The sequence below is a fragment of the Xenopus laevis genome, chromosome 5L (genome assembly GCF_017654675.1).
Source record: "Xenopus laevis strain J_2021 chromosome 5L, Xenopus_laevis_v10.1, whole genome shotgun sequence".
Lineage (NCBI taxonomy): Eukaryota > Metazoa > Chordata > Amphibia > Anura > Pipidae > Xenopus > Xenopus laevis.
Window position 1 is genome coordinate 90,733,725 of NC_054379.1, and position 72,089 is coordinate 90,805,813.

Genomic DNA, 72,089 nt, shown 5'->3' on the forward strand with positions numbered 1-72,089 from the left:
TATTATGTTAGATATCCAGTCACTCCAGTCTTTATACATTACATTTTTGCCTAACAAACTATATTAGAAACATTTTTTATTTTCCACATCTATTTACCCAGTTTTTATTTTTATACTGAACAATTCCTTTAATGTTTTGAAATAATTTCTACAGTTTATATTTACCAAGGTTTTGTTCTTACAATTCAAATAAAACTATTTAATACTGAGGCACAAGAAAAATGAGGGTTCACTTCCAGGTATAGTCAGGCCATGGTTATTATACAGGCAACCTTTACTTAGGGTGGAAGTTTGGGGGTGCATATATTAAAAATTTTTTTAAAAATGTTCCCAGCTTTCTAAATCAAGTGGCAGAGGGGTAGGAGTACACTATGCGTTTAATGGGTACACGTGCAAACCTGATTCTGTGAATGTGTTAATTGGGAAAGAAAGGGGCAGGTGTCTGGCAGTGCCTAGGGCAATGCCAACAGCTGGTAGAGCCCTTGTTGTGGGATCTAGATGAATGATTTAGGACTTGAAATCTTTTGGAATTTCTGAACGCTTTAAAGGGTTTTCTGTAAACACAATGCCAAAAGGCTACTAAAAATATGTACACATTAAAATTATTTGTATCCAATATATAAAACATTCCTGTCATTCTGCCAAACACAATACTGAAAACTGCAGTAGTGGAGATTTTCAAATAACTGTATTAAATATCAGTCTTGAAACTTCACCCCCCAAAAGTGTATCTATGGTTAATTCTTCATCGTTGTTGTGTGTTGGGGGGCAAAACAGCTCAGCTCAAAAAGCTCATTTCACTGCACTGGATAAAACAGGAATCAAAATGAATTTCACAGTCACTAGGGTCAATATTAATGAGTGAGATAGCCCACCACCTAGCAAGTCACTTACCTAGCAAGAGGTATGAAGGACATCTCCTACCTAAAGGCCTTAAAAACAGCTTGGGCTACTTGATTGGAATGCTGGTAAGACGTGCCATGCTTTTCTGGGCATTGACTATTTTCCTTGCTCTGATGCACAACATTCCTTGGTTTTTGTGGTGCTTATAGTGAATATGGCATCTAATTATGAGAGGGAATAGTAATACCTTTAAGGGTCAGGTGGACACCAAGGTAATAGCTTGGGTATTTGGTATCCTTCATAAAACTTACAAGGGCTCTCCAAGGTGGGTTATCATGTTGTCGGCAGCCATAGGTTCTTTGGAACCTATACAGCAATCCTGAGTAATATCATTGAAAATGTAGCATTTTAACAGGTGGGTTAAAGGGGTGGTTCACCTTTCATTTAACTTTCAGTACATTATAGAATGGCCCAACTTTTCTGTTGGGCTTCATTATTTATTTATTTTTTTGTTTTTTTATTATTTGCCTTTTTCTTTTGACTCGTTTCAGCTTTCAAAAGGGGATCACTGACCCCATCTAAAACAAATGCTCTGTAAGGCTACACATTGGTTGTTGCTACTTTTTATTACTCATCTTTCTATTCGGGTCCTCTCCTATTCATATTCTAGTCTCTTATTTAAACCAATGCATGTTTGCTAGGGTAACCTAGCAACCAGATTGATGAAACTGCAAACTGGAGAGCTGCGGAATAAAAAGCTAAATAACTCAAAAACCACAAATAATAAAAAATGAAAACCAATTGCAAATTGTCTCAGAATATCACTCTCTATATCATACTTAAAGTTAACACAAAGGTGAACAACCCTTTAAGTTTAAATTTTTATACAGTGTCCCAAGATACTAGACAAATTCATGAATTAAGGTGATTTAACAATTAGAAAAAGTTTTCAGTGCTAAAGAATAGGAACTGTTAGAAAACACTTCCTATCCAATATATATAATTGTATGTTTATAAAGGAATTAAAGGTTTAAGAACATATGCATTAATAAGGTGCTTTGTTTCAGAACCCTTCTGGCCTCTTCTTCAGAAACAATTAGAATACATATCATTTTGCACTCCTCTCTGGTTCGAATTGTTGTTTTTACTATGTCACTTGAAATGGTGATTGTTTTTCACCCCTGGCAAGAGCAGAAAGATGATAAATACCATAAGGCACTGTGCTGTCATCAGTCACATAAACTGCACTGGCATTTATAAGAAACTGTGCCAGCAGCCATTGTGCTACTCAAACTGTACTCATACTATTCTCTCAGGTTACATGATGAATGGAACCAAAATATAAATGGTACAAATCCTAATGCTGACCCATCGGTGCTTAGTTTACAAAGTCATACAGCTCAGGTCCTCAGTAAAAAAAATTAAGTGAATTCTAGTCTTAAAATTTCATTTTTTTTGTCTGACTTTTTCTGGTATGAGGGCAATAACAGAGGAAGATTAAGATCTGTAGGTTTATTAGTTTGTTTCAGTTGAATTGCATTTCTTTTAACTTTGCTATTATCCAAGGGAATCTGTGACTTCTCTCTTGATTGTCTTAGGCTTCTTACCATAAGAGTCTGTTGCCGGGACATCGGAAAAACTGGTGGCCTTGATCCATTAATAACAAAAGGTGGAGATCCAGATTTTGCATGGTGGGTGGCAGACATCCATGAAATTCTTCTTGTAAAGGCATCTCTGAAAGCAGGTTGCCTAAGCCTTGGTAATGGAGAATGGTTGGATGTGTCAATCATAACCAGATTAAGACTTTCTTTGTCTTGTGGCTGACTGCATGTATTTGGAATATTGTCATCTACTGATTTTAGAAGTTCTCTCAATCGTACTCCCTGTTTTTGGGAAGGAGGAACATGAATGAGAAGCTTATTCATTGGTTTAGGAAGTGCTTTTCCAGAGTATAAGCTATTAACATCTACATTAGGAGTCTGCTGAACATGTTCAATAGCCACTTGAGTAGTTTCTTTGACAAAAGTGTTTTGTTTCTCTTCTGAGTTCTCTTGGTGGCTATTTAACTCATTTTGGTGCTTACTGTTCACGGCTGATTGTTTTACATTGGCATTTGACTTCTGTTGTGTAGATGATGTATTTGGTGGTTCCAAAAATACCACTTCCTTGCCTGCAAATTGTGGAGCTACAATATACAACAAAGATAACATTCAACATTTTGCACATTTATAAACATATCATACATAAATAGTATTACGTTTTAGTACCTGAAGCTATAAACTATACAGTGCCCAATGTACCTCCTATTGTAAAATATGAGGATTTTATAAGTCATCAAGAAGTAAGGATATTAAGTCACCCATACATTCCATGACCATATATAGGCACAAAGCCGAAGGTCGAGTGCTTTTATACAGCCCATGGAATGCTGGGGTGACATTTACCTATATATTTTGATAACAGCTGGAGAAATACAGGTTGCACATGGGTATCTTATATGATATTGGTTCAAATCATGTGCACGACAGGGAAAAGTCAATAAGATTTGAAGTGACTTTTTTGTTTACACAAAGCCACTGGTGAGACTCGTGAATCATTTACACACATGCATCAACATATCATTTTCTGGTCTTGGGCATGTGATATGCATATCCATTTCATACTAAAACTAAATCAGACTAACAAATGATGCCTATAAAATACATTTCACAATGTCATAAAAAGTCTTGTACCTTCTAAAACATTTTCCTGATTGTCCAAAATAATAGCAATTTCCTCCTCCTGTATAGGGTCATGTACAACTGGGCTTCTTTCTTTCATGAACTCTTTCCTTTCGTTGGGTAATGCGGTTTGCTCTGCCTGATACATATTTTTTGTTTCAGTCTTCGCATTCTTTGTCTGCCTGTCATGTTTTGGAGCTGATGTTTCATTCTGGAAATTAATGCAAAAGTATTTTATTCATAGCAATAATAGGCTCAAAATATCTTTGTGGTCCAACATTTAGTCAGGGTACATCTTAGGAGCAACATACTTAGCAGAAGCCAGTGGGTACAGTGCATAGTAAAGCTGCAATCTGCCATTTTTCCACACTTCTGCCTTCTTCTGCTTTATCTGCATTGCTGCAGGTCTCTGCGCTTTGTTTGAGCACAGAGACCTGCTACTACCCCTATGATTTTGCACCTTAGTCTGGATTTTAAATAGCATTCCCCGCATCATTCCCTGGGAACATGTGCTTGTTAAAGGGACAGTAACAACAAAAAATTAAAGTGCTTTAAAGGAATGACAATATAATTTAGTATTGCCCTGCACTGGTAAAACAAGTGTGTTTGCTTCAGAAACACTACTATAGATTATGGTCATGGGGCTGCCATTCAAGCACAGGATACACAGTAGATAACAGATAAGTTCTGTAAAAGAATATAATTCATATATACTCCACCTTCCCTTGCTGCAAGTCAGGAGAGAGAGATCCATGTTTTCCATGCATCTACTGAGACCATAGCAGTTGTGGCCTACCTCAAGGTAAGAGATATTTGTGGTCAACCTCATGTAGGTTTTCTGATTGGCAAGGCTAAGTTAACACAAAAGCCTGAGCACACAATCCCAAGACTTTGTGGAGCTGTATTAGCAGTAGACATTGCAGACTTTATATTGTGTGAGCTGGATATTCAAATTAATGCTGCACAGACAGTTGTTCTAGGTTACATATATGATCAGACTAGACACTTTTATGTGTATGTTAGCAACCGAGTAGAAATAATCAGGAAATCCACTAAACCTGCATTATGTTCAATCTGAAATTAATCCTGCAGATCATGCAACTAGGCCTGTGTCCACAGTTATCTTTGCAAGTACACCCTGGTTAACAGGTCCGGAATTCTTGCTGCACTCAGAGGATACAACTACTATGGATGTCTTCAGTCTCTTAGACCCTGAGATTCTTCCTGATGTTTCAACACTTGCTACAAAAGCTGACCAAGGATTTGACTTGGGTTGCCAATTCTTTAAAGAATTCTCTAAGTGGACAGGACTTAACCGTGCTATTTCAGCGTTTCAAAGCCACACCACATTATTTTCACAGTTGCCAAGGATGGTACAAGCACTTTTATTCGGCTTATCAACAAACCTATGTTTCTTTTGCCCTCTTTTGAACTCTTATTTTGTTTCATCAGAACTTGATGCAAGAGACTCCATTGATTCCTAATGGAGAACTTTCCAAGGACATGGTGTTATTAGAATGCCATATTTGTTGCATTGCATTTTTCTTCCTTCAGTTTTTCAGGCCACAGGAAAGGAACTTCAAGCAAAATTGCACTGTAGTTTATTTTGCATTTCATAACTGCTGTTATGTTTGATATAATATGGTGATATCTAAAGATACCAGACATGAATGTGCTGCCCCAGCAGTTAATTGTTTTATTATGATTACCGGTAATATAAATTTCTGTTTATATGCATACACATTGGTATACTGTCACCTATTGGCTGACTAAAGCTATATTGCAAGTTGTTTCATTTGCTTATTTATTTATATATATTTATATATATATATTTATTTATATATATAGTTCCTCCCATAATTCTTTTGTGTTCCTGCCTTCCATGAGCGAGGAGCTTCTTCAGAGGAAGGGAAATATTCCCTTTTGACCTCCAATCCACCCAAAATAAAGAATCGTTGCGGATTCCAAGTGTCTGGTGAGTTCAGCTATTTGTCAAAGATTGCCCTCAGTGGTTGTTACCAGCTACATCCAGACCAGGCAGAGAGGTCTCACGGGGAAACTCAGCCATTATCACAGCAAATGTGTTTGCTATCTATCTATAAGTCATCTGTCTGTCTGTCTGTCTGTCTATCTATCTTTCTAGCATTTTCTAAAATGTATTTATTAAAACAAATTTAAATCTAATAAACTTGTTTTTTATATTTCTAAAATGTGCAGAACTACAATTATTTATATGACAGGTTGTTTTCTGTACCCAGGCAAGCTGTTATATTTTTTGCTGGAATGCTCCTCCGTGCCCTTCTCTCTCTCTTCATGTCCATGTCAATAGAAGAAGCACTGCCATAAAAATTGGTATTCCACACCACAGGACTTTATGAAAAAGAAAGATTTATTAGTACTTCAGAGTACCCAATGCTTGGGTCACCCTCATCAAAAAACTAGAACAAACATGTTGGTACAGGTATGTAGCACCTGTATAATGTTCACTCATTGTTTTCACTGGTGGTATCACTTGACCCTCAAAAAACGTGCACACATCCTGGTTACCATTTCCTGGAAAAAATTATACACTTCCTGGTTACCATGTGCATGGTGTGATCACTACTTTTCCTCTTTTGTTTGATGTCAGTAATAAAGATTACAAATTGACCAAAACACTAAAACATGTTAATTAATTTTTTCAGCTGGGCTCTTAGGGGCACAATTTTGCACACCATAGTGCTCTTACACTTGTATCTGGAGCAATATTAAATGACCCCTATATTGTATATACTGTTTGCCATTCACCAAACAAAAAAGAGCTAAGATAGCATGAACAAACACTGGTTCTTATTAAAATTCTTCAATTAAAAGTTATGTGCAACTTTTCTAAATGTCTGACCATTATAGAAGAGGTACCTCTAAAAGAATCTTTTTTGTAGAGGTATTGGATTCAGTAGTTGCTACCCTGAGCATTGTAGCAGGTAAATTCCATTTATCAGAAGCATTTTCCTGTAAATGCAGAGGGGGAAATAGTTTTTACCCAAATAACAAATCATGATATTTATAACATTTACTAATCAGTACAGCGTTATTTTTTTCCTTACCTTTAAAACTCCTTTTTCTTTCTGATGTTTCAATAGTTTCTTATGTAGTAAATAGTATGAAGCTGTAACTGGAGAGGGCCTGTTATTCACCAATGTATTGATAATCTCTGAAATACTGAAATCCAAGGATTCGCTCATGTAACTTAAAACAATGGGATTCAGCTCATCAGGGCGCAGCCTGTAAAAAATGGGATCTTTTAAGTCAAATTTTTTAAAAAAAAAAAAAAGCATAAAGGGAAGAATTTGTGAAAGAGAAAGAACTTCACTGTGGAGTAGTAACCCATATCAATTAGCTATGGCCATTCTACTTTAGTAAGAGTGATGAAGGCAAATGTCTGACTTTGTTGCTATGAGACAGCTTAGGTTAAAAGAGCTTAGTCTGGGCTGATTTTTAGCCTGAGTGTAAGGCTGATAAACAACCCCTTGGCTTGCATTTACTCGTGTGCACGTCTACACTGAGAAGCACTATGTTGGTCTGGGTGCAGACATGCAGGGGATCGTTTATAAACACTGGATAGTAACTCATAGCAATCAATTGAAACAGCCCAATGTGGCACTAGCCGTATGCCAGATATTTACAACAGATTGCACTAGAGCATCCAGAAAGAAACAATATATAGATTTCCTAACATTTTTAATGAGTACAATAATCAGTGGTGCAGGTTATCTAGAAGAGTCAGAAGTTGCCTTTCCCCTAAGAATACTTTTTTAAGAAAGTTGGCACATGTGGTGTTTTGACTACTGATCAATGGGAAAAGTCAAATGTTTCCCCAACTCCAGCATTATAAATTAGTGCAGGACCATACTCATGGTGCCCATGGAAAGAATCAGGCATTTTGTTCACTGCTACAAGTAGCCATGGCAATAAAAATGCTTTTTGTTATCTATCCCTAAGAATCACTGTTGTTGTACAGGAAAGATATAATATTAATTCCTCTTTTTACATTCATGCTTTCTAAGTCTGCAGTATAAATCCTAAAGTCAAATGATAATATATTTATATGTATGTATATCAAATATATATTTATATGTGTTTATCAAATAATAAATATATTTATATCATTATATGAAATACAAATCCTTTTGGAATCGTTTTTAAATGGTAATGATAACAGTAACCTTATTATGATTCCCTTTCTCATTATGCCCAGCGTTACTTTGCCTTGTCGAGAAATCCTCTAAAGAATGGCAATTCAGTGAGAGTTTCTTTCTTTTATTATATCACGCTTTGCGAGTAACAAGGTGTTATGAAAACAACATGGTTTTTATGATTTCCTGTATTTAAATCCAAACATTTAAGCAACACGACTCCTTACTACGGTTATTATCATCTCATAACACCTGCTGTTGAACTCATGACTTCCAAAGTGTAAATGTGCAAATACAAGACATAGTGGCGGACTCACAAAAAAATACTTTCCAAAGGCATCAGAAAGCTGGTAGGGAATCTGTTCTACATCATTTAGCACTGTACGCTATGATAAATAGCAGCAGACCACAAACAGGTTGCTAACATTTCCTGTGCCCGCATTTACAGCCCTCAAACACAGGATAAAAACACTCACCTGGGCATGTTTTATTATTCCTTATAAATTATGTGCAGAAAAATGTCACTTTAAAAATGCTGGGGAACATTTTCATTGTTTTGCCTTAGTGAGAAGCACTATGCACTGCATTGCTTTATACCAGGAATCTAGGAATGTAGTTTTTAATACTGGACTATGAACAGATAAGACATACATGGGGTAATGGGAAGAAAACTTATTTTTACGATGTTTGCGGCTGTGACAGCTCAGTACATTATACTTAATCTACGCAAGTGGCATTGCTATTGGACAGAAAATTTCAGTGGTCCATCTGCTAATGTTCATAACCAAAAAGAGGGTGCTTCTTGCTTGGTAAAGGAGTCCTGCATAAGGGCACAAATTGAGTCTGTAGGTATGGATACATTCTTTAGAATTGTTAGATCTTCTCATCATGGCTATATATATATATATATATATATATATATATATATATATATATATATATATATATATATATATATATATATATATATATATATTTGTGTTTACCCACCCAGTTCCCAGTGGAGATGCAGCTAGCGGGCAGCATACCACACCCAGATTTTTGCCACCCTAGGCCTGCCCACAAATCTGAGCCTGCTGCTGAAATGAGCCATACCTGTTATCAGCACATACAGAGTTTCTGCAAGAAGAGTTAAGAAGTGGTAAAACATATGTTTGGATCAATTACCTATTTCTAAATGAAACTGCATTCAGTGTTTTTTGTAGAAATCCGTCATTTAACCATTTATCTTCCATTGCTCCTTTAACAGTTGGACGCTTGTCAGGATCAGGCTCCAGAAGGGTGTGGATAAAATGTACAGCTCCTATGCAGAGGAAAATAAAGAGTGTTCTGTCACCTCTTTGACTTGGTGATCTCAAAACCTGTAGTCCATATCAAGCCTAATCCCCAAAACCAAATGCTTACTTGGGTAAGATATACATATACATGAATGTATACTAAGCAACCTAGTGCTTATAACTACATGTTTATCCTTGAGGAAATTGAATAGATCCAGATTCTATGCTCATATAATTCCATGTTTCTCTATCAGATAATCATTTAAAAGTAATTTTAGTGAATAATCCATAAATTTACAAATACAATAGATTAGCTTCTCATCCTTTTTGATCAGAGTTTTTCTCCATAGAACTAACACTGCCATAAACTGAAAACATTGTATGTCTGGAGGGAGATTCAAAACAGGCCCTTGCATTTCAAGTACTGTACAAACAGTAAGTCCAAACAGCCCCCCGCATGTCGAAAAAAATGGTGACTGTCAACGGCATGTTACTGCAGCCAATCTACATAGAATATTTAGATTGCCAATCCAGGCCATATAGGCAAATACTGTAATGTAATCTGAATCTATATGCACCAGATCACATAGCTGATACATCACTGAACACAGAATATTTCCATACCTGCAGAAATATCAGGTGGGATGGGACTTATTTCTCCATTTACCATTTTTTGATGAAGATGTTTAATATTGAATGGCTCCACAGTAAACGGTAGTGTTCCAGTTAGCATTGCAAACATACTGACCCCTCTAAAACAGACAAAAATGTTTTAAAGCAAACCAATTAGAGCCTAATGTGTGTTAAATAGCATCATCTAGGCCACAAGCTTGACTGATATACCCCAGTCTCCATTAGTTGTGTTCATTTGAAATAGACTGCTGGCATTTCTAGACCCAAAGATGGGTATAAGGGTGTAGTACTCTTACTGAAATCTGTTACATAATCAACTAGACAATTGCTGGCATAATCTGTCAACAGGATTATTTATGGTTACAGTAAATCCCACATAGTGAAAAAATATAAATCTGAAGGCTCATTTGTGTGGCTAGGTAATAATCTTGGTTAAAGAGGAGAATTATAAAATATTTTATTATAAACAGGTCTAGCTTATTGTGGTATTATTAAATTACTAATAATTTTTACTTACATTGACCAGACATCTACCTTTACACCATATTTTTTATTAGCTAATAATTCTGGAGCAGCATAGGCAGGGCTACCACACTGGGTGTTGAGAAGATCCTGGGAAAGGCCTTCAACTCTTATTGTGTTGCTTAATCCAAAATCTGCATTAGAAAGTGAATGTAGCATTATACAGTATATACACACAATAATCTGTACTATATAATATCAGTACATAGGTTTATCAGTGTCCAATTGGTAATATGAAAGTATTTCTTAATTCCTATTGCACCCCCTTTAACTGCAGCATTCCTTAGATTCTTTAAAATCCTTTATTGCTTCAGGGCTAGATTAGATCTTCGAATAAATTTGATGGGCACTCTAACCTCTGTGAAGCTATTCAATAAAAATAACTTATGGAGTAACACGTTCTGTGTGGGGAAGAGTGGACATTCCATATAGATGTGCACCCTATTATAACACAAGGAGGGTTATTTATTACACCCCAAATTTGTCTTATTATTTTATTTAAAAAAATATTTGACTTTATTAATTAAAAAACTCAAATTAATCGAATCGGGAAAAAGCCGATAAAATCGTACAAAAAGCCAAACTGTCCAATTTTTTCAGACTTTTTTCCCGAATTGCTCGAGTTTTTCAGGTTTTCCCTGAAAATTCCAAATATTTTGGATTATCAAGCTAAACCGTCCAATTTGTTGGGCATAGTTATCAAGGGTCGAATTTCTAATTCAAAAAGACCAACTGAAATTAAGGGGGTTATTTACTAAGCTCCGAATACCCGAAATTCCCCGAAATCCAAAAAATCTTGATTTTTTTGTGTTATAATAGGCTTAAAAAAAATCACGAATTTTTCAGAATTTATTAAACCCCGAGGGCTAAAAAGCCAGAATATAAAATCACGGCATCTCAAACCTGTCAAGGTTGCATAAAAGTAGATGGGAACAGTCCCATTGCTTTTTGGTTGTGTCGGGGGTTTCAGTCAATTTCACGATGTTTTGGGAGCTTTCGGGTGAAAACTCCGAAAAATTCTGAGTTTCCGGCAGGGAAATTCACGAAAAAATCGTGAAAATCTGAGCTTTTCCCGCAAAGCGAAAATGTAATAATAAATAAGCTTTAAAAACTCAAGCGGGTTAGATCAGTTTGTAGCAGCCGATATTGAGATAAATTCGGACCTTGATAAATAACCCCCTTAGTCTAGGTTTTTCTGGGTCGAATAGGTCTATTTTAGATCTAATAGGTCCGTATTCGGCGAATTATAATCATACTAATTGAAGGAATAGCGCATTCGATCAAATTCAATTCAATTAGATTTTTCAAAGTCCACCAATTGACTCTTGAAAATTCACCTCGACCTTTGATAAATCTGCCTCATAATGAATAAAAGTAGGATTTTAAGCAATGTTTTATATACATCCATTAAACCTTTTTAATTGTAATTGCAACTAAAAGCAGTATTCATCTCTATCTTTGTTTTCCTATATTGTGTGCATTACTGTTTCTGACTATTGAAACAATGTAACAATGAGAAATGGAGTCTGGACTGAAGAAGCTAGAGTTAGAGGAGAGACATTGTCTTAGGAGGCAAGGCTAGCAGAGCAAAAAAGGACAACCAAATATTGATTTCATTAGCAATTATATTTACAAATAATTTCAAAACAATTACATTTAATTATGTTGGTTAAACATGCAAACATCTTCCCATGTGGAATTCCCCCTTAATTCCTGCTCTTACCAACAATTTTAATGTTGCTATTTTCATCCAGTAGAAAGTTTTCAATTTTGAGATCTCTGTAGATAAAAACACAAGACAAGGTAAATGTACAGTTAAGGTTGCCAACTTTTCTGGAAAAAAGTATCAGCCTTCCTATATTTTTATTTTTTCCTGCTTTTAATAACATTGAGATCAAGCATCATATTTACCAGGGGATACTATGTTATGGAATACATAACACTTCTGCCTAGCACTACCTTAGTTGGGGTATAATTATTGGCAAATTAAAGTAAGCATTAAAACAGAAAGGTGTAATGAACATTTAATACTGGCTCTGTCTGTTGTTGACTCCCCACCCTAGCCTTGAACATAGAGTATACATAAATATTTGGTTTCTGTAGTATTTACAACAGCACTTCTATATACAAGTCCTTGCTTGCTTGTATTTTGAGGTTAAACAGACATATCATATGTACTCTGTATCCCATATATTATTTTAATCTAGTTATACTGGAAAGAAAAGGTTTATTTGGATCTCTAGGCCCTCCTCCTGGAAAGGTGTAAGATAATGAAATGCATTAGTTCCATATAGTAAAGTCCCACTGGAGTTTTGCATAATTAACATATCTGCAAATTCTTGCTGCTTTTAGAATTAAATAGTGGTGAGCAAATCTGTATAATGAGAAAATTCATAAACCACATTGGAGTCAATGTACTTTTTTTCTCAGCATCTTTTTCTGCAACATTGGTTTTAATAGGTGTTTCTCTGCTGCAACTTTTTTTCTTGTAAAATACATTGTAGTCATTGTGTGTTTTTTGTCTTAGCAATTTTTTTTTGCTGTTGTTTCACATTTGCCAATGGTAAAACAAGGGATTTTGCCATGATTCCATGCCTGACGAAAACATTTTGCTTGTCACTAGACACAGTTATTATCTATACTTTATATCTAATAGTTTTCTTAAGTGAAAATATTGAATAAACCCTGCTAAAGCCTGCACCTGGTAGGAATATGGTAAAAATAAAATGAGGAAAAATAGATTATTTAACTGAAATAATCCTACCTGTGAACAATTCCATGGCGGTGCAGATGCTCCACAGCAGAAAGTAGCTGCCGAATATATCTCCTTACATCTCTTTCTTCCAGTTTCTTCTTGTCACATATCCTGTCCATCAGGTCCCCTCCCAGGCACAGCTCCATCACCATATAGTAAGAATTCTCAGTCTCCAGAGTTTCATAAAGCTGAACTATATTGGGATGTTTTATCATCTGATGTATGCGGGGCTCCCTCTTCATGTTTTTTAAAACATAGGAATCTTGTTTTGCTTTCTTTTTATCAATGACTTTCATGGCTACCTGGAACAAAGAAAACATGTTAAGACATTCAATTTTACAGTGAATCTACTTCTAAGATATTCATAAATTTACTAGACTGGTATTCACCATAACCATACATCCCAGAGGCAGAGCGCTGGTTTACCCCAAGTGACTTATATATGCATGCTACCAGCATAAACTATTCCACTCAACATCTTAGTCCATAATTTATTTAAAGTGACAGTACCAAAACCACAGGTCAACTGTACCAGCTCTAACCTAAAGCAGCCTTGTGAGATCTTGAGTTTAAAAGTGGCCATACACGGGCAGATTAAAGCTGCCGATATCAGTCCTTTAGACCATGTGTGGGGGCTCCTGACGGGTCCTCCCCAACGATATCAGGCCAAAATTTGGGCAGATATCAATTGGTCAAGTTTGATTTTTTTTGTACGATCCAGGACCGCGTCGGCTAGTTGATGCGGTCCTGCGACCCGTCGGAGCCCAATCGTAGTATCGTCGACCTTACCAAACGAGTGGATCTTATAGTCTATGACCACCTTTACTCAGTTTCACATCTCTGTGCCCCGTCCTATGTTAGTGTCTGAAATAATGTCCTATTCATGTTTTGAGCATCCAATAAGAGAAAACCTATTCATCTACCCCATGGAATATATAAAAAGTTTATTAATACATTGAGGAATGACCATGGACCATGTTATTGGACAGTGATCCCCAACCAGTGGCTTGTGATCAACATGTTGCTCACCAAGCCCTCTGATGTTACTCCTAGTGGCTTCAAAGCAGGTGCTCATTTTTGAATTTCTGACATGGAGGCAAGTTTTAGAGGCATGTGTACTGTCAAACAGACCCAAGGATAGTCTGCCTGTCCACATAGGGGTTACCAAGGACTGTATCTTTGGTGGACGTTGAGATCATTGTGGTCTCTTGAGGCAAATAGGTCACTGAAGTATTGATGCTCTGTAGCTGAGTAGTAAACCAATACTCCTGGCCACCCAACTGACATAATTTAGCATGAGTCATAAACTGGGGTCTTCTTTTAAATGATCAATCTGTTAATTTCTCAGCATAGTGTTGCATGCATTATAATAGTAACACCTATAGCATAACCCATAGTAATCTTGTGTTTACTTTCAAACAGATTACCAGTAAATGCTACCTGCTAATATGCTGTTTTTAGGCAAATAGAAAACTTATTATATTACTACTATGTATCTTGGAGCATATCCAGGTCATGAGTTACAGGGATGATATTTGGAATTTTTAATATCTGCAATGGGGGCCATATGGAAGTAGGTGTGCTGGCTAACGATCTCCCTCTTGTACCTCTTATACAAGATTCTTAGGTCTTCGGCCTTATACAACTTGCCTTCTGAATTCTATATTGCCATAGAACACAGCAGGAAAATCATTGTGAACATATACTCTTTCTGAACATATCAGTTATCACAAAGCAAGCAAACAGTAAATCATATAGCTCTAATACCTGTCGGCTGTAATACATACCTGGCTGTGACTACATAGGGAGTAGAATAACATTGCACCCTTTCAGGTGAGAACCAAGAATCCTGTTTCAAGCAACTAACTAACCTAACCATTTGCACCTTGACTGGAAAGTTGAGAGTGACACTGACTGAAGTGATTACCTCATTAAGCTTTTCCCACAACCACCCTAAACTATGTTAAAGAGAGGGTTCCTGTCGTTCCTTCCTGTTCTAATATTGCTCAAAAACTAAATGGAGCATGGTTGGCATGCAGTTGGTTCCAGCAGTGTTCACAGCCCATTACATGACCAGTGGGTGCTTTATAATGGAGAGCAAATTGTTGCAAAAATCAACAGTAGTTACTTCCAGGAAACTTAAAAATAGACTGCAATATTGGATACTTCATCAGCCAGTTTAAGTAAGCCATGGCAGTATATCAGTACATGCAATATAACGTGTACATTGTAAAAGTGATGTGCATAAAAGTACTGCTATATAATTAAAAATATCTTCTCTTGGCAAGTCTCTGACTAAAACAAAACATTGTTAGCTGCATCAAATGCATATGAATTTCAAACAGTAAACATACATGCGACTTGTCCCCTTACTCCAAGGATAGCCATGAACTATATGTCAAAAGGGGCCAGGTTTGCCAGATTAGGATGTGGCCGGTTTAAAATATTCCAGGTTTGCATTTAAGAATGTTGGTAGGTATAGAAAGATTTCATTGGGGCTTATTAATCAAAGAGCTAGAGCACAACAATCGGCCAAAGGGATATTAGCCACTCACAAAAATTTTGGGTGTTTTTGCAGTGTGGTTCAATATGATCCAGAAAGACCAAGTAGAATTAGTCCATCCAGTAAAAGCAGTCCAAGCATAATGAGAACTGGAATAATCTGTTTACTGTGTGTGATTAGATCCATTGCAATCATTACCACTGCAACTTTGGTGTAACCATCCAATTCTCCATTGCAATATTGTATGGTTTCAGTTACAAGGCCTAATGTTGACTTGGTTGACCAAATCAAGTTTGCGATCATAGTGAAAATGGGAGACTAAAGCTTAAATAAGTATGATTTGGAAAATGTTTTGTTGCTAGGCATCTTTAAATTAAAGTCAAATGTTAGCTAATAGATATTGCTAATGAAATTAAACAGTGGAAACAAGAATGTCCTACATATTTTTGATCTTTCAGGAACACAGCACCGCACTCAGGAGGAGAAATCAAAGTGATTTATTTCTTACAAAGATTTCCCTACATTTCTATCATGAACGTTGAGCTTCCTCAGAAAAAACAAAATAGGAACAATCATTATGTTGCTAGTCAGAGCTACCAGTTAAATGTCACACACGGTGGTGACCACATCAGTACAATGCAATGTGAAGCATGGAAGAATGCTTCATTTGTGTTACCAAGTGATTACTATTGGAATGCAGTATTTCTCTGACATGTTAGCATTTCAGGTTTATTTAAACAAAAATTCTAGATAATTTTGTTGCATTTCAGGCTTCATAACTTGCTATAGCACAGCATAACAATAGATCAAATGCAAATGTAATTGGGGTAAGAGCAATCCTGTGGTAGGAGGACTCAAGCTGTTAATGAATACTTGTTAGAGAGCTTTTTAGGGCTCTTACAGATGAGCATTTTTACCTGCGCTCCCCTGCGTTCCGTTTTTCTGCGTTCAGCCACAGGGGAGCGCAGGGATAGAAGCATTACATTTTTTCCAATGGAGCTGTACTCACACAGGCGCGTGTAGGCGCCGAACGCAGGAAAAATGCAGCATGTTGCGTCTCAACCTGCGTTCGGCGCCTACACGCGCCTGTGTGAGTACAGCCCCATTGGAAAAAATGTAATGCGTCTATCCCTGCGCTCCCCTGCGGCTGAACACAGAAAAACGGAACGCAGGGGAGCGCAGGTAAAAACGCTCGTCTGTAAGAGCCCTTAGACAGCAGATAGAAATATTACCAAGTAAAATACAAAATGCAGTTAACATTGTTAATTCCAGCTTACAGAGGGCTCCAAGGTAGTACTGGTGTGTGGGACACTTATCTATAACAAATTACTTTGTGGCAGTAGTTCTTAAACATTTAAAACATGTAACATAATAATACACAGGTGCAATCAATATGTCAGCACTCAGTGCCTCAAGTCTGTTTTTCTACAGGCAAATCTCTCACCCTACTGCACTGTCATCCACTTTAGGGGGATTCTTGTACTCTCAAATCATCTCAGGCTCCCCTGTACTGATAGGTGCCACCAGGATACTGACCCACAATCACTTTAACTGCTTGCTCTTCACAGCACTTACAGGTTTTGAGTAAACTTGTCTGAACATGTGAATTTGGAGGGAGCATTTAAAACTGAAATTAAGGGGATACACAAGTGGCACATTGAAGGAGGATTTTACAAGTCACCCAAGGCATTGTTACAGTGGATTGCTTTTTTTTTTTTTCACTATTTGCACACTTGTAGCATGGGGCACTCCAAGCCAATCTACTATTGACTGGATTGTCCCTGATCACTACTTGCCTTCAGCTGTTGTTAGGGGAACAGACATTTCCTTATCATGCAAAATTTTAAATGTTTTCAATAAATGCACATCTTTAGATATGCCCAAACCTCTTAATGCTTATGCAACCAAATCACATCTTTGTGTCTTTGTTGCATTCACCGCTATGATCTTAGTGACTACCCACCTATATTGCCTTAATAAATGAGCCCATACAGTAAGATTCTTGTATTCTCCTCTAATGTTAGATGCATTGGGAGACTGGGTTCTTGTCTTCTGTCCTGGTTTAAATAAATGTCACTTTTTGTTCAATACCTTAGGGGGTTATTTATCAAAGTCCAAATTTATCTTAATATTTTCTGCTACTCCAAATCCGCTCACATTTTTTATGCTTATTTATTATTACATTTTCCCTAAAATTAGATTTGCGGTAACAAAATCCGATTTTCAAGATTTTTACGTTTTTTTCTGAATTTCTCATCAGATTTTCACAAATTTCACGATTTTTTTCTTCGGGGTATTGCACGAAACTAAGCACACATCAAAAAATCATTGGGACTTATATGCATTGACTTATATGCAACCTTGACAGGTCTGAGATGCCGGATTTTCAGATTCAGATTTTTCCATCCTCAGGGTTTAATACATACCGAAAAATTCGTGCTTTTTTAAAAGTCAGATTTTATAAAAAAAATTCACACATTTTTCGTGATTTTTCCATTCGGAGTTTAGTAAATAACCCCCTAAGTGTAGAGCAATGTGGTTATACTATACATCTAAAATACTTTAGGTATCCTTAACAACAAATCAGAGCTGAAATATACATATTTTGAGTGATGTGATTTCCTCATTAGTTAATGAGTCAGCATTCTAATGACATTGATTCTAAACAGTTATACTAGAACAGTGATCCCCAACCAGTAGCTCGTGTGCAACATGTTACTCTCCAACCCCTTGGATGTTGCTCCCAGTGGCCTCAAAGCAGGAGCTTATTTTTGAATTCCAGGCTTGGAGGCAAGTTTTGGTTGTATAAAACCCAGGTGCACTGCCAAATAGAACCTTAATGTAGGTTGACAATCCACATAGGGCCTATCAAATGGCCAATCACAGCCCTTATTTGGCACCCCAAGAACATTTTTCATGCATGTGTTGCTCCCCAACTCCATTTACTTCTGAATGTTGCTCACGGGTTAAAAAGGTTGGGGATCCCTGTACTAGAAAATAGTAAATTAGTTGAATAGTGCTTTTAACTACAAGCATTTAATGTATTTAGCTTATAATCCTGGACCTTATTAGTGAATGTTCTGAGAACAGATATTATATATATGTATAAATCAGAATAAAAAATTTACTTTACTTTAAAACAGGAGCATAACTGAAGCACCTGGACCCTTAAGTAAAAATTTATTTTTGCCCTACCGCAAGCCACTGCACACCACTTGTAGCATTCTGTGGCCTAGGCAACCAAAGAAAAGCCCAATATTAATATTATAAGTATATAGATTTTACTCCCAGTCCCTTACTTGACCCTATAACTCCTGACCCTGGCCCTCTATGCAACTTTCGGGTATGCTCCCTCTATTGTTACACCACTGTATAAAGCCAACTTACTAAGGCTAATAGCTTTGACATTAACGGTAGCTGTTGTAATTGGTAATGTCCACGAACAATGCGATATCAATTAACGGTTGTAATTCTACACATGGTATCCTTAGTGCCAGGATTTCCCTGCAATGTGAGTTTAAGAGAAATTCCACAAGAATTATTTTCTTGGTTACACATGAGACGTGACTTAGCACCTGCCGTAAACAATTTTTTATGTTCAATAATTTTTATTTGGATTAAACATCACAGACATGTCCTCAGAAGGGGGAAAGAGGGGGCTGTTGACCCACCCTGACTTCAGCTGGTTCCAATAAATGATTTGTAAATTGAATTCCCAACAACACAAACAAGCCTTAATTAGGTTATTTTCTGCATTGTCATGAATAGGTTCATCTTCAGTGGGATGCTACCCTATGTGCTATTAGCTTACTTGCCTTGGAAAATTTTCTGCAGGCACCCATGATCACAGATCACGGAATAATAACAACAGCTACAATTCTATAGATATTGTCTTCAATAAGGAAAAGTCAGAAAGGGAGAAGAAAGGATAACATGCATCTCACAAATAAAGGTCTTGCATTTAAAGACTTTAAGAAGAGGTGGTTACTGGCAGATGTAAAGGTAATACAAAGCTAAAGTGTAAGGGGATTATAGTTGTGCTCAGAACCTGCATTAACAATTTGTGCAGCCTGTTGACCATCAATGAGATTAACACCAATAAAAAAATCACCATAACCACGGATTTGAAAAAACATGTTGAGCAACATTTAGTTATAGTAAGCAATGTTTTTTTAAACCATAATCACCCCAAAAAAGTTTTTTCTTCTCTAAGCATCTTTCCGTTTGTCTATGACTCATTCTGTCTATGTCAAATAAATACCCACTTCATTGTCCAAGGTTTACTAATAATGTCCCAATACATTTAGGTGCTCTGTACCTACTGAAGGCTATACTGTACTCTGAATAATCATCATTTAATGCAGTAAATCCTACTCCTATCATTACATGTTGAAAATGTGTAGAAGTTGTTCCTAAAAAATCGTAGGGTCCCTCGGATACCTTTTGTCCAGTGGGAATATGGAGTCCTTCCATCACTTTAGCAAAGGATCCTTTATTGATCATTTTCCCAACCAGGTAGTTTCCAACACGTTTAGTATGGGGAAAATTTTTCACAGACTCCGGCATCTTGGAAAAGCAAGCTATTATCTGTATTTCCTTGCTCTGACTTTCCCATTGTGGTAAAACTGTATCCAAGTTACCGTCGTTCAGTCCTTCATTGGTAACTGCAGGCATCTTCAACTCAGATTGACTAGGCAACTAATTCATTATCCATGTCAAAGAAGAGCATGTTTCTGTTTGTAGTGGTTCTGCGAAGCATATCAGGCCTATATCAAAGAACACAGACATTTCTGCACTCCTGAATACAGCCATGTAGATTTGCTCAAGCAGATCGGAGCTGTAGATTATTAGCCAAACCTGATACATGGTGTCAATTAACGCTGTGATGCTGCCTGTTGCAGAGACACCTAACACCAGCATTAACATAGAATGAACTGTGCTTTTTCACATAGTACAAGGTAAAGAGGACCAAATGTTAAGTGCACTGGCAGGTAACAGCTAAATTACATGTCTTCATTATTTTGTTTTAGAAACATTACTTATAGCAAAGAAATATAAGTATTAAGTATAAAAGTTCAGCAGACATTTTCACAGGTCTCCTTGTGAAACATATGAAGTGGTTAGAGAGGATGGCTATTAAGCTGATATACTCTAAAGTAATATGTTCTAACTATACATTCAAATTTTTATTGAATTTTGCCTATATTCATGTCTCTTTGTACGTATATATATATATATATCTCTCTCTCTCTCTCTCTCTCTCTCTCTCTCTATATATATATATATATATATATATATATATATATATATATATATATATATATATATATATATATATACAGGTATGCCAGAATCCCGTTATCTAGAAAGCTCTGAATTACAAGAAGGCTGCCTCCCGTAAACTCCCATCTCCCATAACATTTCAAGCAAATAGCAAGCCATTTTAAAAAATTGATTTCCTTTTTCTCTGCAACAATAAACCAGTATGTTGTACTTGATGGTAACTAAGTTGTATGAATCCATATTAGAGCAAACTTAAAGGGATTCTGTCATCATTTTTATGGTTTACTTTTTATTTCTAAATTACACTGTTTACATTGCAAATAATTCACTTTTCCATTTAAAATCTTATTCTTGAACCACCAAATGTTTTTTTTTTTTTTATCTGTAATGTTGGTGTGGAGGCAGCCATCTCAGTGTATTGTGCCTCATTCTGAGCTTGGAAAAGGAGCCAGCACTTCAGGATGGAACTGCTTTGATACAGCAATTGTTTCTGCCCTTCTCATTGTACTTCAATATGACCCAAGTCGTGCTCCCTAGCCCTAACTACTGGTAGACATGAGAATTGCACCCAAGCAGGGGTTTTCCTACTAGAGGTGTCAGGGAGCTGCTTCTCTGGTTAGCTGCCCATTATTCTGTTGATAGGCTGCTGATGTGCTGCTGGGGGGAAAGGAGGGGAATATCACTCCAACTTGCTGTGTAGCAGTAAAGAGTGACTGCAGTTTATCAGAGCACCCATGGTTTGGGGCACCTGGGAGTCACATGTCTAGCCCCATGTCAGATTTCAAAGTTAAATAGAAAAAATCTGGTTGCTCTTTTAAAAAATGGCTTTCAGAGCATAATTCTTCTGGAGCAGCACGATTAACTGACGTTTTGAAAAAAATATTTTTTTCCCCATGGCATAATCCCTTTAAGGTATGGTGGTTCACAGTGTTTACTAAATGTAATTCAGTACTGTACTGTACACAATATCCAGAAAGCTTAAAATTATGGGAAGGCCATCTTCCATAGAGTAAACTTTAAGCAAATAATTCTAATCTATATTGGTGGAAAAACAATCCAATTGGGTTTATTTAATGCCTAAATGTTATTCATAGGCAAAATACCGAATCGACTAAAAAGTTGGCCAAATCCTGAACTGAATCTAAACCCTATATCACATATGCAAATGAATTGATGGAAATAGAAATTGATGGTTGAAAAATAATCTTCACCTTCTGTCATACAGCAGCATAAAATCAAATGGTTTTTCAAAAGTTTGGATTTTGTTTGGCCAGACACTTGAATTTGGCTGAGTTTTAATCCTGCCAAAAAAAGTTCAAATTCTGCCAAATCCCAAACTGAAATCTAGTTTTTTTTTTTTTAGAAAACATAAGTTATGGTGATTAAAAAACCCCTGTCTGGAAAACTCTACGTCCCTATGATCTCATACCTCATACCATTATTTTGTTGTTCCTTTTTGCACTGTGTTTCTGATTCTTTAAATAATGTAGCAAAAGTCAGCCTTCCACCAGTCAAAACTCCATTTCCAACAATGCCTTGCAAGCTTTGGGGCAAATTTACTTACCTCCGAAATTGCGCCAGCTTTGCTGACATTGCAACACTTTGCAGGCATAGATTCGCCAGGAGAACTGCTAATCCACGAAAATTTAAGTTGCACCCAGGGTTCCGAACGCTAGCGAAATTGCGCTAGTGGTAATATGATAAGCAGTCCGAAGTTACGCTAGTGATGCCTAATTAGCATACGGCGTGAAGTAAAAGTACAATGGGCATATATGTTGCAGTAACTACATTACACTACTCAAGGTCAGGGAACCTTAATAAAATAAAATATAGTTATATTGCCCTACATATGAGCCCACTGTATAGTTTATGTGCCATATGTAAGGAAATGTAGGGGGGGAGGGAACCCCAAAAAAAATTTACGATCTTTTTCAGCCTATCACCCTGTAAATAGTAAAAGACACCAGCGTTTTTGGGACTTTTCAACTTTTTTTGGAGGAACTCCTATCTACTCTACTGGTCTGAGGTGGCGAAGTAAACTCGTCCATTCGCTAGAGCGTTAGAGTGCGGAGTAGTGCTAGAGTCTATCTCCTTCGCTAGCGAATTTTCGCCAGCATTAGTCACTTCGCCCTTTAGTAAATTTGACCCTTAGTCTGTTAAAACACTGCTTTCTGAATAGTTCAGCGTGAAAATAAAAACTGTGTAAATAGATAGGCTGTGCAAAATAAAAAATGTTTCTAATATAGTTAGTTAGCCAAAAATGTAATCTATAAAGGCTGGAGTGACTGGATGTCTAACATAATAGCCAGAACACTACTTTCTGCTTTTCAGCTCTATAACTCTGAGCTAGTCAGCGACTTGAAGGGGGGCCACATGGTACATTTCTGTTCAGTGAGTTTGTAATTGATCCTCAGCATTCAGCTAAGATTCAAAAGCAACAGATATGACCCATGTGCCCCCCCTCAAGTCTGTGATTGGTTACTGCCTGGTAACCAGGGTAACTAGTCAGTGTAAACCAAGAGAGCTGAAAAGCAGGAAGTAGTGTTCTGGCTATTATGTTAGACATCCAGTCACTCCAGCCTTTATACATTACATTGTTGGCTAACTAACTATATTAGAAATATTTTTTATTTTGCACAGCCCGTCTATTTACTCAGTTTTTATTTTTACACTGAACAATTCCTTTAAATAGTCATCAAGCTGTTTTGGTAACTTCATTCTTTTTGACATAGTTTTCAATATAGCAAGATCCTGACTAGGTATTTTTCATATTTCCCAACCACCCACTTGTAAAATTCAAATTAACAATAGGTGATTGATACAACATGGTTTCCACTCTGGTTTCCCAATTATTCATCATCCCAGTGAGATCTTACCAGGCCTGAATCTCTTTGCAAAAAAAAAGCTTCTTTCCCTGACTTTTGCACTGCCAAAAAAGCCACCACCACCCTACTTCCTGTCAATGTTATTCTCTTTGTCAACAATTTGAAGCAAAACCTATTCACCTCCTTACAACTAGTAGCTCATGAGCATCATGTTGCTCTGCCCTCTCCCCCAACAACCCCTTGGATGTTGCTCCCAGTGGCCTCAAAGCAGGTGCTTATTTTTGAATTCCAGGCTTGGATGCAAGTTTTGGCTGCATAAAAACCAGGTGCATTGCCAAATAGAGCCTCAATGTAGGTTGACAATCCACATTGGGGATAACAAATGGCCAATCACAGCACTTATTTGGCATCCCACAAACATTTTTCATGAATGTGTTGCTCTCCAACTCCTTTTACTTCTGAATGTTGCTCATGGGTTCATAAGGTTGGGGATCCCTGTGCTAGAGAAACATCTCAGTATACATTGGAGGGCCAGTCCTGGTACATTTTATATGGTGGCAGTCATCTTATGAGCAAGTTAAACTTTACCATTTATTGAGGGTTAGGTGGGGTTTAGAGTAGAATGAGTCAGTAACAACAGAGACACCTGGAGCTGATTTAAAGGGGTTATTCACCTTCAAACACTTTTTTTGTAGTTCAATTTTCAGATAGTTGACCAGACATAAAGACTTTTTTTTCAGTTACCTTCTATTTTCTATTTGTGACCATTTTTCTAATATTAAAGCTTAAAGTTTACCTTCTTATGTCTTTCTAAAGCAGCTCTGGGAGGGGTTCACTGACTCTGTAAATGGTTCTAAATTGATACATGGAGGGCCTTAATGATCAAAATCTGAAATTGTATGAGTATTTAAATTAAAAAATCCAACCAAACTAGAATCCACAATTGGACCTTATTTATTACCGGTATTTAAAAAAGCACAATTCATCCAGATCGGGTAACAACTTGATAAAATAGAGTGAAAATCTGAATCAAATTATTTTTTTATTTTATTTTCTTTCCTGAATCACTTTCCAAAATGTCAGAATTTTTTGGATTTTTGCCTGAAAAGCCCAAAATAGTCAGATTTTCAGGCTAATTCCAGTGCAGACCATAGAAACTTTCAAATATGATAGGGACCTCTCCCATTGACTTATATATAACCTCGGCAGGTCTGAGATGGAGTATTTTCGGATTCTGACTTTTTATATCCTATAATGAATCTTGAAAAATTTGAGGTTTCTTTCCACAAAAAAAAATCTAATTTTGATTTGGACTTTAATAAACAACCCCCTTAGTTGATACATTTCTTATCTTTGTCCCTGCTGAGCAGAATCCCTGAGTTTCATTAAAGGCAGCTGTTAGAATTGATACAATAGTTGCTAATATCACACAGATGCAGCTCAGAAATGTATTAACTAATGTAGCAAATTGTAACAATTTAGAATCTGCACCTGGATTACTGAGCTACCAGGAAAGTTACATTTTAAAACTTCAATTAAAAATCAGTCTTTGTTTCTCAAAAATAACGGAACTGAAAAAGTTTGGAAGGTGGCCTGGGGTGCATATTTACATGATCATAAATGCAGTGGTTCCCCCCATAATTCAGCATTTCCAGGGTGAGTTGCAGCTGTGCAATTGAGGCAGATGAAAGAAATTGCGCTCATTCACAGTAAATTGCGCATTTCACTGTAAATGTACTGAATGTTTTCGGGGGGCATCTACCTTTTGTCAGGTGGTATCACCAAATGAATTTTTTATGCACCCACATGGTAAAACTTTCAGGGTGACCCAATTTTGCTTGTTATTTTATATACACAGCAATATAACTAGAAAAAAAAGCAGAAAGCACCGCAGGCAAATTATAGTAACCATAAGTGCATGGGCTATTGCTATTGCGATAGATAAGGTTAGAAATATATTCATTCTTAATTTTTATAATTTTATATGTTCATAACTGAAAAATACTGAGAGCACCACAAGTAACTACACTAATAATACATATCAGCTAGACGGAAAGGTAACCCCAGATGTTTGGTTTTCACACCAGAATTAACAGATTTTATTTTTGGAGCAATGTACGGTATAATCCATAGTTGTGCAAAGTTGTACATTTTATAGATCCCAGCCCACTGTGTATTTTCTTCTCTTGAGAAGGTTTCTTACAAAATTTTCTTGTAACCTCACACCTAGCTTTAGGCTCTATGCCATGTAACTCCCTGCCAGTATGGTCTTTCACCAGAGCCCGATTGTGATTTTTTTTTAATGCCACTTATTAATGTCCCACCATAAACACTTCTGTCTACAGCTCCTGTTAACCTTTTTTATTCTTACATGAAATAGCTCCATGATTACAACAAGACAGATTCATATATTAATAGTAAAAAGACATATTACTCTTTTATGCTTTTTTCCAACAGTGCTGCCTATTTTTTTCCAAGTAGTTGGCCAATTATCCATTATAAAAACATGTTTATGGAACAGAATACATTAAAATGATGATGTCATGCAAAGAGGTTTGTGGAGCCCACGGACTGACTGGGACCATTAAAAAGTACCTTGGAGGGAGGCATCCGGCCTGTGAGCCTTCAGTTGAACAGCGTTGTCCTGGAAGATTACAGCTTGTACTTGTTCTTTCATTGACAGCAATGAAGCACAACAATTAGCATTTTAATAGGTAGAATTGATGTGCCAAAGGGTCATAAATAGGCCCTTTTGCAAAGTTTTGAAATTCTGGCATTTAATGTTTCAAGGTTTAAAATGTTGCACAAAACTGGTTCCAAAAATTGTGAGTATTTCAGTGGCCTGCATTTCAAAAGGATTGCATACCTTCCACAGGCTTGTAGTTGCATTCTCCTTTTTATAATTACTGCAATATAGTTCTTTCCTTCAGCCACTGTATTTAAGACACAAGCATATACATAGAAAAAGGTTGTATATGAAACGTTCAAATACTGGTAGAGCACATCAAGTAAAGCAGCTGCATTAAAGGCTAACAATGTTAACTGCCTTATTTTGATGATTAGAAATTGCCAACAAGCTCAGTCATTAATTCAGTTCAGATATTGGCATGGCGGCAACATGTCTTTGAAGTTCTACAAAAGCCAATTAAATATCTATATTTATGGAACACAGATCCCTATTTAGCCACACTTTCCCTTAAGGTTAAATAATAATTGTGGCTGTTAAGTGGTAATGATAACAGTAACCTTATTATGATTCCCTTTCCTTTCTCATTATCCCCAGTGTTATTTTGAATAAATGCCTTCACCACCTCTACAAAAGCATGGCAATTCAGTGAGAGTTTCTTTCTTTTATTATATCACGCTTTGCGAGTAACAAGGTGTTATGAAAACAACATGGTTTTTATGATTTCCTGTATTTAAATCCAAACATTTAAGCAACACGACTCCTTACTACGGTTATTATCATCTCATAACACCTGCTGTTGAACTCATGACTTCCAAAGTGTAAATGTGCAAATACAAGACATAGTGGCGGACTCACAAAAAAATACTTTCCAAAGGCATCAGAAAGCTGGTAGGGAATCTGTTCTACATCATTTAGCACTGTACGCTATGATAAATAGCAGCAGACCACAAACAGGTTGCTAACATTTCCTGTGCCCGCATTTACAGCCCTCAAACACAGGATAAAAACACTCACCTGGGCATGTTTTATTATTCCTTATAAATTATGTGCAGAAAAATGTCACTTTAAAAATGCTGGGGTGACATTTTTGTTGCTTTGCTTATTGCTTTTTGAAAGAAGCACCATGAACTGCAATATTATACAAAGGCAATCTCTTCTGCCAGTAATCCATTTTGAATATTAATCCATTAAAGAGATACACTTAACATTATGAAGCATCAGTGTGAGATAAAGTGGAGTAAATAACCCAGTGTACATCTGTTTGTGGCTAAAATGTATTCTGTGCATGTTGGCCGCTCCAAATCTTTTGCAAAAGCTGTAAATCTGTCTGGACACTGGCAATTTTATTGTAACTAGAGTGGAGTATGGTGTACCCCCGAACTGCCAACAAGTGAGAGGAAGAAAAAGAATACACAGACAGATACTAGAGAGAGCAACAGTTCTACATGTAACAGCACCATCTGATCTTGTATATAGTCAATACATAACAGCTGTCCTTTCCCCTTGTGCTGTAGTATAGACTTCCCAACAGCTGCAGACCTTGTGCTGATTGTCAGCTCTTAAGTAAGTAGAGAATATCACACAGAGATTACTAAGTAGTGATGGGTGAATCTTTGCTGTTTTGCTTCGCCAAAAAATTAGCGAATTTACCACAAAATTCGTGAAAATTCACGTAACGCATTGAAGTCGATGGGCATTGAAATAATTTTGGCAAATTACTATTTGGTCCAAATGCATAAAAGTCAATGGGTGTCCGAATAATTTTGACTAGCGACAATTTTTATGCACGCGCCATGAGTCAAAGCTGACATGCTATTAATATACAGTACGACAGAATAATAACAAATAAAGAAGCTTTTTATTCATATTATAATACGTGTCAAAGAAATCCTTCTTGGAATTGTTTTTGAAGAGACTCCATTGCCAGGGAGCAGGATGTGGGACAAGTGATCTTCGGGAGCCAATTGGGGAGCTTCACACTGGTGAGGGTAAAGTATTATAATATTTCTAAATAGTCAACACATAGGGGCACATTTACTTAGCTCGAGTGAAGGAATAGAATAAAAAATACTTTGAATTTCGAATGTTTTTTTTTGGCTACTTCAACCATCGAATTGGCTACTTCGACCTTCGACTACGACTTCGAAACGAACGATTCTAACTAAAAATCGTTCCACTATTCGACCATTCGATAGTCGAAGTACTGTCTCTTTAAAAAAAACTTTGACCAACTACTTTGCCACCTAAAACCTACCGAGCATCAATGTTAGCCTATGGGGAAGGTCCCCATAGGCTTCCTAACAAATTTCTGATCAAAGGAAAATTGTTCGATCGATGGATTAAAATCCTTCGAATCGTTTGAAGGAACGAATAGCGGTAAATCCTTCGACTTCGATATTCGAAGTCGAAGGATTTTACTTTGACGGTCGAATAACGAGGGTTAATTAACCCTCGATAATCGACCCATAGTAAATGTGCCCCATATTCTGACTTACTGGCCTGCATGGTAAAAACTCTATTAGCACAGAAATCCATTTACTTTGCCTGTGCATGTGCTTTTTGCAGTTGTCATTTCACTAAAATGAAAGAAGTGTACAGGTATCAGAATTCATTCTGCTGGCATAAAATACTAATTTCCACATTTACTCAAGCCTTACACAGTCATTAAATGTTTAATTATCACAACTTAAAAAAACATATATTGAAGCATAACACACTTAAATGCAAACCCTAAAAGCGAAGTACAAAAGAAGAATCATTAGAATAAATGGAGGAATCGAGAGGATGCTTGTTTTTGACAATGTATTTATTCATTCCTTGGTACATTTATTTATCAATCACCAACTATTAAAAATGTAAAAACTACAGTATACAAGGACCAACAAAACAGAGTGAATTTATCTTTACCACCCAACCCCAGCACATACTGACAAGATATCTAACCCAGGCTATCAGATACCACCAGTCGCCTCCTGACACTGAGTGCTGGAGAACACAGGTAAAACCTGGCTAAATAATTCAAATTAACTAGAAAAGTTAAAAGAGAAAAACCTTTAACAAAACAACTGACAACACTGAAAACCCTAGGGAGACACCTGTTGAAATCCAAAGAGAGATAAAAATAAGCACACTTATTCCGTAAGTAAAGGAACGTATTTCATTTCTACTGTATATTTGTAATTGAACTATAATACTGCCATATGTTAACACTGCAGTTACCAGTATAAAGTATTCTGATATTAAAATGTGCTATTTCTAAAGTGAATAAAGTACCCCCTGTTCAGACGCCCATTGACTTTAATGCCAGTGTCAAAATTGACGCAAGTGTTGGAATTGTCGCGAGCATTAAAATTCTCATTTTGTGAATTTTCCGCCATTTGCAAATTTCACTGGAAATTTGTGAATTTTTCTGCGAAATGGGACAAATTTGCCCATCACTAGTGGTTTATTATTAACACCACCTGAAATAAGGCCAAAAACTTACACCAACACTTTATGAAGAAATTTAGCACTCCAAATTCCAAAGTGTCATTGCGAAATTAATTGTGGAATGACCAGTGATGGGCGAATTTGCACCGTTTCGCCGAAAAATCCGTGAATTTCCCGCGAAATTCGTAAAACGGCGAAAAATTAGTGAAACGCCGCAGACGTCTCTTTTCTGACGCCAGCGCCCGTTTTTGACGCCGGCGAATTTTTTCAGACGAATTTTTGCTGGCGTTTCACGAATTTATTCGCTGGTGTTTCGCGAATTTATTCGCTGGTGGTGAATCGCGCAAATTCACCGCAAATTCGTGCCTGCCGAATAAATTCGCCCATCACTAGGAATGACAATTTAAATCCTACAGCAGAAAAACACACAGTATTCACTAACTGGTTTGTCTTTTTTTGAATTGGATGTTTTTATCATTTGTCTCCAGTTTAACTAATATTACTCCAGTTTACTCCACTTTTGTGACCCCCTCCCCCTAAATCTTTAAAATTAGGGCCCACAGACAACAGAACTCTTATATGGACACTGCCAGGAAGCTTACCATAAGCTTAAGTCTCAAATACTAGAACAAGTTGATGTCAGACATAAAAGTAATTCAAACTCAGACACTTTGTACAGAATTCGACTGGGTTTGTGTAGTTATTTGTTGCATGACAGACCATGAATATAAAGACTGGTGCACAGGCGCTGGTAAGAAAGAAAATATACTGCAGGCTTACTTTGCAACCCTCAAGATATGTACAATGATTTTAAAATATCTTTGTAACAAGGAGAAAACCAATAGTTTGAGCTTTTCTATGGACATCATTTTTTTTGATATTACAGGGCATCTGTGCCTTCATTTTTTTCTTATGGCAATGTATTTTTCTTTTCTTCACTGGATAACTCCACTTGTGAGTAAAACTTTGAACGCTAGCTTAGCATGTAAATGGAAAGGTGCGCCACAAAGATAAAGAGTTGATAGGTGTATGTTGGCTATGAAAAGCTGGCCTATGAGTAAGTGACCCAGTAAGCAAGAAACGCGTTAGGCGGTCGTCTGTATGTCCCGACGCACAATATACTAAATGTATCATATGTCACAATACAAGGCTGATTAGTAATTATTACAGGTAATTACTACATGGCAGCACAGAAATCAATGCAACTGACATCAGAATTTAATAATCTGCCCTGTAGCATCATCTTTTATTCCAGGCCAACCTCATTTTCTCCTTGATAATTTGCAATGACCCCTAAGCTCAGCTTCTCAACATCTGCTCAGAGCCCACTGAGCATGTGAGTGTCGCAAACATTTTCCAAGATGGTGATCCCCTGTGTCAAGTTTGAAATCCTGGATCATTGCTGCTATTGAGAAGCTGAAACTTCAGGCAGGTGCATTAAGTTCATTATATAAAATATGACATGTTTAGCTATATTCATTTTTAGGGTTTAGTTCTCCTTTAATAAAAAGCATGATGACCCATCAGTTTAGAGATTTGCTGGGTGTATTACTTTGCTTAATTAATGAAATTGCCAGGGACCTGAGGTCCTTCCGAGGCAAAAGTAAGGACTGAAGAAAATGTTGGCATTTGAATAGGGATGGAAAAGTACACCAAAGTAAGACCTATAATTATTTTTCTTTTTTCATCCTGTGCTTGGCATCAGTAATTTACAGCATATGGTAAAAGTCAAATTATTGTGTTACATTTTACAAAGAAATTTCTTGTAAAACTAAGATGAAGGTTTATTCTGCACTTGAAATATTTAACTGATGAAATAATAGCAAAACAAACATGCATAACACATACAGTTTTCAGTTTCATACTTTGCTAATATCTATTAAAGAACAAGGAATGAGCATTTTACTACTCTACTACACAATAGCGCAAAGACCAGATGACTACAATGGGTGGTCCATTTATCAAAATTTGTATTTGTGTAGTATTAGAGGATTTTGAAACCCTGAAAAACCTAATTTTCCCTAAAACCACGAATTTCATGAAATGAATTAAAAGATCTGATTATAAAAAATTATAATGAAAAAAAAAACACTGAACAATCCAAATAAGAGCATGAGAACCTTCTTTTGTGACATACAGTATATCATACAAGTTTTCGACACAAACAGATCCATGAAAACCATAAAGAAAAAACAAAGATTTTGCAAGAGAAGGACAACTCCCAATGACTTCTATATAACCTCAGCAGCTTTTACATGACCTATTTTTTGTGTTTTTTACACTTATTTTACACAATTACGAAAAAAATAATGGGTTTTAGTTATATGAGGAAAAAACAACTTTTGTTCCCTAAGTATGTATCGGGATAACAAATAAAAATATGAACATTTCTAAATCTTCGCTTAGTGATTTTTTTGACTGGGGTGTGCCTAACATTTTAAAATAGAAAACACAGTGAAAGCAATATTCTTTGACATTCCTGTGTTGTGTTTCTAATCTGAGAATTGCCTGCTCAGTTCATGTATCCTCCTTGTAAACTAGTTATCTGCCATTACTTTATATGTGCAGGTGGACCAGCTGAATTACCGATCCTGATGCCCCCCACCCTCTTCCGTGCGGCACTGCAGCCGCTGCAGTGGGCGCGTGACTGCCGGGGGCCCTGCAGGGGTGCGGCCCCTGGCCCAATTGCACCCCCTGTTCCCCCAGTAGTTACGCCACTGCAGGTAGTAATCTTTGCAGTGCTGGGGTCCTATGTTCAATTCTGGCCTGTGCAATTAGTTTGTATGTTTCCTCATGTCTGGATAGGTATTACTTCCACACTTCAAAATTACGCAGGCAGGTTAAAGGGGTTGTTTACCTTCTTAACTTAGAATAATGATGGGCTAATAAATTCATCAGGTGCCAATTGGCAAATGCAAAATCACACACTTTTGTTGTTAGAAGTCAGTATAGAAGTAGAAAATTCTCAAGTTTAAGTAGAGTATCTAGTAGCCTATGATTAAGTATCTGAGTGATATGAAACGCGTAAGGCTGTATTCTTGTGGACTGAAATAAACTACTTGATGATTTGACAAGCCTGCCTGGAAGTTTGGTCTCTGCAAGTGCCTGCCTTTTTTCTTTATGCAAATTGGCGAGTGTCTGCGTTTTGCCCATCGAAAAATCCATTGCGTAAAAAAAAAAATTGGTTGCACATTAGAATAACCATGCAAAGAAAAATCGTCGCACATCAAAATTATTCGGGTGCCCATTGACTTTAATGCATTTGGACACAATAGGCGTGCTATAAAAATTGTCGCAGGAGTTTTTGACACCCATTGACTTAAATGTGTTGCGCAAATTTTTCAGCATTTCGTGAATTTCGTGGGAAATTCGGCAAAGCGAAAATTCGGCCATGACTAGCCAGAACCTATTTTGAAAGCCCAGTCCAGGGCTGGCTAGTAGTGATGGATGAATAAATTCGTCAGGCGAGAATTTGTGGCGAATTTCCGAGTTCGTCAGCGGATAGATTCTGCAGTGGAAATTTGCCAGCAAAGAATCTGCCATTGGACACCAATTGCAAATTGGACACCAATTGACTTTAGTGCATTTGTACAAAATAGGCACGTGTATAAAAATTGTCACGTCGTCTAAATTGATGCAAGTCAAAATAATTTTGAAGCCCATTGACTTCAATGTGTTTCAAAAATTTTCGCAGTTTTGTGAAATTCGCAAAACTGAGAAACATTTTCGAAATGAATTGAAGTCAATGGGCGTCAAAAATTTTCAGCAGTGCGAAACGGGACAAATTCACCCATCACTATTTTAGAATGATGTAGAGAGTGATTTTTAGAGACAATTTGCAATTGTTTTTCATTTTTTATTATCGTGGTTTTTGAGTTATTTAGCTTTTTATTCAGCAGCTCTCCAGTTTGCAATTTCAGCAATCCAGTTGCTATGGTCTAAATTCCCCTAGCAAACATGCAATGATATAAATTAGAGACTGGAATATGAATAGGAGAGGACCCGAATAGAAAAATGAGTAATAAAAAGTAGCAACAACAATACATTTTTAGCCTAAAGGTGGTCATAGACACACAGATCCTATAGTACGAATCGAGGATTCGTACGATTTTCGGATTGTGTGTGGCGTGTGCCGACATCTTTAGTCCGGCGGAGATCGGTTGTTTGGTTGATCGGTTGATTTTGACCCGACTGATCCCGCCGGAGCCCATGGCACGTCGTAATTGGATCGTTCGGCCATACGGCCGAACAATCAGATTACCCCCGATATAGTCATTCTTGTTAATGGCATATCGGGGAAAGATCCGCTCGTTTGGCGATGTTGCCAAACAAGCAGATCTTTGCGTCTATGGCCACCTTTACAGAGCATTTGTTTTTAGATGGGGGCACTGACCCCCATTTGAATGATGGAAACAGTCAGAAGAAAAAGGCAATGGTTCAGAAACTATAAAAAATTTAAGCCAATTGAAATGTTGCTTAGAATTAGCCATTGTATAACATACCTGGGGGCAGATTTATCAAGGGTCGAATTTCGAGGGTTAAAAAACCCTCGAAGTAAAATCCTTCGAATTCAAATATCGAATTTGGAGGATTTAAGCGCAAAATCGAATAAAAATCGTTCGATCGAGCGATAAAATCGACATGTCCCCACAGGCTAACATAAAATTCGGTAGCTTTTATTTGGCGAAGTATTGAGGATTTTTTAAAGAGACAGTACTTCGATTATCGAATGGTCGAATGGTCAACTGATTTTTACTTCGAATCGTTCGAATCGAATTTGACCAATTCAATGGTTGAAGTACCCAAAAAATTACTTCGAAATTCAAATATTTTTGGATTCGAACTATTCACTCGAGCTTAGTAAATCTGCCCCTAAAAGTTAACAAGGGGTGAACCATCCATTTAACTGGGTTCTTACAAACCTCACTTGTGTGTGAATATAATCGGAACCGTAACATGACGATGTGAATGATAAAAATCTGTGTAAATGTGTTGGTGCTAGATGAATAACTGACAATAAATATATATTAGAATCATTTTAACATTTTTTAATAAGCTATTATCTGTGTGATATTGGTAGCTGTTTGGTATTTTATGATAGTATCCTCAAAACAATACATCTTGTTTTGTCAGTGTTGTTTGTTTTGTAAGTGTTGAAATAAAATAACACTGTATTATAGTTGTGACTGCACAGTGAGCAAAAGCTGTAGAGACAGGTCAGTTAAGCTGTAGTGATGTCAGGATTCCCAGTTGGCTAGAAAAGTCCTCTAGGGAAAAAAATGGCAGTAGCTTTAATGACCATAAAATAACTCAGCTGTTTACTATGACTATGAGTATAATTCACACCCTTCTCTCCAACACTGCTGCTCTGTTCCTGTATCTATTTTGCTTGTATTTTATGGCTCACCTATAAAGCAGTAAAATTTCAAGCAGCACATAGTGCCACCATATGTATATTATAGGAACTGCATATATTTCACAAGCTTTTTCAACTTGTTTTGGTATTTTATATAGTACTGTAATGTTTTTGTTTTGTTTGCTTCTTACTTAAGGATAACTTATTTGATGGTATTTTACAGTATTTGTAGGAAATGGTCAGACTTTTAGCTTTAAGCGTTACCACAATACTGTTTAGTAAATAAACAACTTATTTAAACAAATAGTTATTAGCCCATAGCAAACCTTGTCATTACATTACATAAATGATTTATATAACTGGGCTTCCCACTACATTTCATAAAAAAATATTTTACAAATGCAGAGCATTCACTGTACAGAGTATTCACATGTTCACTGTATATTCCTAAATGTCTAAATTTCCTAAACATAATTTCTAATTAAAAAATCAGTTCTGTTGGCTTCTGGGCTTTTCTAATGAGCATGGCTTTATTTATTTCAGAAGAGAAGCAAATTATGTATTTTTATACTGTCGAGGAAAGAGATGCTGATTATGTCAGATCAGTCTGCCACATCTACTTTTGATGACTCTGATGATTTTAGAACAAATTGTACAAATTGTATTATCTTAAAAAGGACAATGTTGCAGCTACCTTTTGCTATATAAAATGCAAATGCTAGTACAATAATATTTAAACATTTCTTGCCCTGTTAGTTTTTGACAAGGCCATTTATTAAATTTTCCCTATTTAGCCGTACCATATCCTTTATCCTCATCCATAAATTGTAAAATCATCTTTATCTGATATGATAATTTCTGGTTTAAATCAAATATTGGGTGGAGTAGAAAAAATACATAGTAAATATAGTTAAGCTTGGTTAAAAAGAGACCAAAGTCCATCAAGTTCAACCCCTTCAAACAAACCCCAGTGCACATAAACACACATACTTATACTGACCTATCTATGCACTCACATTTATAAACTATTTATTTATATATATATATATCTATACTAGTGTAGCCTTGGATATTATGCTTGTCCAAGAAATCATCCAAGCCATTCTTAAAGTCATTAACTGAATCAGCCATCACAACATCACCCGGCAGTGCATTCCACAACCTCACTGTCCTGACTGTGAAGAACCCTCTACGTTGCTTCAAATGAAAGTTCTGTTCCTCTAGTCTGAAAGGGTGGCCTCTGGTACATTGATAATTTTTTATTAGAATAAAGATCCCCTGCTATTTGTCTATAATGTCCTCTAATGTATTTTTAAAAAAAAGTAGTCATATCCCCTCGGAAGCATCTTTTTCCAGAGAAAACAACCTCAACCTTGACAGTCTACCCTCATCATTTACATCTTCCATCCTCTTTACCAGTTTAGTTGCACGTCTCTGCATTCTCTCCAGCTCATTTATATCCCTCTTAATGGACAAACAAACCCCTTATTAAAAAAATCCCAACCCTCCTACCCCACATAGACCCCCCTCCCTCCACCCCCCAGCTTAGCTGCTACCTCGGGCAAATGTCCCTAACTTTTTACTTACCTCTCAGTGCAGATTCAGGGATCGAAGTTCACGGCAGCCATCTTCTGGGTCTTCAGTAATCTGAGAACGGTTCATGCGCAGTTGGAGCAATTTCCCGGTTCGTGTCGACTGCACATGCGACAAAATTGACGGAAAATGCCGAAGTGCCAGAAGAATACACGAATACCAGGAAGATGGCTGCCACAGAATGACACTGCCTGGAATAAGACAACTTGTTATCTACAAAATACCCAGATCTTTGTCAATTAAGAAAACCCCCAACACACTGCCATTAAGGGGCAGATTTACTAAGGGTCAAAGTGAATTAGAGGGAATTTTCTAAGTAAAAAAATTTGAAATTCAAAGTAATTTTTTGGATACTTTGACCATCGAATAGGATACTATGACTTCGAATTTACTTTGAAATCGTTCGAATATTTGACCATTCGATATTCGAAGTACTGTCTCTTTAAAAAAAACTTCGACTTCAATACTTCACCAAATCAAACCTGCCGAAGTGCTATGTTAGCCTATGGGAACCTTCTACAACATTTTTTCTAAGTCTTCACACATCGAATAAAAATCGTTCGATCGTACGCTAAAATCGGTCGAAACGTTCGATCGAATGATTTTTATTAGAACGCAGGATTGCCAAATTTGCTGAAAAAACTTCGAATTCGATTTCAAAGTTTTTTAATTCGATGGTCAAATTTCGAAGTTTTTTGTACTTCGACGTTCGACCTTTGATAAATCTGCCCCTAAGTGTATAAATCACATTTATATTATTTCTGCCAAAGTGCATTTATTATCATTCAACCTTATTTTCCAGCTTGCAGCCCATTTTTCCAATTGGTAAAATATTTAGATTCTTTCTAATCCTTATGCCCTTTGAGCTCATTTACAGGATTGAAACCATAAAGCAAACCATATTCAACCATTCTTCAGATGAATATTGGAGGTCACTAGTGTTACAGTTTGTTTATGTGTGATTTGTGTATTTGGTTAAACAAAGCAGAACACATAATTACCTGAATTATAAAAACCAAATGGCTGGTTTGTGAGTGAGGCAAAGCATTTCATACAAGAACTTGTTTAGTTGGGAGGATAAATTACTTCCTGTAAACAGCCATTACTTGAAGGGGTAAAGTAGTTCATATAAATTACTTCAATTGATATTGAACATTCAACATGAAGATTTTTGTATTCGAACATTTATTCACATGAATATGTATTTTTTACAGTGACATTATTCACATAATAATTATGCATCTATGATACTTGAATATTGGACCATAATGGACTGGATTATATAGCACAGATTTTGTACTATTCATTTTAAAATGTAATAAAATGGAATTTTGGATATTTCATTCTTCAGTGGATGCTTGGAGTTGTGTCTCACACTGGGTGGTGGGATTTTGTTTTGTACCCCTCTGCTGAAAGCCCTATTTAAGGCTAAATATAACACAGTCTGTAGGCATAATAAAGGGCTGGCAAAGACTGACACGTCACCTGATTTGTGGCGAGAATAAAACATTTTCTTTCACCAATTCAGAATGCTGCTGGAGTGTTGTTCAAGTAAGTGAACTTCAAGGAAGTGTTGGAGTGAACTTCAAGTAACAATTATTTACAAAATCAGACCTATCAGCAAACAACAACATGTTTTTAGTGTCATTATTACTTTAATTCTAAAATCCCTGTATTGGAGTACCATTAAGGGGCAAATTCATCAAGGGTCGAATATCGAGGGTTAATTAACCCTCGATATTCGACTGGGAATGAAAATCCTTCGACTTCGAAAATCGAAGTTGAAGGATTTTGTGCAAATACTGCGATCGAACGATCGAAGGAATAATTGTTCGAAGGATTTTAATCCAACGATCGAAGGATTATCCTTCGACCAAAAAAACTTAGCCAAGCCTATGGGGACCTTCCCCATAGGCTAACATTGGGTTCGGTAGCTTTTAGGTGGCGAACTAGGGAGTCGAAGTTTTTTCTTAAAGAGACAGTACTTCGACTATCGAATGGTCGAATAGTCGAACGATTTTTAGTTCGAATCCTTCGATTCGAAGTCGAAGTCGTAGTCGAAGGTCGAAGTAGCCCATTTGATGGTTGAAGTAGCCAAAAAAACACTTCGAAATTCAAAGTTTTTTTTCTTCTATTCCTTCACTCGAAGTTAATGAATTGGCCCCAATATGTTACTTCTCAAACCTGACTGTTTGGCCAACATTTTTAAAAATAAACTACTACAGCACAAATGTGGTTAATCCCTAATATCATGTGGGATGGGATAAGTAATATAAAACCATTGGGCAAATACTTTAATCTGAAATTTTAAAAATGGTTGGTCAATTCCTTTGGGGTTTTTTTTTATTAAAAATGCAACAATCAAGGAAAAAATCAAGTTGCAGGGGTTGCCACACTTTTTTGTGATTTTATTTTTCATATATAGGAATGGAAACTATTATCCGGAAACCTGTTATCCAGAAAGACCCAAATTACAAGAACAATTAACATTTTTAAATATTATTCCTTTTTTTAATAATAAAACTAGGATATAATTAATCCTTATTGGAGGTAAATCAAAGATACTGGATTTAATTCATGTTTACATTTTTTTTAGTAATATGGCGATCCAAATAAGGCAAGATTCCTTTTGCAGAAAACTTCAGGTCCTGAGCATTCCTGATAACAGGTCTCACACCTGTACTTGTAAATGAATACATCAGCTTGTTCATACTGTTCATCCCTAATTAAAAGGAGAATACTGGCAGAACTTTACTTCTTTATATTCATGTTTCCTTTTATATCGAAACAACTGTTTTCTCTTCATTTTTTAACATGGCTTTTCAGCACAGCACCTTAAATTATCATCAGATAACCTAGCTTTTTAAGTTAAAATAAAATGAATTCATGCTAAAAAGTTAAAAATAAAAAATCAGTGGCTACCCTAGCAAAGCTCATTCCATAAATGCTTGATCTTGCAAAAAAGTTTTAGCACCTTTTCACGTTACAGAATAAACCCAGAGAAGAATGAGTTTTCTTGGCCAAAGAAGAGCCAATTAAAAACCACATTTCAGAGAAATGCACATGTCTGTGGGTCTAGTTCTCTGCAGATATGGCTTACAATAAGTTGGAGATATTAAGCAGGAAGAGGTCTTGATATGTTGTATGATTTACCATTAACTTTAACTGGCAGGATCCACCTGATAAAATCTATTATCTTGCCAGCATTAATTTACAGTTCTGTACAGTTTACAGTTTGTGTTCATTAACAAAAAAAAACAGTAAAAATATACTAAGAACTTAAGTGAAAATATTTTAAAAGGCTGACTGGCTGACTTTTTAAAGCCCACAATGTGAACTTATTTTAGCAGCAGTTCTTTAATATCAGAAAGTCAGAAATCTCTATTTCTCTTGGTTGCTATCATTATTTTTATAGCTCTGTTGTCTTCTCTACCTTTTCATGTAGTGCAAATATGATCCCAATATGTTTAGATCTTTATTTACAGGTTATGTGCTTATTAACAAATATGATATTTATTTTGTAACATAACTAAATTAATAGTAACTTAATTATGCATTATGCTCAGGCCCGGATTTGTATAAAAAAAGAAATACTTAAATAATCAAATCTATTTTTCTTTTTATTAACCAAGGCATATATGCTTTACGTGTGGAGTAGTGACATGCAGGTCGAGAAAAACTCAACTTTAACCCGCCCGCTCCCGCCTCCTCCCCTTTAAATATAGACCCATGCCTCCCCGTCCTGCTGATGACATCACAAAAGGGAGGGGGCGTGTGAGAGTATAAAAAGGATGCGGAACCCGGCATTGTAAGGTCCTGCGACCCGCAAAGGGTGTGCTGAGGTTGGCCCGAACCTGTCCGACCCGCAGATATTGGGCTGGCCCACACATCACTAGTGTGGAGGTAGTAAACTTGATGAAATATCAACTAAATATCCTTTGCAGCAATAAAAAATGGCTATGTATTAATGTTTTTATCAATAAAATATAAATACCATAGAACCCCATTTTACGTTTTTCAGGGGAGCAAGAAAAATAGTGTCTAGGAAAATGTAGAATCAGGGAAATGTGTTAAAGCAACTTATTCTTCAAGTAGTATAAGTACAGGAGCCAGTTTTACTTTGAAATCCAATATTTACTGTGTTAATGACAAGGGTTAAGCATTGCAGTATTAATGTTACACTATGGGTGGGGGCATGTGCAGGATCTTTCTGACAGTCAACGCAGGGTCGGACTGGGGGGCCCATCGGGTTTTTTCCCGGTGTCCCGCCGGCTCAGTCCGACACTGGTCACACGCACAACTTAAATCAATAAGTAATTGTGAATGGCTGTATGAGGTTCAGACTAATTGGACTTGGCTATTTACAGACAGAACCATGAAAAAATATTCATTGGGTTAGTATTTTAAACCTCTTAATTTCGCTAATAACATTCGCAGGGACAACAGGCATTTTTAGAAATATAAGAACAACATTTTTGCAGAAAAACCAAGAAAACATGGATGAGAAAAAGCACCCCTAATAAGCATTATACATTGGTAGGGCCACAAAAAATATTGTAAAATGCAGGAAAACTTAAACCGGGGAATGTAAAATTAAGTTTCCACTGTACATAAATATTATAGATATTAAATTTATTTTTTATGCACAGTCTATCTATCTATCGTCTATCTATCTATCGTCTATCTATCTATCTATCGTCTATCTATCTATCGTCTATCTATCTATCTATCTATCTATCTATTATCTATCTATCTATCTATCTAATTTTCCAAAGAGTAGTCTGTGAAACACAGTACATTTGCAATTTAACTAAAGCGTCCCAAAGGATTTTTAGATAACATAATATGTTAAATGATTTAGGGGCCCATTTATTAAACCTCAAATTGTTCTGGTAGAGTTTATAAAGTGGAAAACTCGAATTTTACAATAAACTGATAAATATGAGTTTTTGCAGCGACAATTTGATAAAGTCGAGTTTTTTGAGTATTTTCGCTCTATATTTTTCAATAAAAATTATTGTAAATTAGTTAAATTCATGGATGGGCGATAGATTGATTTTGTTTTAATAAAAAAATTAGTTTTAGTAAATACATAAGATAAAATACTATAAAATATCATTGACTACATCAAAGATTTCTGACATCAAACAAAACCTCTGTGATATCAGTGATCACTATATTGGTTCCTGGACAATCTGTGCCTTTAGATGCTATAACAGTCTTATATAATCAAGTATAATATACTATAGTATATATACAATAGTTTCTGTAACCGTCGGCACCCAACACCAGAACAAATGCCAAGCACCCTGGTCTCGGCTCGTGCTTCGCCTGTAGTGTGACCGCCTTTGGCCTCGGGAGGAGCCCTCAGCTACTTGGATGCCACCAGGACTTAAACGAGAAGTGCAAGGCTATAGGTTCTGGATAGGCAGAGGGGCACGACTGTAAAGCAAAGTCTTTGGGCAGAAGGTCGTAGTACAAAGCGTTGAGTAGACAATAGAGTAATCAGATCAGGCCAGGTCGAGGCAGTCATAGAATAAATGTAGTCAGGCAGGCAAGGGTCAAACCAGGAAGTCAATCAGAGGGTTAAGCAGAAGAGATAGTTGGTATTCAGGCAAGGGTCAGGATTCAGAGGTCAGAAAAGTCAAAAAGCCAGGCAGGGGTCACAACAGGAATCAAACAGGTTCAAAACAGGATTAGCAAAAGCTCAGAAAGCACCAGGAACAAACTCCTATAACGAGCAATGTGATAAAAGAAAATGTACCTTTAAGTACTTTTAAATTTCGCACCATTGCGCTCTGACGTATGACGCCTTTAAGACACAAGGATGCGCGCCACGCGCGCTCTAGGAACCGGCGCAGCACACCATAATGGCGGGTGTCCCCGCCGATCCCCACGAACCCCACCAGGGTAAGATTTTGCTAAATTTTCATTTACACGATAGGGCATATTTAGGGGCCAATTTACTAAAACTCATAACTGCAAACCACGAATTTCCTTAATTTACTAAAAAATCGGATCAAAGAAATACGTGCGGACAAAGTTTTGACAAAACTGTGCGACAATTCGAATTGTGTGACTTTTTCAAATTGTTGCAGAAAACCACAAATGTTTCGGATTTCCAGGCGTCAAACAGCCCAAAACCCTCGAATATCACGAAGGCAAAAGACATTTTCAAATTGTAAAAGGCACATCTGCCATTGACTTTTGCACAACTTTGACAGGTTTTAGCTGAAGTAATTTCAGATTTGGATTTTAGCAGCTTTGGAGCATAATAAATCTTGGAAATTTGTTTTTTTTACCCCTCAAATTATTATGAATTTAAAAAATATAATAAATAAGCCCCTTACTATTTGGCAAATATGGCAACTTAACAACTGTCTGTTTGAGTTGTACTGTGCATTTTACACTAGGGGGCCTATTCATTATGCTGTGTAAAATGAAATTCACAGAAAAACTGTGTAAAAAGCTGTGTAACATAAATGGCTTATTTACACCGCATAATAAATCTGCCCCCTAGGGGGGCAGAGGCAGACATGCACCTGCCAGTGGTATTCTGGGTATAGGCCCTAACTGATTCAACACTTGCATATGAACCAAATTAAAGTTATTATTAATATTGATGGGTAAAAACTCCCCTATTTCACTGTGAAACCGCCAAAAAAAAATCACAAAGTTAAATGGGATGTAAATTTGCATAAAATGTTGCCTATCACAAAAAACTCAAATCTTCCAGCAATTTTCCAGATAGAGGTAAGGGATCTGTTTTTCAGAATGCTCGGGACATTTGGTTTTCTGGATAAGGGATCTTTCTGTAATTTTGATCCCCATAACTTATCTACTAAAATGATAATTTAATCATTAAATAAATGCAATATGATTGTTCTGCCTCCAGTAAGGATTAATTATATGTTAGATTGGATGAAGTACAAGTTACTATCAAAGAGAAAAAGGAAAATATTTTTTAAAAAATTATTTGATTAAAAGATGGCCTTCCCGTAATTTGGAGCTCTCTGGATAACAGATTTCTGCATAACAGATCCTACACCAGTACTATTTTATATAATGCAAACATTCTGAGCTTAAATGGAATACTCAGCCAAAGAATTTCTTACTCTACCTAATTATATGTAGGATACTATGGATCAGTTCTATAATGCTATCAGTTTATAATACTGTTTATTAAATATGTTCTGATGATAATTAGCTAAGTTGGGTCAACTACATCAGAGGGGTTCAGTGTAAAAGTTGGGCTCAATACTTTTCATGATCTGGGTTAAAATGCAAAATGTATATTCAATGTATGGTGAGATCGTTGAAAGCAAATGAAAGAAACACAGCAAAGCCACTTTTTGACTGAAGCCTGTAAACTTATGTATATGAAGTGATGTCCAGGTAATTGGCCTCAATGGAATAGTAAAATGAAAACCACCAAATTTCCTCACCAGATCCCTAAATATGGTGTTTTCATTTGAACAGTTTCTTGGTTACAGATTGAAATTCAAGCTTACAAGTTGTATGTGAATGTTGTTTTTTTTTTTTGTGCAGTTTATGGAGAGCCGTACTCTATCTGATTTTTTTTAAAGCATTTAACATCTTTAAAACAAAGCCCAGCATTTCACTGCTGCAAGCCCATGTTTAAAAACACAGCAATAGGCCAAAGGCAAATGCACGTTAATAACAGTGTCAGGAGCCACTAGGTGTCTGCAACTTGAAACTTTCACACCGCTATTTGAAAGCAAAACCGAGGCAACACAATTGCTGTATGAGTTCACTACTGTAAACCATGTGTAATAAAGACATTGCTAACAGATACAAATACCGGCGATTTCAGATGCTCACAGCAATTAAAGTCAAAATAGGCAGCTCAGTATAATTAATTGCCAGGAGGCTAAAAGAAAAAAAAAAGACATTGAATAGAACTCTTCACAGCTAAACTGGTAATGCAGAACTTATGGAGAGAAGTCCAGGTTCCTTCATCCAAATTGGAATGTAAAAGAAATCTGTTGGAAGGTGATGACAGAAATGAAGTAAAACAGTTGTTTCCTGATCCGAGTGCCAGATGTGTCACATACTGTGATAAATAAGATCTGTGTCTTGCACTCCAGATATTGGTGGAATATTGCAAGCGTTTATTATAATGAGGTACTAGAATTGCTTTGTGTCTTCTGGCACCAAGCAGGGAACTGTTATTGCACAATGCCTGAAGCTGCTAATTCTGTTGTTTAGGTTCAAGCCAACATGGCCTATTAAAAGCTTAAGTTCAATTTTATTGTTCAGGTATTTATTAACTGATTATGAAAAGACATTAAAAAACTCATAATTAAGCTACCAATTGTTCTTTACTTTGAATATTTTTTATCCTTTTCGGCTGTTCACATCAAGCATGTTATATGTCACTGTATTTATTTTCACATTTGACTCCAGCAGCTGGCCTCTAAACTAAGTAACCGCAGTCCTTAAAAAATCCATAAAAATATAGCTATAACCACGGAAGTTAAGGATTTTGCAGAAAAAGTGTGCTGTTATACTTGTCACACACTTTTCACTCAGCTGCACTATGGGTTTGGCCTGCCTGCTCTGTATAATGCTGTGTTATGAAAAATAAAGAGAATAACTAGTTTTCTTTTTATTACCCAGCCAAAATGATCTTGAATTTTGCGGGAAACAAGCCTATTAAAAATCACACTTCCTGGTGCATACTCAATAATTAAAAGACAAGAACAGCCATTATAGGTTCATGACTTTTGCCATCTTGCAGGCTATTGCATCATTTAGAACTAAAATTCTATTGGATAGTGATAATTATGAAAGAAATCATCATTGTTGTTATTATAAGTATTATTAGTTATATTTATTACAGGGTCTTGTTTATAGAACTTGCATTTACATTTCGGTACTTGAGGCATAAGGGCAGAGACACACACTGAGATTCGGGGAGATTTAGTCGGCTAGATTGTAAATCGCCAGCGGGATGGCACTTGGAGCGCTTCATTTTCCGAAGTCATGCCATCTGGGTGGCGATTTACATTCTAGCCGGCAGAAAGGCAGGGGAAGGCAGTTCGGGGAGATTAGTTGCCCGAAGAAGAGGAAATTTGTCGCTGGGTGACTAATCTCCCCAAATCTGAGCATGTGGAAGCGTGTGGAGGCGTTTTGGAACGATATTGGGGGAAAGCTAAACATGTTGCAGTGTTTGCATTCTTAATGCAATTCTTAATGAGATACAATTCATTGGTAGTCAGGCTTGCTGATAAACTCAGAAAACACTTACCTCTAGCTCCTTGCACATGTTTAAACATTGTAAGGAAATCTGCATAAACAGACATTTATTTATCAGTGGAGCGACTGTGAGGGAGATATTTACTAAAATCCAAATTTATCTCATAATATTAATAAAAAAAACTTGACCAAACTCCCATGCCCGATTTTAGCTTATTGATATATAAAACTTAGCTTAGTTTATTGAATAAAAAAAACTAGATTTAATCAGATTGTGAAAAAAAACCTTGACAGGTCTAAGATGGCAGATTTTCAGATTTAGACTTTTTGCAGCATTGGGGTATAATAAATATTGGGGTATAATAAATATCGAAAAATGTGAATTTTTTTTTCCACAAAAAATTTGAGTTTTGGCAAAAAAAGCTTGATCAGAAAAATTTGAGGTTTTAGTAAATAGACCCCTTTGATTCCACTGTTTGATAAATACACCTCAAAACTCTAATTTCACACTTTGATTAATACTAAAACAATATTGCAAATGTTCAACCAAATTGGTCAACGTGTACCAGGTCCAAATTACCTAATTTGTAATTAGAATCTGCTCTTAGTCATGCCTAGCAATGATTACACATGCACATGAACAGACTTATGTCTGTTGTATTGCATATCAATTGCATTGTATTATGGCTTTTTGTATGCTGCTTGAAGTGTTTCTGACATCGGATACCGTAAAGCAGTGATTCCCAACCAGTGGCTCGTGAACAACATGCTGCTTATCAAGCTGTTCGATGTTGCTCCCAGTGGCTTCAAAGCAGCTGATTATTTTTGAATTCCTGATTTGGAGGCAAGTTCTGGTTGCATAAACACCAGATGTACTGCCAAACAGAGCCTCTTGTAGGCTGTCATTCCATAAACGGGCTACTAAATAGCTAATCATACCCTTTATTTGGCACCCCCAGGATCTTTTTTCATGCTTGTATTGCTCCCCAACTTTTTATATTTAAATGTGGCTCATGTGTAAAAAAAATGCCGGGACCCCTGTTAAGAAAACACTTATTGGTGTAGTATTTAAACAAAATTAAATTGAAAATTACAGAACTAAAAAATACAGAATTATAATTATTTATTTGGTTAATCCTTTTCCATCAACGATTCAAAGTTCCTTGTACCTCTGAACGCTCGCTGAATATTCTAAATTAGTAATATGCAAAAGAACTTGTTTCCACTTGCCTTAATAAATGACTACACGCAAAAGTATGTTTGGAAAATCTAGGGGTAGAGGGAACATAACATATATAACTTGCATATTTAACAATAATAATGCATTTAGAAGGACTGTATTGTATATTAGGCATTTATTTTCTTATGAACCAATGCCCTTTGTTTAGAATGTCACATGTCTTCATACAAGAGACTACCCAATTAGATATTTTCTATAATTTTTAACTTGTAGTAATCTAAAGTGTTCAAATTGCTTGCAACCGGTAACTGCACTGGTGCAATTTACCACCTAGTCTCTCATTCTCTATATGTCTCTTATTATGTTGGTAATGTATGCTATTCCTATTGATTTTATGTGGGTGATTCCACAGCATACTAGCATTTCAATTGCTTGCCTACAAATGGACACTCTACGTATGTCCCACTGGTTGACAAAGAAAACTATTCTGAACATGAGTTGAAATACTTAAAATGGTACCAACATCATCCGCTGAATAAAATTATATCCATAACCTCTGCGGACGTTTGCCTGATAAACATACCATTTTGGGCCAATGAGCTGTGTTGGCCTGTTACAATATCTTATGTGCAGCAAGGAAGTTTATTGATCTATTAATCCAGTGATCCCCAACCGGTTGAACCTGTGAGCAATATTCAGAAGTAAAAGGAGTTGGGGAGCAACACTAGCATGAAAAATGTTTTTGGGGTGCCAAATAAGTGCTGTGATTAGCCATTTGGTAGCCCCTATGTGGATTGTCAACCTAGATTGAGGCTCTGTTTGGCAGTGCACTTGGTTTTTATAAAACCAAAACTTGCCTCCAAGCCTGAAATTCAAAAATAAGCATCTGCTATGAGGCCACTGGGAGCAACATCCAAGGGGTTGGAGAGCAACATGTTGCTCATGAGCTACTGGTTGAGGATCACTGTATTAATCTATGAGGATAGACTCAAGGTTGATGTCAAGGTACCAGCCATTCACCTTTTTCAGGCAGTGACTCACCAATCACAGTACCTGCACTGGCCCCCCATCTTTACTAAAACAGCCCCTGTTATTATTCTCCAAATAATTCTGCTGGAAGTTTAGCATAATTATTTTCTAGGCCAAGCTTCCATGTGTTTTTAGCACCCCCTCCCATGTCTTTAATGGTGGTCTTAGGCCTTTAGAAACGGTTGCTGGTCTGGGTAGTCTGTCTCCCTTAAAAGCTGCAAGCAGGGGAGAATTAAGCCTGTGAAACCAATGATTTGGTCTTGGCAGTCTCCCTCCTCTTTTAGGAAAGGATCAAGCCTTCAACCAATAACCGGGTAAGGAGGCACTTTTCCCAGGAGGTGCTACCATGCAGGGAGGTGCCAGCCTATGAAAAATATGACCAAAGGTAAATAGTTATGACTACCATATGAGGTTTACCTTGATGTAGTATGGTGACCAATTTTATGTTCATTTTTAGTATCTATGCAATTGCATATTTATACTGTATATACATGCACTTGCATTAATACTGCATACATATGAAGCAGGGGGGCCAGGGAATGTGCACCGAAGCAGCTGAAGATGGCGCCCATGAACTCCGCTGGACAGAATCTGCATGAAGGGCTTAATAAAGAGTTAGGGCATTTGCCCGGGGGGGGGGCAGCTAGGCTGGAGGGGGTCTATGTAGGGTAGGGGGGTAGGGCTTTTTTCTAAGGGGTTGTTTCTCCTTTAAAAAGTTGTCTATTTCTTTCAGAACTCTTTCTCTTTAAGCGTAGAGAGCATTTTGGGCGAGACATAACTGCTCTCTACGCTTTTCCCAGTCACCCTGCATATTTAAATATATTACATTAGGATAAATGGAAAAAGTGAATTCATTTCTGTGATGAAATCTGATAAAGAAAAAAACAGCATATGTTTTAAGACTATAGCAAGTTTTATCATGCTTTTAACTTAACCTATTTGCATGTGTTTACATTTATTCTTTGGAAGCATCCGGCTCACGGCAATTCATCTGTATTGCTAAAACATGTATCACAACTATGCTTTTTTGGCTGTCCATTATGGCAGTCATCAGGAATCCTGATAATGGCTTTAACAGACTGCCAAACACCCACTTGCTATTATTAGTAAGACGTATTTTTTTGCATGAAGGAGGATGGGCTCACCTAAGCAGTATCCTAAGTGTCTGTAAACACAGCTAGGAATTTCTTATCTGCATGAGTCACTTAGTGGCAAAATACAGTCTATTTATCAGTTATACTTTGGACTAAATATATTCTACTATTGCTTTTACATCTATGCAAAATATTTTCTTGGAAACCTAACAGCCTCTATAGTATTTTAACTGCTGAATATTTGATCATGTTGTAGAAAGCATAGTGTTACCTTTAGGCTCGGGCCAGACCATAGTGGATCTCGGAACGCAGGCCAAGAATCCACTCCACTGTTGCTCCTCTGCTCCTGCCTGCACCTGGAAACATTGTATCCAATGAGGTGGAGGCAGACGCAGCAGATTTGGTTGCCGAAACGTGACATTTTGCATTTTGGCCTGAAATCTGCCCTTCCTAAAGAAAGCGATGGGGGGGAGAATCCGTAGCGGAGAATCCGTAGTGTCTGGCCCTAGTCTTGGGGAAATAATAAGTGCATTTGCAGGCAGAGAGACAATGTAAGTTGCAGGTAAAAGGCTGGAACTCTCCTGATAATCTTGTATGTACAGGTATAACATCTATTATCCAGAATGCTTTGGACCTGGGGGTTTTCTGATAATGTTTTTTTTCGTAGTTTGGATAACCATAACTTGGCTAGTAAAAACTATATAAACATTCATCATGCAATAAACCCATCATGCAGTTTAGTTACCATCAAGTACAAGGTACTTTTTTTTTATTATTACAGAGATAAAGGAAATCACTTAAAAAAATAAAATAAAATATTTACTTAAAATTTACTTTATGGGAAATGGCTATTCTGTCATTTGGAGCTTTCTGGATAACATGTGCCCAGATAAGAGAGCCCACACCTGTGTAATAATTTTGCTATTTGGGATCAATATATTTTTTGGAGTCAGGGTTTTATTATTTTATTTAAATCAATCAATTGCAATGCAGACTGCTACATCAACTGACTGTAAAACAGTACCAGTATTTCAGTGATTTCAAACAAACAGAAGGATTACATACTGACGTTCTAAAACAACAAGAACGTTTAACCATTTTTCTGACAATGATCTGACAGTTTTAGTTGATAGGCAATGTGAATTTCCAGTAGCATAACCTTAAACCCAAAAAGTAGGTAGTACATTTTTGGCGGTATGTCTTTCCCCTACCCAACGACATAGTGCGCTTCTGAGATTGTTGGCCGGGAAATGGTTAATGTATTAAAGTTTGTATGAGAACCAAACAGATGGATTTGAATATTGTCTTTTATAATAGGTGTTATTTCCCAGCCTTTACAACAACCTTGACATTCATTAGATATCCCTCATCATTTTGCATTCTTTTCATATGAAGTGAATGGAAAAATTGTGTATTGTCTGCTAAATGTACAATGAATTCACCTTACAAAGAAATATCTGTGCATATTGGTAGTTGGATAATTTTTACTAATTTCCAGTACATTAGAAATAGCAGCATTCCATCTTCAGGGGTCTTGATATATTTGGCTCATTTTATGTAATGAAATGTGTTTGAGGTTTTATGTGAAATGTATTGGAATACTTTACTTTAATATGATCTCATTCAAGTGTGCCATAGCCCAAATTAACACATTCTCATGATCTGCTAAAAATATGTCTTTTTCTTATTTGCCTTATTTTAAAGACAAAAAAGTATTTGAAAGGAAAGTACAAATATTCAGTTGGAGAGCCTTTCATAGAAATATAATAAAATTGATTATGCTAAATCAAATAAAAAGCTATGCCTATAGGAAAACTGGAATATACTGTATCATGTTAACATTTAAAGGAGAAGGAAAGGTTAAAACTAAGAAGCCTTATCAGAAAGGTCCATCTAAATATACCAGTAAACCCCCAAAGTAATGCTGCTCTTAGCCCCCTGTCAAAAGAAACACTGCATTTATTTCCTTCTATTGTGTACACATGGGCTTCTGTATCAGACTTCCTGCCTTCAGCTTAAACCTCATTGCCCTGGGCAAGAGCATGCTCAGTTTGCACCTCTTCCCCCCCTCCCTCCCTTGTCTGCTGTAATCTGAGCCCAGAGCAGGGAGAGACTGAGGCAGGAAGTGATGTCACACCACGTTAATACTGCAGCTCCTAACCTAATACAGAATAAACATAGCATTCTAGCTTGCACTATTGCAGCTAATCTATTGGCAATAAAATGCCTCCGTAGCTTTCCTTCTCCTTTAAGGATAGGATTCTAAGGTTTGCAAAAAGAATCCTGGAATCTATTTTGTACACTATGCATAATCTAAATGTATTCTATGTGTGAGTTTGCACAGGGCATATGATTCATATGGATTTCAAGGCAGAATTAAGGCTTTACATATTTATTGATTTCCAGTTGGCACACTATTTGATGCAGTCTAAGCCTGTGATTCCAGTGTTCTAAACTCTTTGGAAGATACATAAGTACTTACAGGATCCCTAAGAAAGACGTTTGTTCCATATTTTGTCTTACAAATATACAAGGTGAAACCTGACTGGTCATAATAGTATTGGAGAGGCTCTACACTACCATCTCACATGGCGGAGGTGTTGAGGTTGTCTGTGTCTACCTGTAGTAGGATTCACGCAGAAAGAAAGTCTGGTAGTGACTTTTGCAGACGGCAAAAAGAATTTGCAATGATTTATTTACTGCAACTGCAATTTATATGGAACTAATTGTGCCCATATAATACAGAGATTCATTATATTTCCACAAGCCCTCCATAATAATAGGCTTTTACATGGAATTTTTTTTTTATTCCAAAATGACATCAACCTATAGCTGAGAGGAACTGTGAAGGGGTCAAAACATTGCCCTGTCAATGCAAAGATATTACTGGGACAATTTGAAATTAAATTTATATATGCCAATGACACATATAAAACATGTGATGGATAAGATTCATTGAAGTGTGTTGCGAGCCCATACTTGCCCCCATATGTAATAAAAGGCTTTGCGTAGGGGCAGCAACCCATAGTAACCAATAAGATCTTTGTTTTTAAACAGGTGACCAGTAAAAGCTTCCTGCTGATTAGTTGTTATAGGTTACTGCACCTGGGCAAACTAAGTGCCTTTTATTAGGATTAATTAAGGATTTAAACTGAATTATATCCAAGACAAAATATTGTGCTAATTTTTATATGATTTTGGCAGTTCATTTACTTGAAATACATATATTGTGTTGTTAAGCAACCAGTAGATGTCACTGTTGATAAATGTATTTAAAGGAAGTGACTAATGATTTAAAGCTTGATGAAGAGCCATTGCTTCTCTATGCCCTATCTTTTAATAAAGGCATTTTGACATATCAACATGTATTGAGTACTGTCAACTGCTTTCGAACCTAGCTTGACAACTAACATAAGCAGAGAATTCAAGCAGAGGCAAAGAAACTGTTCTGTTCAGTGTAGGGTGAAAGAATCAAGGGATCTTGAATAGAGGAGAGGTGTGCCCACCTGGTAGGATGTATTGTATTCCAATGGGACATATTTATTATTATTTTTTGCACAACTAGAGGGCTATATATATATAACTGACCATAATTGTGTATTTGCCTACATATACTGATCATACATACATATAAATATACTGTGCATACATACATACACATATACCATTTAGCTGGAGATACCCCACTAGGACTGTGACTTATCAGGATATTTCTCGGTTTCCAGGAAGGCTAATCTGAAAATCCGAAACATAGTAACACAACCTAAACAGCATCCCTCATTTCACTGGACAAAATAAAATTCTCTCTACTTTTGCACTTTCATATGGCACTTGTAGACCACTTTGTTTTCCAACATTCACAATTATGCAGCCTACACTATGTTTAGCATGAGGAAAATCAATGTTAAAGGGAATGTCAACACAAAAAAAAGGTTTTTGTCTAAAAAAGAAAACACAATTTTAAGCAACTTTATTTTATACATTCATTACAATTATTCCATGGTTCTGAAGTTATTTTATATGTATTGCTATTGAAAGCAGCGTTTGTCTGTCCCTTTCTATTCTCTGCCCTGGTAGCTCAGACTGTTGAAAAAAATGTAAGATACGGCAGCTGATTAAACAACTAAGACATTTGCAACATTTTTTAAAAAGTAACAAGCAAATGCTGCTTTCAATAGCAGTTGTTTTTACAAATAACATTAAAATCACTTTAATAAATGTATATTGGAAAGTTGCTTAGAATTATGTTTTCTTTTATTAGGCAAACTTTTATTTTGGGGTTGACTTGCCCTTTAAACATTGGTAGCTCTCACACAGTACTTGTATAGCTGTATGTCTCTCTATTGCTTGCCTTCTGACAGTGTATTTCAAATTCCAAATTATAAGGAGCTCCCCTAATAATGTGTGATTTTTAAATCCCAGTTGGATTAGTGTTTATGGGCATTACTGTTATACTCTGATCTAAATATGCTATTGCAGAAGATTAGGGATTATCCCCTCTTGCAAATACATTAACTATATATTAACAAACAATAATTCAAGGGTCCACAGCTGTCTTCAATGTGTTACCAAGTGTTGTTAAGTAACTTTTCTTTATATATAATTTAATTAATACAGTTTGATAACTCTTGCTTCATAAATGGCATTTACACAGAATACAATGCAACATTTGGAACCTGATTTATAGTAGGATGGCCACATTGTAAGAGGAAACATTGTAGATATATACAGTTTTTTTCCTGAAAGAATTACATTTTCAGTGGAGCACTCACTGTATAAACACAATGCAATCTGTGATCAACTATAATTTATGCACATTATACCAAGTACACTCCTTCCACCTAGAGTGCATCATGTGCATGTTCTGGCACATAATGCCTTCTCTCCTTGCTTAGGATCTGGTCTGGATCTGGGGGAATATTGTCCTATTCAATGGTTATATATGTCATGAGGGAATAAAAAAATTGCACAAACATTGAATATTGAACAATGTTCCCTCTTATCCAAATAGACACTAGTTATTCCATTTCAGAACAAGTTATTCCATTTCAAAATGTCTAAAAAACCCCTTCATGTTATCCAATTGAATTGTTATACATGATATGACAAGTTGCATGACAAACCTCTTCTTCATATAATCTCTATAAAAGACCCACCACGAGGAAGAGCTTGGGAGGGGGGGGGGGGCTTGGGATATAATACTGGGCAGATGGATGGATGTGAGTAACATCCGGCTTTGTTACTATACTACCTTTTCGTTGACATCATTCTGAAGAAACTGTGCTGCCCCTAGGTATACAAAGATTTTAACATGCAACTATATATATCATTTTCTTACAAACTTATATTTTAGAACTGCTTTAGTATTACATAAGCATTGCTATCATGTGGAACACTCCTTTAGTGCAAGTTCTTTTTCAAATAAGGCAAATCCCAGCCATCATTGGTTACTAGTTAAACAATATTACATAGTATAGACTAGGTTTGCAAGTCTCAGCTTGGCCAGAGCCTCTAAAAGAATTCTGCTTTCACCTCAAATAAATATCCGTTATATTACAATTCCTTGGATCGCTTCTTCAATAAAGATCAAAAATGTACTTTATTAAAAGACTTTCTTTTTGCATTTAAAGCTGTCTGCGGAAGGATGTATATGCATATTTTTATCTCTCTAAACTGTTCTTTTAGAACTACTAAGGTCCAAGTTATTGCATGTATGTAAAGTGTGCAGTGTGCAAACCTTTCCTCCAGTCATACAGGAAGGGACCACGAGAGAACTAAATTCAAGGAAGGATTTCAATTTGGCAGTCGAATATCGAGGGTTAATTAACCCTCGATATTCGACCATAAGTAAATTTGCCCCTACGGGCAAACCGTTCGATCGAATGATTAAATCCTTCGAATCGTTCGATTCTAAGGATTTTAATCCATCAATTTTAATCAACCTAAAAATTGTTCCAAAGCCTATGGGGACCTTCCCCATAGGCTAACATTGACTTCGATAGGTTTTAAGTGGCGAAGTAGGGGGTCGAATTTTTTTTTAAAGAGACAGTACTTCGACTATCGAATGGCCGAATAGTCGAACGATTTTTAGTTCGAATCGTTCGATACGAAGTCGAAGGTCGAAGTAGCCAATTCGATGGTCGAAGTAGCCAAAAAAAAATTAGAAATTCAAAGTTTTTTTATTCTATTCCTTCACTCGAACTAAGTAAATGGGCCCCCCGGTGTCCAGATTTTTTATTAGGTGTATTTCCCCTTTAAATTTCCACTCTTATTGGGGAATTTTTCCACCACCGTATGGCTGTATTGCCTACTTACAAACTGTAGGTATAATATATGGCTCGTAGTGTTTAGTAGGTCTCTCCCTCCTTCTCCTGTCAGCTCCTCATGTTCCCATAGAGAGATATAAAGCCAGGATAGTTTAATACCGTTTATTAATAAGTATAAAAAAGTTTAAAACAAATTTGCACTCACATTTAGTGTGAAGAATGATCGCACATAGGAAATAATATTTGCACAGGTTGCACTCTCAATCTAGGGTCCCTGCAGACGAGTGTATCCCCCTTGTGGCTCTACCTGTGTTCCCTGTGTGACGTCACTTCACTTCCCGCCTGACATTGCCAATCAGCTGGCTTCTCAGAGGCATAGTTTGTAAACTGTTACTTTTAGAATGTCTATGTCTAATAGAATATAATACACAGAGTGACTTTGCAGATTTATGTTATACATATAGTAAGGAGGACCTTGAGTGTCCATAATCCCAAATACTACAAAGTAGCAAGTCAATAGCCGTAATTTTAGGATTCCTTGTCTCACTATGTGGGCATTTTTCATTAGAGCAAGCTAGAAGGGCGCATTGGCACTCAGCATACGTACACAGAGGTACACAAAGTGTCTTTGCTTTGGTGTTGGAATTTTTTATGAATTGCTTCAATAAGCACATACATTTTCGTCCATTGTTGTGCACTGCACTTGCAGTTTCAGTAGTAAATGAAGCTTTATCTTTCTAACATTAAATTAGCTAGTATTTCCTTTTAAGAAACATTTTTTATGAACTACCGCATATAACAAAACTAAATGAAGTAAGATCAGCAAACAAGCAAGCAACAAAATGCAAGGAAGGGAGAGAGTGGAATTAAATATAGCATTTTAGGGCTAAGAAAAATGTATCCTAATTAGATGTAGTTAGAATGCAGTATGCATACAAAACTCACTAATGGTAGCATATGTGCTTTCTCCACACCATGGAATTTTAAAATATGTAATATGTATACTGTGTTAATTTTACATCCAGTACTGGGAAAATAAAACTTAATCTGTTTCATCCAGGTGCTCCAAATGCTGTCTTGAAATTCAAACCACAGGTTTTGGTTTCTTTTTACATGTCAACAAACAGATGGCCCTAATTAAATAGGCAGACAAACTAATTCTATTAACAGTGCTAATGCCTTATAGTAACATATTATACTCTTTTAAAATACCTTGTCAATAATTGTGTGTTACTTCCAGATAATTTCCTCAATTCAAGTCATAGTCATATGATCATAATGTTTATTTTACAATATTTTAATCCAATTGTTCCAATGGTTCCCACACTGCTTGGGACAGTGGTAGGGAGCTCAGTCTGAAAGTCAGTTTATTTATTGGTTGCATCAACATACAGAAATAAAGGATAATTTTACAATAATATCAAAGCATACATTGATTATTCACTTGGGTTGAGCGACTCTTCACCAAAAATCATCTCTGAAACCATGGTTTCCACAGTTGAAGACCACACTTTTTTTTGTTTGTTTTAAAACTCAAACAAGGGAACATGGGGGGGGGTTATTTGGGCTGTGTGAACATGTGTTCGGTTCTGTTCCCATATATGTAGATAATTTTACTTAGGGGAGTAGTTAGGGTAAAATTTAGCAAAATTACTATTTTTAGATAGACTGTATATGAAAGGTCAGTTTGAAGGATCAGCTAGGCTAAGATTTAGGGTGAACCGTTATTTGCTATCCTATATAATTTTTGCAGAATGGCTGATACATGGATATTTGCCTACAAAGGTGTGGGATCCCTCATCCAGAAAGCTCCTAATTATGGCATTTTTAGCAAATATTTCAGTTTTTTTCTCTGTAATAATAAAACAGTACCATGTACTTGATGCTAATAAGCTGCATTAACTGGCAAAATAATCATATTGAGTTTATTTAATGCATAAATGTTTTTAGTAGAATAAAGGTATGGTGATCCAATTAAAAAAATCACTTATCCAGAAAACCCCAGGTCCCAAGCATTCCTGATATTAGATTATATATCTGTACCTGTAATCTTGTTGTAGCTGTAATCTTGTTATGAGCTAAGGGGGACTTCCAAAGGGCTATAACTGCTATACTCTGATAAACACTGTTTTTGACTCGACAGGATTGGTAAAAAAAAAAGCATGAAATATGACACAAAATTCATTTATATTTCTATATATTTAAATATAAATATGAAAACAGTTATTATGTTCACCAATTTGAATTAAATTATATAAGTATATTTTCCCCAGGCCAGTGCTTCTGTTTAGAAAAAAATCACCTGCCCTGGGATCTTTTTATAACAGCACTCCACATATTATATTGGTCTTTGCAAGAGATTTGTAAATCCTTTGGGATTTTTAGCATCATATTTATCAATAAGTAAAAGTTAGAGTTAAACCATTTGATAAACACACTTCTTAAAATCCCTCATATGTTAAAAGCTCTGCCCCTTAGATTGTGGATATGCTATATAGTACAATTATGTGATTTTAGTTGGGGGTGCTAACCTATTGGTGACCTTCAGTGTATTAGGACGCATATAAGGTCTGGAATGTTGTTTGGATCCATATTCCCCAATCTACATGTATATCCAGTTTATTTACTCATCAAAAAACTTGGTTCAGTCAATTAATTCTTTAAAGTCATTTAGTATGTCATTGTTGGATCCTCCATTTTTAGTTAGTTTTCATTCTATTTTTTTATTTGCCTTTATAAAGCCTTTCTATTCTTCGCCATCCTCCCATTTAAAATGCTATCTGGTTGCTCAGGTCAGTGACCCTGGCCACAAAAAATTTGCAACCGTTACATGATATTTTATTATTTTATTGTTATTCTTTTTGTGACTCTTCTATTTTTTTTGTTTTCATATTCCTATAATCTAGTCCAAAGTCCAAGTCCCAGAATTTGATGGTTTTGAACTCCCCTCTCTGCTGGCTGTCGAGACCCTGGCCAGATATAGGGCTAGTCCCTTTATCTGATCAGTCATGAATAGTGACTACAGCTTACCAAATCAGCACCATTACAGAGCTCAGTTTGCTAATTCTGACAAAATGATTAAGCCATACAAAAACTGGTAACACCACCACTCACCAACATCTACCTCTTCTACCTCTGAATGAATAGAAGGAGGTCCTCTAAAATTGTAACTCTTTATTAATGAATGCTTTCGCTCATTCCTGGACCTTATCCCCCAGAAGGCATAAAATAATCAGCCTACTCTTCATGCTGCACAAGGCTTCTTTGGGAGACTTGCTCCCAAAGGTTTCTAGTGGCTCAAAAAGGTAATGCATCACCTTGTTGTCATACAGTCCAGACTGATCCTGACAAACTCTCTCTTAACCTAGGACTTACCTATAAAAATATTTAACAAGGTTCTTTTCTATATGCTATTAGCTGATCAATGTCAGTAGGTTTATTAACAGAAGCAGCCAACAGGCCATCATATGACACACTATATCCACATGGGTGATATGGGGTCAAGTACATTGCTCTTCTTCCCTGCAGTTACAAGGGGGGTATCATGTGCTTACACTTTTTTCCAATGCCACAATGCTATTCTTTAGTAGAGTATCTGGGCATCCCCTGTCATTTGATTTTTGTTAGATAGAGCAATACAAAATCAAAGTACAGTATGTAAATGTATTTAAATGAGGAAGCCCAATGTACTAATTGAATCACTGTCACAAACATTTTTTTACAGAGTTAACAGTGGATGGAGGGAACACCGGATTAGTAAATATTCTAAGTAATAGTATGAGAGGTGCAGAGATCATAAATTACCCCTACACAAGGTAACACAACTACGCAATATGTCTATAGGTTCGCAAAGTCAAAAAATACAATTTAGGAGACAAGAGTGGTATATATAAAAGATAATGCTTTACCCTTATGCAGAAAAAATTCTCACAAACAATACTATAGTTAATTGGAAAATATTATACATCAAATACACATCATGTATACCCTTGACAAAGGCCTTGGTGCCGAATCCCCTTGACAAAGGCCTTGGTGCCAAAACGTTGGGGCTATTCTCATTCCTTTGGTAGGTGTATTCACTCCTTGTTGGTGTTCCTTTTTGTCATGTTTAACCAATGGGTGGTATATATGATGTGGATTTGAGTAAAGCATTATCTTTTTTATATACCACTCTTGTCTCCTAAATTGTATTTTTTGAGTGTGCGAACCGATTTTACAAACATTTTTTTACCCAGGGACAATGTCAGTTTATTATTAAATATCAACATGAAAACAGCTTACCAGCACAAAGCCCTTTAAATTGTAACAACATTTTCTCTAGTTTTGCAGAGAATCTGCTTTTCTCCTATACATTTTAGTAAATGTCTTATAGTAAAGGACAGAAGCTATCAAGCTATGTGCCAGTCTCTCAGACTTGTACAATAGCCCCGAAAATAATGAACAAAATAAAACCTTCCAATTATACACGAAAAATCAAATTAATATGTTTTACAGACCCTCATTGTGGTTTCCTTACCGTTAGGAAAATTTATTTAAGTTATTAAAAAATTCCCTAAAATTCTCAACAGAAACGTTGGCTTCTGTTTCCTAGACAGAGCTAACTGGTCTGATTTGTCAGAACAGCTTGAAAATGAAGTGCTAACTGTTGGATTTTATTGAAAGCAAACCAAGTGGAACAACATATGTATTTTCTTAGGAAACTAAAAAGCACACAGTCATGTGTTGTACCTTGGGGTAAATTCTTTGTTATGAATTACAACCTGCTTACTGATGAGTTGTTAATAAAAAGTAGGCCTGCTGACCATTATTTTTTTCCACACAGTACACACTTTTTTTAACGTTTTCATTATTGTAATAAGTGTGAATAAATCTGTTTCCAATTTGCGACTGTTTGCTCTCTGTTAGAAAATTCAATTTATAACCTAATCTAACCATCTATTATCAGTACTGATAAAATAGAAGGCATTGCAGTATTAAGAGAATTAGACTGCGATAAAAGAGATGCAAGAAATTGCAGTGTCCCACTTTGTTTTGCTTTAGGTTTCTTCAGCTGCACGTGACTAAAAAACTGGAAACAGATGGACATTGGTTTGCTACACAGGTATGGGATCAGTTACCCGGAAACCAGTTATCCAGAAAGCTCTGAATTATGGGAAGGGCAACTTACATTCCATTTAAAAGAAATAATTCCAATTATTAAAAATGATTTCCTTTTCCTCTTAATAATTAAACAGTACCTTGTACTTGATCCCTGGTAAGATATAATTAATCATTATTGAAGGCCAAAAGATCTTATTGGGTTTATTTAATGTTGAAATGATTTTTCAGCAGATTTGAAAGTATGGAGAGATCCCTTATTCTAAAAGTCTTAAGCATTCTGAATAACAGGTGTCATACCTGTACTAACAAGTACTGTTAATTAAATTGTTACTAATATCTTGAGAATGAAGATTTATCGTAAAATATTAAGAAATGTACATATATATGTACATTCTATTTCAATGTTAAAATTATCTGGTTTGTAAAATGGCGAATGGACCATAAAATAGGTGTTTTGTGTTTGAAACAGCATTCCTTATATTGTGATAGTAAGACAGTTCAGTGCATTGAATGATGGACAAACACTTCTTATTAGGGGGTGTTATCACCTAAAAGCAGTATGGGACCTGCTTTCCAGAATACTTGAGACCTGGGATGTTTCTAATAAGGGATATTTCTGCAATTTGGCTCTCCATACCCTAAGTCTACAAAAAATAATTTAAATATTAAATAAACTCAATAGAATTGTTTTGCCACCAGTATGGATCCATGCATCTTTCTTTGGATCAAGTAAAAGGTACAATTTTATTGTAACAGAGAAAAACATTTTAAAAATTGTAATTGATTAAAATGGAGTCTATGGGAAATGGCAATAACAACATTGCTCTAGGCAAGAATATGCTGGGCTCTAGTGGTTCTTAAACAGATGTTCTAAATAACTAGACAATTGGAGTTTTCTTTACAGCTTTCTTCAATCCCATGCAGGACTGCCCAGCTACCTAATGAAAAATAAATCATATAACTAGGTCTCTAAGTTCCTAGAGCAACTATGCTGAGCATCTATTCTTGCATTGGATAATGTTCACTATAGTCCCCCTTGCCAGCTTAACCTTATACCAAGTTCTGCCAAACCAGACCTTGGACAGACTCTTCCATGGGAGGATTCAAGAGAAAGATGTAGAGAGTCCTCTGTCATGGTACTATTGGTCATATAAGACTTTCTGAGACATTTAGATCTATATATTCATAAACATTATTATCATATTATCAATGTTTCCTTTATTTATAAAAATATTATTTGAAATGTTGAAATGTTAATTTTCTAATGAAAAACTTAATGGAACTGTTCTCCACCCCAGAATTAGTTCAAACCATATATCATAGGGAAGACTAAGTAAATAAATGAAGAATAAATAAAAAGTAGAGATTATTCCTACTAGTTATATCTCACTTTCCCTCTATGAGCATATACATTCTACTTCCTTTGAAAAAATCCCCTAGATAAGATCTAATATCATAGAGGGGATATCACCAATGAATTTACTTACTGGTAGGTTGGTTCCTCATCTACTTTACCAGAGTATCACTCTTTCGTGTTTCCTGTTTTGTAAAGATATCCAATGTACTGTATTCCTACTATTACTACACTACAGTGTCGGACTGGCCCACCGGGATACCAGGAAAACTCCTGGTGGGCCCAGGTGTTAGGGGGCCCTTGTGCTGCTAAAGATTTGGCCTATTTCATGGCCATTTCCTATTTCTTTGAGAACAAAGAGGCTAAATAGATGAAATAATAGATTATAATATGTAAAAAATAGAGACTATGAGAATAGCGGTTGAGTGAGGAGAAGAATAATAATATTACTGAGTGGGCCTTTGGTCTATGGTTCTTTGGTGGGCCCCTGGTCTAAGGTTTTTGGGTGGGCCCCTGGTGTCTCAGTCCGACACTGCTACACTAGTCTTACTTGTTTCACTAATACACAAGTCCAAGAATTGCCTTGTCATCACTGTAGTCTATGCCAAAGTCTCAGGGGGCCAGGTAGACTTATTACCATTATGCTTATCTGCTCTTACCATAATATCCCTCCAGAGATTCCTAGCATTCCTACTGCACTTTCTGTATTAATTCTACAGTGACAGGTTGTTAACTAAATAAATAGACTGAAATTTCTGCAAACTGAGAAATGAAACTGAGGAAACACACATCTAGCATATCTGTTTATGTGTTTAAAAATACCCTGTATATAGGTGTACAAAACACTTAATATATATTTAGGATTTACAGAAATGCCTAATTTTTTGGTATTTGTATAAACTGGGTAGTGATTGGGGGATAGTGACTAATTAATACGGTTATGTAGGGTAATGTGGCAAATCCTCAGATAACCATATTTCAGTTTATTTTGCTGTTTTAACACATGATTATTTAGTATACTAATTTAGTATGTATTGAGGGTATTAGTGAGGATGGAAGCTGGTTTATATTTAGTGTTTATTTTGCTAAATTTATACATTTAATTTAAAAAAGTACTCATTTGTGAGTGTTAAGCTCTGAAAGTGATAAACTGATTAAAGTGGGTTTTATCTTCTAATATGGTGTACAGAAGTTAAATACTCTGTTGTATCGAACATGTAGTATATACAACACGATTTTCACTATATGTTGCAGGTTAAGAAAGAATTATCTCTATTGATATTTCATACATAATTATAAATTGATATACAGTAGAACTCCCTCTAAGTTTTCCCTCATTTTACATTGTTGTTTTGTTGTTATATTATGCATAATACATTTTCCTGGATTTTACATTTTCCTGGATTTTACTCCTGGAGTTTTTTCTGGTCCCCTGGAAAATGTAAAATGGGGGTTCTACTGTACTTGAGATTATACTTATTGTTTTAAAAGGACTCGACATGGTATTTTTCACTGCAGATGCTGGAGGTGCATAGTGAACTTGGACACAACATAGTTACTAATAAAAATAGCATGCAGTAGATATCTTGGCATCCATAAAGTCCCAATTTAGGGAGTACTAAAGTAACAATGCACAATCTGTGTTCAAAGCGTGATCTTCTCAGGCTTTGTTTACAGATGCTAATATAAACAGGGAAACGTATCTTTAGAGCTCACAGCGTGACTGCGACATTGTGTTTTTCTTACAGGGACAGAAAACTATGCATAATAAGCAGCAGGTTATTTGGTATTTAAATACCAAAAATGTGGATTCAATTATAACCATCCAAAGATATTTTGAATTAAATTTGGTTTGTATTAACTCTTTCATATTCTAATGTGATTCTAATGTTCCATTGCTTAGATGTGGTGATTAGACAGTAAATTCAAGCTGTGGTATGGTTTTCAAAGTATTGGAGAAAGATCTAATAGCTGCAGAGATTTTGTAATATTCCACTTATTAGGTGTGTAGTAGATAATTTAAATGTGTGCTGTTAAATACAGTATAGACTGGATATGTATGTTTTTAAAGAGTATTCATAGCATGTTTTCTATTTCTTGATGGCTTATTAGTCAAAATGATTCACATGATAAGACTTTTGCCTGAATCAAGGGACAAGCTGTACTCATTCTAAATATCATATATATTAGAATATAGTCCCTCTTCTAACTCCTGTCTTGAAGTTCAAGTTAATAAAATTCTAAAGGCTCTTCCTTTCTTGGATGGATAGTGCAGACTAAAACATTCTGGGCCAGATTCAGTTTGATGAGAAAATTTTACTGTATCTCCTTATTGAAGAATACACTTTTCCATAGAGCCAGATGCCATTCAAAAAAAACTGTATCTTACTGTTTACCACGTAAAAACTCTATTGAAGTCTTTGGGAAAAACTGGAACTGAATGATGAGAAAAGTTTTTTCCCCTCAGATTGAATCTCTCCCATACGTTTCCATCCACATGATAAACTATAAGATAACATTTTCACACTGATTTAAATTTAGCCCAAAATATGAAAATCCAAACAGATAATTATCATCCAAAACACCAAATATTCACTTTTGGTTTGAGGGCTTCTGATACCTATACTATTATATCTGTACTATATAAGGAAAATTGTGATGCACAATCTAATATTGAGTGGAGGCAACATTTACAGAACATTCCGTTATCTCTTAATAAGCGGAGGCTCAGGTCTGCTGTTACTTAACACCATTCCCTATTGTGAATATAAATTACCACCAGTGTTAAGATACAGAAATGGAACATTATAATTGTAATCATGCAATTCAGAGAACTATTCAATGATGTGGGGCCATATACAATTCTTCCTGTGCATACTGACCATCTAGCTGCCCAAGTATCTACTCCAGACTACCTCCACAGGTGAAAAACAATATTAATACTTAAACACAAATATCAACACATTCCAGACTGTTGAAACCAAAGAATCCCCTGCTAGTTCTACCTTACCTGTAGACTATGTTCCCCATACCCTTATTGTAGGAGGGACTAAATATCCAAAGTTAAAATTCTTTTCAGTCGTTTCTCCTGCACGTGTGGTGAAAAGGATTTGTTTGAGTGAAAATGTATGTGCTCCTGCTAGTCGAACTGGAAAAATGTTTTGCATGTCCAATTATGATGCTTTAGTTAGAGAATGTGTAACCCTCATTCCAGGTTTAATATGTTTTAAAGTCATAGAATGTATCTGCTTTCATCCGATGGCTGGAAGATGCTTTGAGGAGGCTGTTGTGGGTGGAGAGGGAATTGAACAAATCCAAAAGATTATTGAAGTCCTTATGCTTCTTCAATATTGTAATAAAGAAAAATGGCAGTGTTTAGAAATGGTTTGCAGAACTCTGAACAGACAAACCATTCCTAATAAGTATACACTGCCCAACATGGATAAGGCACTTGATGCTTTGCATGGCAGTTCCTGTTTCTTTAAGATCTGGGAATTATCAAAAAATTGCTGGGAATTCCAACCCCCTGGGAATTGCATAGTTTACCTGGATGATATTACTGTTTTGATTCTACTCTGGAGGAGCATGACAGACTGATCAGTCTATCTGAACACCTCAGAAAGGAGGGTCTGAAACTGTGAAATGCATAAGTCTGTGCACTTTGTAGGACACATCATGGACAGGGCTGCATAGGTTTAAGAATCGCCCCTGCATCCAACCAATTTAACTTGGGATACTGCGGCTATTACCAATGTTTTTTTGAAGTTTATTCTAAGACAATCCCAGGTCCAGCAGTGGCTGCTCACTGTGCTACAGCTCTTGTCCAGGCAGATTGTATAGCTTTTTCTGAGTTGTGGCTGGTGGACTCCCTTGGAGGGGCAGAGGGCTGCTCGGTAATGTTCTGATTGTGACTGATCATTACAGGTGTTATGCCCAAGCTTATCCCACTAAACACCAGTAAGCATGACTATAGCTAAGATATTATGGGAGTTCTCTGATCATTATGTTCCTCTTGTTTTCGAGGGAGACACATATCCCAGTTGACATTCAGATGTGTCCAAGATAGTCTAAAAGAGGCCTATCATTTGGCAGATACTGCAAAGATAAATACAGGTTACAAAAGATGCTAGGGTGCAGTACAGTGAACTAATGCCTGGTAATAAAGTAATTTGGGTCCTGCTGAGTTAGCAAATAGGTGGAGAAAAGTTGTTAAAGGTGGTGGATAAACTACCTAATATTCCATTATACTGAATTTGTGGTCCTGTGGGAAGGATTAAAGCTTGGATCCAAAATCATTTGCTTGTCATATCCCAAGTTTTCACTGCTGATGAGGAGCCCGATACTGCAGTTGATGTAAAAGATGTACCTACTGACAGTGAAGAAGGACAAGTTGGTGGCAATGACTGGTTTATACCTCCATCTAATAGCCCTGGACAATCCATGCAACCTGTGACAAGTGGTGGCTTGCCTCAAAGGGGTTGTTTAGATGCTACTACTGCCTCCTTTTAGCCAAGAACAGAAAATGATTCACCTCCTGCTCATGTTATGGCTGATAACTTAAACATTCCTGTTGGCTCTGGTCAAAGATCTTCTATACATGTTCTTGGAAATGTAAGAAAATAACTGGATCAAGTGTGCTCTCTGCTGGAAAAGAGCTGTGGACTGAAAAGGGGGTAAATTGTAAATTGTATTAACCCTAGCTGCTCACACTGTGAAAATGTACTTAAAGGGATACTGTCATGGGAAAATTTTTTTTTTTCAAAACGCATCAGTTAATAGTGCTGCTCCAGCAGAATTCTGCACTGAAATCCATTTCTCAAAAGAGCAAACAGATTTTTTTATATTCAATTTTGAAATCTGACATGGGGCTAGACATTTTGTCAATTCCCCAGCTGCCCCTGGTCATGTGACTTGTGCCTGCACTTTAGGAGAGAAATGCTTTTTGGCAGGCTGCTGTTTTTCCTTCTCAATGTAACTGAATGTGTCTCAGTGGGACATGGGTTTTTACTATTAATTGTTGTTCTTAGATCTACCAGGCAGCTGTTATCTTGTGTTAGGGAGCTGCTATCTGGTTACCTTCCCATTGTTCTTTTGTTTGGCTGCTGGGGGGGGGGGAGGGAGGGGTGATATCACACCAACTTGCAGTACAGCAGTAAAGAGTGATTGAAGTTTATCAGAGCACAAGTCACATGACTTGGGGCAGCTGGGAAATTGACAATATGTCTAGCCCCATGTCAGATTTAAAAACTGAATATAAAAAAATCTGTTTGCTCTTTTGAGAAATGGATTTCAGTGCAGAATTCTGCTGGAGCAGCACTATTAGCTGATTCATTTTGAAAAAATTGTTTTTTCCCATGACAGTATCCCTTTAATAAATAAATTGCATATCTGTGCTCATTCCTTTGTTAATACAAATACTGTGCAACTGCATCTCCTGTGGATCAATTTGTGTACTATTATATCTCAATAAAGATAAAAATGATGCAGCATTTCCATATTGGGGCAGATTTATCAAACTCTGAAATTAGAGCTCACAACAGAAAAACTAACTTTCAGTTCATTCCTACAGGATTTTAGAAGCATATTTATTAAAAGGTGAACGTTAACTTTTACCCAATGATCTCTAAAAATCCCATAGGAAGTATAGAAAGTGGTGGAATTTTACTGTGATGAGCAATGAACAGTGCTACATTCACAAGCATTCCGTTCTTCCATAATAAGATAAGGTTCAGGTCTGCTCTATTTCACACACTACTGTGAATATACAGTATATTACCACCAGGGTTACACAGGTAAAAAGGAAATATTAGTTATTTGGTGAATGTAATAAAAGTTAACAGGAAAAATATATGCACTGGGAAAAATTATTAATTGCATGAATTTAATTAAATTTTTAACTTTCCACCAGAGAACAGTGTATAGAATAAAACTTCTTACTGAAAAAAGTTATTTTTGTGACCCATTTAAGCAGGTCTTAAAAAATGTTGCAAAAAATTGTAATCACAGAATATCCAGTCCAGTGGAGAGCTGTAAAGGCCCAGCATAAATATGTCAGGTTATGGTAGGGGCATTGATCCATGTCTATGTATTACATCATTGCTGGGGAACTAGCCTTTGTGAACTAATAGGTATATGGTATTGTTACTAATTACAGCTACTGATGTGGAAAGAATTTTATAAAATCTTATCTCCTAATACAATTTTCCCATGGCGCCAGATGTAATTCAATGAGAAAAACTTATCTCACCGCTTATCACATGAAATACGATTGAAGCCCATGGGAAAAAACCTGAATAAGGAGAAAAATTATACTCCTCAATTTGAATCTCATCCATAAGTTTTCACGTGATAAACCATAAAATAACATTTTCTCATTGATTTGTATCTGGCCCTATAATTGTAATCAATTCCGAAGGAGATAACAGTTTATAAATATATGAAATACCAGTCCTCCCTAAAGGTGTAGACATAAATTAAAGAGATAGATTGCAGTAGTGACCTATAATGTCTTTATCTTCCAACTACAAATGCCTGTATCTCTTTGCTGCATTAACCCTTTAAATAGTAATTTTAAGTACAAGACTTTAAATAGTCATTTTAAGCACTGTTTCTATCCTTTTATATTCATTAAATAATGTTTTAAAATTTGCTACATATACAAACTTTCATATGATCAACTCTAGTTTCAAATTTGACACCTGGGGTATTTTTCAACCTCTGATGTGTTAATATTAATAAAAATGAAACTGAACTCATGTCATTTAAGGTTGAAGTAATATAACAGTATTTCTTTACTCAATACTAACTGCAGTTTTAGCTTGTTGGCTTTTATAGAGACATTTAATGTGAAATGTTAAAACACAGTGGGCGATATTTATATAAAAACTCTGAGAACCATGGTATTTTGCTTATGTGGAATATCATGGCATTTTGCCTAGATCAAGTAACCAGCAGATTAGCACATTAACACTTTTGAAAAATATGCATTCATGCAGTTCTCTCTGAATGTGGTCTTTGACTTTTTGTAGCCATGCCTAATAATTTTCAAATTGACACTGTTACTCATAAAAGTTAACGTCCACAAACTTTTATTTAACGTTATTCATAATGGTTCTTATTCTCAAACATAATTATTCAGTGTATTATGTAGAAAACAAACAAATTTTAAATAAAATGAATTTTCTGTTTTCTGTTTAGTGCAGGGTAATTGAAAGTTATATTGTACTGTACAAACGTAAATTCATTCATTTAGCACCAGCGCATACAACACTGTTGTAATATTTACTCAGAATGTAATCAGGCCATAAATTTGCTAATCCATGTACTGGAAATCACATTACAGGGGTGTCCAAACTTTTTGCAACGAGGGCCAGATTTAGTGAGGTGAAAATTTGTGAGGGCCGACCATATAGCCTGACATCCATTCCGATGTAGCTAGCTTGTGATCAGTATCATTCACTCCTGGAGATGGACATGTACATGGCGTTTAGGAAGTGCAGTCTGTTTGGAGCTATTTTCCGCACCTCATTTAAACAATATACCAATGCACTGTTATAACTACTATTTTTTAACGATATTATTATAATGTACAGTTCATATCTATAGGTACCTATTGGGGCCATGCTAGGAAATATTTTGGTCCTGTTGTTGTAGGGTGTTGCGGGGAAATACAGGAACGTAAAGGTGGTAAATTGTTGCATGGGTTCCACTGTTCTAAATTATTTTCACTTTTATAAATAGCAATTATTAGCAGGACAAGTTATAATAATAAAGAGGCAGCCCCACACTGACTTCTTATTTAAAACACACACCTAAGTAAAATTACTCGGCAGAGCACTACGTTATACTGCTAACATGTTAGATTTTTAAGATGGTCAGCATTTCAATCCAGCTGTATGACAAAAGCATAATTTTTGCTGCATATATCCAAAAACTGAACAATAAAAACAAGACAAATCAAACAGGAGCACTCTGAAAGCACTCTTAAATATCATATTCAATACCATTACGTCAATTCACCTCCTGACGATTAATTTAACAAGGCATGAATGTCATTGCACATTTATTTGGATAAATCAGTTTATAATAACTAATCTATTATGATACAATTTAACTTTCCCTCCAGAGTTTCAATGGCAAGGGCAAGAAAGGCACCTTTTCATAGGCAATTATAATTATTAAATACATCTTTTGTATAGATTCATTATGATTATTGTTAACTTGGAGTCTTGTAGGGCCTTATTAACCCCATTAATAATATCAAACATAATAGCTGTGTGTGGGTAGTTCTTCATATAAAAAAGATAATTGGACGACAACCAAACTATTAGATCTTTACCATGTATGCCCAGCTTAAGTTATACCATTTACACTTAACTTAAATACATTTTAGGGGCCCTTGTTTGTACTGTCCTTTATGCAGTTAAGTTATAAAGAAGAACTACTTGTGGAACTACGATTGTGGTTTATATATGGTCTAAAAGCTCATGTCCATGTTTGCTGGTATAAGTTGGGCAGACATTCAGAGCTATGAATCACAGAGTAGGAGAACATAGGGGATATCTTGAGTTTTTATCATACCTAATGATAAATAAAGTGTATCACATCCCAGAAAGAATGATTGCATGAATCTGTTATTGCAGAACTCATATAAATACATATGAATTCTGGACACCATATAATCCATAGGTTTTAATGACAAGCTGAGCTTTAAATGTTTTAGTGATTTCTAATTTGCATTATGGTTCATACAACTTAAAATAGGGAATTTTGCAGCATTTGGAACTCTGTTGAGGGTATGCAATGCTATTTATCCATGGCCAAACAGTGAGCAGGATTTGGGCAGGATTTGACACTTTCCCAGCAGTTCTAATTATATCATATTTACTAACCTTTCCCTGACATTCTGGAGGTTTTTTTTAATAATTTTGCTAACTTATGAAAGTATTTATCTTTTGTCTCAATGTCTCAATGGCTCAATGGTTTTATAAAAATTAGTTTCGAGCATTGAGCAGCTGAGTTCCATTATTCACTAAGAAACATTCGAAAAGAACTTTAAATCCCAACATTTTTTTTGCTACTTGGGATTAAAGGGTTTTCTTAAATTCATACAAATTGATTTACAAATTTTGGACTATTTTTATACAACAGAATGTGAAAAAAACACTTCTACATCAAAAACGTTATGCTTGCTATTAATAAACATTTTTACAGTAGCTCTAGGGCAGAGTTATGGTAAAATACATGTTGCAGAGGTCAGAAGCCCATAAGAAATGCAAAAAAAAATCATACTAACAACCAAAATAGTTTTGACTCATTGAAATGAATGTTTTTTAGCTAATATTTGTCTTTATTTCATGTGGCTTCCATTGAATGGCAAAAATGCATTATATTCCCCAAGCGAGTGTAAGCCTGAGTGAAACTTATTAGCCATTCTCAATTGAAATAGTGGGATATCCAGTGATGAAAAGATGAACCTAGCCCTGCAGACTTCCATCCACAATCAAAGCAAGTTAAACAATTGGTCTGGCAAAGACCCAGTGCTACATAGTTTTCTATTTACTGAAACAGTAGGAGCTTGCTAAATTCCAAACTCTTGCTGGAATTTATTCAAACTTTCTGTTAACATTTTCATTTTTAGATAGGGAACTTCCGCAAGCATAATAAAAGCTTTAAAACATAATTAAATTCATTTCAGCACATCCAACTGCATACAAAGGTAATCACCTGTCCACACATTCTCAGGATAATATTGCTTTCTAAAACAATATAGATCTATACATCATATCAAGAAAAGGTGCACATGACTAAATAGCTCAGTATATTATAAATGTACTTAAACCTCTATTCACTACAAAACAATCATCATTCTGTTAAATAACTTGGCACAAAGTTTGTTTCAGGTTAAATAGTCTTCTAAATATAAAATTCAAACAACCACTCAACCACTTCTGCAAATCTTTGTCTGACATTTAACACCTCTCACTGTTTACTAATCATTAGCCCCTGAACTAAATCTAGTCAAGTCATAAGTGACAGATAATGGCAGCCCCAGAGCAGCAGGGTCGGCATAGCCAGGTGCATGCAGAGCATGCTGCAGGAGTGCCAGCACAGCATCTGTTCGCCCTCCTCACTTGCCAGTCGCTGCGCCTCAGCATCCATGTGTGCCTGATGCTGGCACTCTCTATCCAGCCTCCCTCAATGCAACTACTTCCCGCCTCAGGTCAGCTAGATGGCCATCAATA

The 72,089-nt window shown here is 36.2% G+C and overlaps 2 protein-coding genes across 2 annotated transcripts; both read right to left on the bottom strand.

Moving 5' to 3' along the window:
* Positions 1–1,988: 1,988 nt before the first annotated feature.
* On the bottom strand, positions 1,989–4,069 carry LOC121393535. The gene is made up of 2 exons (XM_041562367.1): positions 3,576–4,069; positions 1,989–3,028 (listed from the first exon to the last, which is right to left on the bottom strand). Exons 1-2 carry the CDS (start codon positions 3,709–3,711, stop codon positions 2,265–2,267), a joined length of 900 nt encoding a protein of 299 aa, XP_041418301.1. The 5' UTR covers positions 3,712–4,069; the 3' UTR covers positions 1,989–2,264.
* Positions 4,070–6,446: 2,377 nt separating this feature from the next.
* On the bottom strand, positions 6,447–20,102 carry LOC108716171 (hormonally up-regulated neu tumor-associated kinase). Its single transcript, XM_018262304.2, has 8 exons — positions 19,869–20,102; positions 12,935–13,227; positions 11,894–11,949; positions 10,166–10,304; positions 9,640–9,767; positions 8,906–9,041; positions 6,650–6,827; positions 6,447–6,554 (listed from the first exon to the last, which is right to left on the bottom strand). The coding sequence occupies exons 1-8, from the start codon at positions 20,100–20,102 to the stop codon at positions 6,447–6,449; spliced, it is 1,272 nt and encodes a 423-aa protein (XP_018117793.2).
* Between the last annotated feature and the right edge of the window lie 51,987 nt (positions 20,103–72,089).

Coding starts and splice junctions, on each gene's coding strand:
- LOC108716171 (XM_018262304.2), bottom strand. CDS start 20,102: ATGCCTGCAGTTACCAATGAAGGACTGAACGACGGTAACTTGGATACA. Junction 13,228..19,868: donor ATATTCCCACTGGACAAAAG/GTATCCGAGGGA, acceptor TCTTTGTTCCAG/GTAGCCATGAAAGTCATTGA. Junction 9,768..10,165: donor AAGGTAGATGTCTGGTCAAT/GTAAGTAAAAAT, acceptor TGTCTGTTTTAG/AGGGGTCAGTATGTTTGCAA.
- LOC121393535 (XM_041562367.1), bottom strand. CDS start 3,711: ATGTATCAGGCAGAGCAAACCGCATTACCCAACGAAAGGAAAGAGTTC. Junction 3,029..3,575: donor TCAGGAAAATGTTTTAGAAG/GTACAAGACTTT, acceptor TGTATATTGTAG/CTCCACAATTTGCAGGCAAG.